A 72,089-nucleotide genomic window follows, 5' to 3' on the forward strand; every position below is an offset into this window, starting at 1 on the left:
AGGGTTTCCTAAATTTCCCAAAATAAAATATTTAGGTGGCGACTCTGTATCTGGCAAAGCAGTCCATGTTTGGCACTTCTTTCAAAAATCTGTTTTTCTCAAAAACGATTTGCCGGATTTGGACTCTTTGGTTCAGACTTAGAACCGTGACTACGAAAAGTCGAGTCCGAGCTGTAGCGAGGTCCCCCGCGGGCTTGTTACACATACGTGTCACACTTGCATCATTTTGCATCTTATGAGGCACGCGTGTCTCATTTGTTTCATTTTGCATTCCGTGTGACATGCGTGTCACACTTGCATCATTTTTCATCTTATGAGGCATGCGTGTCTCATTTGTTTCATTTTGCATTCCGTGTGGCATACGTGTCACACTTGCATCATTTTGCATCTTATGAGGCACGCGTGTCTCAATTGTATCAATTTACATTCCATGTGGCATGCGTGCCTCACTCTTGCATTGTCATGCATATTGTGTTGGTCTGGCGAGACCTTAAACACGCACGGTCTAGGAGACCTTAAATCCTTGGAAGGTGCAAAACCTTCAGCACATTGACGTGTGCAGTTTGCATACATTTTGCATCCCGGTCCAGGAGACCCTAAATCCTCTGAAGGTACAATTCCTTTGGTGTTTGTCGTGCCCGAACGACTTTCGGTGGTCTGGTAAAGCCACCTGTCTATGTTTGCGGTGAGTTCCTAGAAGACCAACTAGGACGGTGGAAACTAGAGTTCGAACGGCTTATGCCTAGAACGCAAAGGTTCGGGAGTTCCGAGACTAAAGTCTGGTTTAAATACCCAGGGGTGTATCCTCGGCTTGAAATCTGTATGGAAGCCCCATAGATTGAGGCAGCATGTCGGCGCCTCAATTCTGGATACTGAACCAACCTAGTATATCGCCCTGTTGGTAAGATAGGGAAAGTTGCAATCATAGTTGTTGCATCATAGTGCATTGTCATGCATTTCCATTGTAGCTTGCATGCATTCATTACATTCTCCCCAGTAGATCGCATCATACTGCATTGTCATGCATTTTGTAAATATCCATTCCATTGCATATTTGTAAATATTGCATTGTAGCTTACGTGCATTCATTGCATCACCTTCCATCTATGGCTTGCGCCTTTCCAGATTGAGCTTGGTCTGGTATGTGCCCATACTTCTCGTGTCAAAACATAGTTCAGTGGACCGTTCTATGTTAGCCGCGGCTTGTTTGTGTACATGCCTTTCCTAGGCAAAATTTGGTTTGGCCTGCGTGCCATATCTATTACATCGTAGATTGTATGCATTCATTGCATCACTCCTTCCATCTATGGCTTGCGCCTTTCCATGTTGAGCTTGGTCTGGTATGTGCCCTTACTTTTCACGTAAAACACAGTTCTGCATGTGTACGCGCCTATTCCACGCTGGTATGTTGGTTTGAGGGTTGCGACACCTTTTCTATGTTAGACATGGCTCGTATGCGTACATGCCTTTCCTAGGCAAGATTTGGTTTGGCCCGCGTGCCATATCCATTACATCCATTTCCATTGCATTGTAGTTTGCATGCACTCATTGCATCGCCCTCCGCCTATGGCTTGCGTCTTTCCATGTTGAGCTTGGTCTGGTATGTGCCCATACTTCTCGTGTCGAAGCATAGTTCAGTAGACCGTTCTGTGTTAGACATGGCTTATACGCGTACATGCCTTACCTAGGCAAGATTTGGTTTGGCCCGCGTGCCATATCCATTGCCACCTCCCCAACACCATATATATATATTACATTGTAGTGTAATTTTTGCATCCGGCATTAGGATCATTGTCCTTTCTCCAGCTGGTTGTTTCCCCACTTATGTCAATCCCCCCCAATACTTGTTCTTGTGTCTGTCTACGATGCTCATAGTTCAGTTGACCGTTCTATGGTAGACAGACTTGTTACCTCCATCAATCTATTTGACATAGGTGTAGTCTCGAACCACTCGTGATTGGATCATGATTCAATTGCTTTGCATATAGTTTGCATTGTTTCAATTGCATTGCATCTTCATTTTTTTTATATATACATTGTTTTGTATATATTGCATATCATTTTGCATCCATTATTGCATTGTCATGCATGTTGCTAACAATATTGTACCTGTTAAGTTTGTTTTCTTTTCAGGCACGATATTGTATGTACGGTTCATTTGAGGCTGGTGCAACCAGACGAGCCGCACAGGTATTGTATCCTCCGAGTGAGACGTATTGAGAATTGCATAATTCTCTTACATCCTTTCTGCATTGTAGTGTAGTTCGGTGTATGCTAGCTTAAAGCTGTCGCATGTTATGCTTCGTTACAGCTTTCTTTGCATGATCATAAGTTATGCTCGGCTTCGTGCATTGTCTTGCATTTTGCCCCTGCCTTCGGGCGCATACCTTGTCTGTCTTGCATGTTTGTCTGAGTCTTCGGCCTTGTCAAAAATGGGTCGTCTCTGGGCTTTGACATTCACTCCCGTCATTGTTATGACTTTCGAGTTCTGTCAAAGAGGGGCAACTGTAGACACCCCATTTTTGACCGTCCTCAAGACTCGGACGTCACCGCTTGGAACACTCGGTGATTATCCATGTTTGTGTTCGTTTGGAGTTCCCGGAGGTCTCGGCTCGCGCGCCTTGCCTCAGGATCTCTGAACTCGACTGTTTAGTGTCTGGTTTTGCACCAAACACTTGTGTTTTGCCTTGGAGGGGCAGGGAATGCCTTGTGAGGCATCCCCACATACCACCGGCAGTGGCTAGAGGCCACCGGCTGGTTTTTGATGCCATCGGCAATGTATATTGCCGATTGGCACTCTTTGTTGCCGGTCGGCACTCAATTTTGCCAAAACGGCATTTTTGGCCGGCCGACTGTTGTGCATCTGCTTTTGCAGATATTTTAAGACAGTTGTCTTGCTTTTGGATCCCCACCATACACGTGTATGGAGGGATCTCCCTCTTTAGAAGCTTGTCTTGTAAGCTTTACAAGACAAAAGCCTCTATAAAGAGAAGCCTTGTCTCTTGGCTTTAGGGTTAGACACTTGAGACATTTTAGAGATAGAAAAGACAGAGAGAAGCTCTGGTTTTAGGGTTAGGGTTCATACATATCTCCTATCTCTCTTTTTCTCTCTTTGTGCTCTAGGTGTTTTAGTTCATACTATTGCACACAAACACCTAGTGTTTCACCTTCCTTTGGCTCCTGAGGTTCTAAGGGGCTGATTTTGGTGTTTTGGTGTTGGATTCAAGCCAAGGAGGGCCGTTGGAGCATCATTTGTGAAGGTGGTCTACAAGGGTGAGAAACTTCCCTTTCATTCCCCATTTTTGCATCTTGTTTTTTCCTATCTTTGAACTATTTTTGTGCTTAGTGTATAATATAAAAAAGTTCTATTTTTTAGCCCTCTCGATTGTTTATTAAGAGTGTTTTGTGGTTTGAGGGTGTTTGACCCCTCTTAGGCTTTGAAAGGCCTCATTTTGTGCTATTTTGAGTGAGTTTCGAGACTTTGGTATTTGGGCCTTTTCACCACTGAAATCTTGAGGGATTTCAGTGGTGAAGATGGTGCCTTGAAGTCTCCAAAAGGAGAGGGCCACCCCCTCTCCTTGTTGTCCTTGAAAAGGACCATTTTTGGCCTCTTGAGGGAGAACCTAGCTTAGCTTCATGTTGACCATGCCTTAGTTGTTTTTTGTGCTTATTATATCATAATATGCATCTGTTTATTGTTGGTTTTGGTACACCATGCATGCTTAGCATACCTACCATGTAATGCCTTGTTATTGCCTTAATATGCCTTAGGTTGTTAGCCTTTGTTCAAGCATGTTTTAGGCTTAGTCTTGTGAAGGTTTTGTGCATATTTTGCCATGTTTTAGGTCTGTCCATGGTTGTTTGGGTCGGATTTGGCATGCTTAGTATAGCCCCTTTGCATTCCGGCTTGTTGGCCTTAAGCGTGTGAATGTATAGCATGACATTTTTGTATCGATTTGGTGATTTGGAACCATCTACCATGTCATTTCAGTCCCATGTGCATGCCTATACGTTTGCCTTGGACGCATCTTTAATGCTTTGAAAGCTTGTGTAGTATGCTCCATGTTTTGGCCATTGCGTATGCCTTTGAATTTGAGCCACTTAGATGCCATCTAGGGAGTCCCCTTTGCGTGGTCTAGGTCTGCCTTGAACCTATTTTAAGTCCTCTTAGCCTTGTGAGGCTTGGTTGGCTTAGCCATGGTTCAACCCCCCTTGACTTGCTTCAAGTACTTGGACCATTTGCATGCTAATGTTTAGCCTATCTTGTTGCTTGGTTTGACATCATCCTAACATGATTTACAATGCTTACCTTGCTTGCTATTTGTCCATGATTGCCTCATTCAAATGTGCTTAGAAATAGCCCTTTGATGCTTAAGCATTTGGGCCTTAACATGTGCATGCGTGTATGTGTATTTTGGTCCCTTGTTTTGGTCACTTTGGCTACTGTTTTGGGCCTATTTAGAGCTGCCCAAATCATGTTTTAGACCACCTTTCCATTGATTTGCATTACCTCATGTTTGCTTGTATGCTTGCATAAGTGTCTTGCCATGCCATGTTGCACCCTTAGCTTGCATGCCTAGGTTGCATTGCATCTTGCATGCATGCCTTGTTCCTTGACCTGGTGATAGGAATTGGGCCTTGGTTTGTTTGTTTGGTTTGCATTTCATTTGACATGAAAGTTGCACACTTGATTGTTTGGGCCGTCATGCATGGAAATGCGTGATTGGCGGTCCGAGAATCGAGGCACATGCCCTTTTGAGTCACAAACATGATAGGGGGCATGATTGGTGCATACACTATTTGAATTGTATTGCCATGCAAGTTCTGTCCTCTGCTGCTGTGAGTTGCAGGTTCTGCAGGCATTCTTTGCCGACCGGCAGTGTACATTACCGACCGGCAGTCATTCTCCTGCCGATAGCTTCATCCTGTGCCGGTGACTATATACCACTGCCGGTGGCAATTTCATTCAGCCGGTGGTGATCTCCAGTATCCAGAAGAGCATCTTTGAGACTTTGGCAGTCTTCAGAGGGGCAGAGCAGGGAAAACAGAGGCAGACTATGCATGGCGGTGCACTTCCGAGCAAGACCCGAGCACGCGCTGCATCTGGCTCTCCTTCAGAGGCAGTTTACTGTTTTTCCTAGCTTAATTAGTTTGTTAGCTGATTAAGAAATTTGTAATATTTAATTAGCTTGCATAGTTAATTAATTTGTATTATTTATTCGGTCCCTCCGAGCGAGGGCAAATCTGTAATAAGTGTGCGTGAGTGTGTGTATGTCTTCCAACCTCACGTCTTTCTTCCCTTTTATTTACCTGCTTATGATGGTAGATTAGGGCATTTTTGAAATTAGTACACCTTATGCTATGCATGCGTGCATTTATGCATTTGTATTGCATGCATTAGGCTCGGCACATCATGCTAACTGCATTTGTACCACAATTCCAAATTGAATACGTGAATCAAATTGATCGCATTTTCGCATGCCATGATTAGACTAGCCGAGCCTACTCTAGTGACATTTTGCTTGTGTTGCATTAGTCATTTTAACATGAACTAGGACATGCATGTTTGCTAACTAGTTTATTGTTTTGGCACGGAGTACGATGTAAGTATTTATGTTTTAGCATCCCGCATGCGTGTGAGTGTTGCTATGACAGTATGCTTGCCATGCGGCTAAATGCTTATGTGATAAATTGTTTGAATGCCTGTGGGTGAAGGTTAGATTGTTTGAGTTGGAGAAACTCGTTGAAATCCGTATTTTAGCCTACTTGCGAGTAGCAAATTCCAAAGTGTTTTCTAAAACAAATGGATATGCAATGCTTATTTCCAAATTAGGCAATCTAGTCTATACTTGTTTGCTGCGCGCATAACATAGTAATTCTAGGCTAATAAATGGAATAAGAACACATAACGTTTTCAAAATCGGATATCATGGTTAGTAAAGGCTGGTCTTCGGACCGGGCGAAAGGGGGGCTCATAGCTGACCTTCCCCGATCTTACCCAAGCTCTCGAGCCGAGACAACTCCGGTGATGATGGACATGTGGCCTTCGGCACCGAGTCAGGGTTTCCTAAATTTCCCCATTAAAAAATATTTAGGTGGCAACTCTGTATCTGGCAAAGCAGTCCATGTTTGGTACTTCTTTTCAACAAATCTGTTTCTCAAAACGATTTGTCGGATTTGTACTCTTTGGTTCAAGATCAAGAACCGTGACACAAAATCGAGTCCGAACTGTAGTGAAGGCCCCACGCGGGCGTGTCTACAGTTGTTAGCTTCAATTGTACCTTTCTTGGCGAATATGGTGTCCTTTCTGGCAAGTAGAGTGCCCTTCCTGGCAAGTATGTTGATAATGGGGAAAATACAGAACACCTGACTCAACTGTGCCCCTAATTCATCATTTTGACCATTTTTTGTTTTGGCTGTTCTACTAAAACAATTTTGATCAATATAAGAGTTTAATTAACATGCTTGTTCAATTTTCTGATTTGAAATCATGCAAGTCAGGCTATGAGCACTGAAAATTTTCCTTTTTTTGTTTTTTTTTTGGGGTCTGAGAAATGGTCCAGTTTTGGAAAAGATGGAACAAATTTTCGAGAAAGTTAGTCAACTTCATTAAAAATTCTCAAAAACTATTTTTGCAAACGGCCACCGCTCAACGAGCACAGAACCTACCATTGAGATACACAACCTCAGATCCATATCAATGGAAAATTGCCCCTGTATAAATGGCACTGCACGGCAACAGAAAGTTGCCCCTTGTTTGAATAGCACGGCAGCACACCGTAATCAGTCCTTAAAGTGACGGTCATAACCGAGCTCCCGAATTCAAAGAAGACAAAGATGATCAAAACCATCATATGGACACAGTCGATTTGGATGTGTTTATGGTTGGACTTCAAGATGAAGTTGCCTACGTATCCCAAACATGGGAATCAAGCCTTACGTAATTCCGGTTAAGGTACACTTGGGTATTTAACCTCTCATTTTGCGCTCTAACTTTTGCCAAGGCCGCCCTTCCGGGTTTTCAACCTTGCGAGCTCTGTTTTTCTTTTCTTATCATTTTTTTCTTTTTCTTTTCATTTCTTTTCAGAATTTTTCATTTCTTTTTCTTCATTTCTTTTTTCTTCTTTTGGCTTTTCTTTTCATTTTTCTTCTTTTTCATGCTATAACTTTTGCCTGGGTCGCCCTTCTAGGTTTTCAATCCAGCGAGCCTCTCAAGGGTAAAAGTGTAGCTTTGTCCATGTTGAATGGTCGTAGGATCTCGAATCCATCTGAATCGAAGAGAATGGCTGTTGTTCGCTGATACTGTAGAAGTCCGTCCGATGGGGGCTGAATTGCCCCTAGTGTTGCGGATAGGAACTCGACCGTCGTTCAACAATACTTTATTCTTTCCTCCCTTCTAGGATTTGACATTCATGTCGATCTTCGTTGACTTGAGAAATGTCCCAATTTTGACTCTTCGAGCACAACTGACATTTTTTTGCCCCTAATTCAAGGGTTACTTTTGATCTGGCGATGCAAGCCTCACATTGTGGTTGACCGTTGAACATTCTGAATCCAAGTTCAAGGTTTGAAAGCCAGGGGTCGAGTCTCGGGGCTGAGAGCGATCCTAGGCTGCACAATCTCAAGAGTGATTCCACATAGGTCTTCGCAGGATGGCGCAAAACATTTTTTGAAATCTTTTAAGAAAGTGACAAATCGCTCGCGCTGAAGACAAAGTAGAACCAATCTGGATCAAGCCAGGATCCTTCTCAGTACTCACATTAACAAACATGATCTCATTCATTAAGGGCTTAGCATGCCTCTCTTTCTCTCAGTTTGATCAAATTTTACAAAACCCGAGGAATTCCTCCCTCTTCGTTTTCGTTAAAAAAAGGGTTTTGAAAAACTTAGGTCAATGCAATGATTTCGAGGCACAGAAGAAGCAGGTGAAAAGCACTGTCGTTTCATTCAAACGTTTGGCACAATTGGTGCAAGGCAGAAGCAAACACAAGAGTATGAAAATTATTGCTGTTTTATTCAGATCTGTTGGTGTAACCGGCTCAGCGGCAGAAACAGACTCAAAAGAAAGCGAAAAGACAAACACAAAACAAAATAGTGATATTCGAGGCAACACCCCCAGAATCACCCAACTCCTATGCAACAGGACTGACACAATACAACAAGACAGACCCAAGTGACATAGCAAAAAAAGACTAACTACATACAGGACAACAAAACTGAGTGAATACCCAAGCCAGAAAGTACAAAAAAAACTAGCGTTCGCAAATGCTCAAAATAGTGCATGCCATATGCCACATCCGGAGTAAACTCACGCCCACAAGTGGTTCAACCCTTGATCACATACTTGTATTATCCTCAAAGTCCACCAACCTGGTGGTGATAGACTTTGCTGAGCTCAGTAGGAGGATGACCCCGTCGTCAAAGAGATCATGTACTTCGTGGCGAAGTCAGAAGCAGCTGTCGGTGGTGTGACCAATCTGTTGATGGTACGCATAGTACTGGGTAGCATCATGTGAGAGAGGGAGATTACTCGGGAGAGGCCGAGGCTCAAGAGGTTTGAGATGACCTTTTTTAGTGAGGATTCGAAGAGCCTTGGACAAAGGCATGTAGAGGGCATGAAAGACCCTATGACCTTGGGGCAGATACTTCGAAGTCTGTGGACCTTTGCTAGACGCACTAACAAAAGCATCGGCAGGTACTTCCTTAGCTCTCTGATCTTTTCCAGGTGTACGGTTAGGATTGGAAGGAACTGTTCTGCCACGACAGTCCCTATCTCGATTTTCCCTTTGGCTTGAACTGCTCTCTGTCTGAGCAGGGAAAATGTCATCCACAGTCTTAGCCACAACTGCGAGTAATTGTTGCTTATTCAACCCCCCAGATTTCAGGGCCTCAACAGCTTGCTGGAGTTGTTCATAGGGATCAATGTCCACCTTCGCCTTGTCCTTATCACTCGCCTCAGCTTGGTGGAAGGTTTGGGTTGCTATTTCAGTACGAAGCTCCATTGTCGTTGACGTGTCATTGCCAGAGCTTGAGACAACTTCAAGTTGGCTGAGCTCAATCACAATTCGCCCTAGTAGCGGGGGCTCCTGCGGCATGAAGTTCCCGGCATATGATATGGTTTGTGGCAGAGCCGACATTCCATAGGCCAGATCAGCCATAGATCTCTGGAGGTCGCCAATCATTCCCATTAGCTCAAATGTGGTCGGCTCACGAGCTTGAAACACCTGGGGTTCCCAGATCGGGTGCGCGACAGGTGACCTAGGTAGGTGCAGCATTTCAACGTCGGTCTCGCGCTGTATTGTGATTCTTTGGTTTAGTGCCGCTGCCATGGCCACAATTTACTCTGATTTTTGTGTCATCGCAGGTATGTTTAACAGAACAGAGGGGACGTGACTGGTGGCTGATGGATCTGATGAACTGGTGAGCCTCAACTGCCCCTTTTTTGCTTTGCCTTAGTGAAGGAGAACACTGGTTGCTCTGAATCAAATCTCTGAACCCCCCTGAAAGAGAAAACAGGCGGCATCTCTGCCCAATTTTACCAGAACAGACATAAGTATAGCTGAATAACTACATTCGACCACTGATCACTGCTCCCTAAATGACTGTCCTGAAATCGAATCTGATATCCATAGATATAGCTGATTCTCAAAATACTAATGCCCGCAAGCCCGATACCTAGACTTACAAACTGATACGTGCATTCCTACAGAGGTACACTCTAAAAGCACATAACAAGCAAATGAGAGCCAAAACACCCCTATGTTGGGGTAGGTTTTCCCTGTCCTATTTTGTAAGGAGCTAGGGTTTCACTACGCACGCAGCGGTTTCAAGCAACCTATAATCGGATAAGCAACCTGTCCTGGTTCGGAATGGTCACTACGGATTCCGATATGCACTAGGTCGAATGGTCAAAAAGGCTGCCCCGGTAAAAATCGGGGTTTGTCTTCCCATCGTGGTAGAGCTCGTAACCGGTCAGCCTTATGGTACGCTTCTCACAGCGACCCTCCGGCAAACTGTTCAGGAATAGCAGATGGCAAACACGGTGTCCTAGGCGCACCATTGCAAATGCAAATGGAAAGAAACACATAAGTGTAATCAAAACAAGATATCATGAGTTCGAGTCAAGTTCTCTAACTCTCCAGCAGAGTCGCCAGAAACTGTAGATGCGCCCTGCGGGGCCCCATGCTACAGTTCAGACTCGTTTGTCACGGTTCTTAATCTGATCCAACAATATGCGATGTGAGATTGATAAATCACCAAAGAGTCCAAATCCGGAAAATTATTTTGGAAAACTGATTTTTTAGAAAGAAGTGACAAACATAGACTGCTTTGCTAGATACAAAGTCACCACCTAAATATTTTATTTTGGGAGAATTTAGGAAACCCTGACTCGTGCCTAAGGCCACATATCCGTCATCACCAAAGTTGCCTCTGCTCGGGAACATAGGTACGATTGGAGAAGGTCATCTATGAGCACCCCCGCTCGCCCGATCAAAGATCGGCCTGTATTAAGCATGATATCGAGTTTTTGAAAACACATGCATTCTTATTCCGGTTAATTAGCTAATCTTTACTACGTGATGCGCACAACAAAACAAGTATAGACTAGATCTCCTAATTTGGAACAAAGCATCGCATATCCGTTTATTTGGAAAATAGTTTGAAGTTTGCTACTCGCAAGTAGGCTAAATCACGGATTTCAATGAATTATCCCAATTCAAGCAATCCAACCTTCACCCACAGGCATTCAGGCAGTTATATCATATAAGCAATTAGCCTCATGGTAAGCATGCTGTCACATTAACACTTACATACATGCAAGATGGTAAAGGATAAACACTCACAGTGTATTCCGATCCAAAACAAGAAACTAGTTAGTAATCATGCATGATCCTAGTTCATGTCAACAATGGCTAATGCAACACATGCAAAATGTAATTAAGATAGGCTCGGCTATCCTAAGAATGGCATATGAGATGTGACATTTTGATGCACGTATTCAACTTGGAATTAAAATACAATGCAGTTAGTATGATGCACCGAGCCCAGTGCATGCAAGACTGATGAATGGATGCAAACATGCATAGCATAAGGTATGCTAATTGAAACATGCCCTAGAATTAACCATCATAAGCGGTTCAATAAAGAGAGAAAGAAATGGAGGTTGGAAGACATGAATCACACACACGCACACTTATTACAACAAATGGCTCTCTCGAGGGAGAGACCAAAAGAATAATACAAATTAACTAATTAACTAACTAACAAGTTAATTTATTATTACACAACACTTAACTAACTAAACAAACTAATTAAGCTACTAAAGCAGTAAAGTAGCCTTGGGAAGAGGGACAAATGCATGATTGCTCGGCTCCGCTTAGAAATCCATCGCCATGTTATATGTTGTCTCTGTTTGCATTGCTCTGCACCTTTGAAAACTGCACAAGTCTCAAGGATGCTTCTGACCACTCCCTGAGCACTTTGGGAGGTCATCGACCAAGAGGCGAGGCCACCGGCCAATAGGAACTGGTCATCGACCATGTATGAGGCTCTCGACTAACAATGTATAGCCGGCTGGCACTGAAGATGGCCGGCCGACCATCTATTCCTGTAAAATCCTATTTTTGATGCAACAGAGGACAGACAGAGCATGGCAATGCATTTTCAAGGAAATGTTTGCACAACCACCCTCCTTATCATGTTTAAAGCTCAAGGGAGCATGGTTTTCGACCCTCGGGCCACCAATCACGCATTTCAATGCATGGTGGCCAAAGGAGCCAAGTGTGTATTTTAATGTCAAATGAAATGCACACAAAACATATAGAGGACCCCAACCTCTATCATGGTTTAGCAAGAGGTAAGGGATGTAAACATGCAAGCAACACTAGTGTGACATGAGCATGTTAATGATCGTGCCATACAAGGTTAAAGGTAACAAGCATGCCAAATGCAATGCAACCTAAACAAGCATGCAAATATGCAACGCATGTGACAACATTTACAGATAGGCAACCATTTAAGAACATATGAGGCAAGCATGCAACAACATGCAAGGGACAATGCATGCAAAATGCAAAGCAACTTAACAAAACCGGGGGGGAGGCATGCCAAATGCAATACAACTTAAGCATGCAACAACATGCAATAGGCCAAGTATGTAACAACATGCAAGGCAAGCATGCAGCAACATGCAAAGGACAATGCATGCAAAATGCAAAGCAACTTAACAAAAGGGGGCATGCCAAATGCAATACAACTTAAGCATGCAACAACATGCAATAGGCCAAGTATGTAACAACATGCAAGGCAAGCATGCAGCAACATGCAAATGATGGACTTAAACCAATATGGACAGCTCTCAAATAAGCCCAAATCAGTGGCTATTATGCTAAGGGATAAGGGACAAAATCACATACAAACATGCACGGTAATTGGCCTAACACTTAAGCATCATAGGGAAACTTTTGAGAATACTTAAAAGGAATGAAAAGCGTCCAAATGTAACAACACTGCATGTTCTGAAATGAGGCTACGAGTGATGTCAAATCACATAAACAAATCATAATCATAGCATGCACAAGGCTTAAAGCCTAAGACTAGTGAAGGGACTTGAACCAAAGCTACACAAAACAAAGGGCATATGGTAAGCATGACCCAAAACAGTCCTAAAGCATGGCAAAGTAAGCCTAAAACATGCAATGACCAAAGCCAAAACGAGGTATGGACATTTTGAGTTTCTTGTTATGCCATTTGGAGTGACTAATGCTCCGGCAGCATTTATGGACCTAATGAACCGAATTTTCAAAACCTACCTTGACGAATTTGTTGTGGTTTTTATTGATGATATTTTGATATATTCTAAAAATAGACTTGAACATGAACATCATTTGAGGACTGTCCTACAAATACTTCGGGGGAGGAAATTATTTACTAAACTAAAGAAATGTGAGTTTTGGTTGGATGAAGTTGTTTTCTTAGGGAACGTGATCAACAAGGAATGAGTTTTAGTGGACCCACAGAAAATATAGGCAATTGTGAATTGGCCTACACCGACCAATGTAACAAAAGTCTGCAGTTTTATGGGTTTAGCTGGGTTCTACAGGAGGTTTGTGAAAGATTTTTTGAAAATAGCTGTGCCTCTTACCCAACTGATGCGCAAAGGGAAACCTTTTGAGTGGAACGATGAAAGAGAATCAGTCTTTCATGAATTGAAAATAAGATTGACCACTGCACCGATTTTGACACTACCATCAGGTACGAAAATTTTTGTAAGTTTTAGTGATGCGTCTTATAAAGGTTTGGGTTGTGTGCTAATGTAGAACGGAAAGGTTATTGCTTATGCCTCCCGACAGTTGAGACTGCATGAGAAGAATTACCCAACACACGACCCAGAATTGGCCGCAGTTGTTTTTTCTTTGTAAATCTGGCGGCATTATTTGTATGGAGCAAAGTGTGAAGTCTACACAGATCACAAAAGTCTTCACACAAAAGGAGTTGAATATGCGACAGAGGAGATGGCTGGAACTGGTAAAGGATTACGATTTAGAGATTCAGTATCACCCCGGGAAAGCTAACACAGTTGCTGATGCCTTGAGCAGAAAATCAACGGGGGGTATGGCTTGTTTGCTTACTGAACAGAAAGAGATCTTGCAAGACTTTGAGAAGTCTGAAGTTGAAGTGGTAATGTGTGAACAGAGTGGATTAATAGCCGCTATTACAGCCGAGCCGGCAATCATTGAAGAAATCAAGCAGAAACAGAAAGAGGATGAATTTCTCAAGAAAGTGATTGATGAATTTGAGACAAGTTCGAAAGCGGAGTTCAGTATTGAAAACGAAGTGTTGAAATTCCGAAACTGAATGTGTGTCCCTAATATTCTGGAGCTAAAGAAGAGGGTTTTAGATGAAGCCCACAGATCCGTATTTGTTATGCATCCAGGCAATAATAAAATGTATTGAGATTTGAAACAGACCTGTTGGTGGCCTAAAATGAAAAAAGAGATTGCAGAATATGTGTCCAAGTGTCTTCAGTGTCAGCAAGTTAAGGCTGAACATCAGAAACCGGGTGGTCCATTTCAACCTCTCCCTATTCCTGAATGGAAGTGGGAACATGTGACTATGGATTTCGTTGTTGGCCTACCTCGGACTTCTCGACGTATAGATTCTATTTGGGTTGTAGTTGATAGACTAACTAAATCTGCACGTTTTTTGCCAGTTAGAACTACGTTTAATGCTTATAGATTGGCTACTATTTATGTTGATGAGATTATCCGTTTACACAGAGTTTCGATATCTATTGTGTCGGATAGAGATTCGAAATTTGTTTCTAGATTGTGGAAGAGTTTGCAGGAAGCTATGGGGACAGAACTAAGGTTCAGTACTGCATTCCATCCATAAACAGATGGGCAATCAGAACGAACAATACAGACTCTAGAAGATATGCTTCGGATGTGTGCTTTGGATTTCCAGGGGAGTTGGGAAGACTATTTGCCACTTACAGAATTTGCTTATAATAACAGCTTCCACTCCAGCATCGGTATGGCACCATACGAGGCTTTGTATGGTAGAAAGTGTAGATCACCTATTTGTTGGACAGAAGTCAGGGATAGAGCTTTACTTGGGCCTGAAATTGTGCAGGACACTTCTGAGAAAATCAAGATCATTCGGTAAAGACTCAAAACAGCTCAGGACCGACAAAAGAATTATGCAGATGTTCGGAGAAGACCTCTTGAATATGAGGTTGGTGACCATGTGTTCGTCCGTGTTTCTCCGATGAAAGGCCAAGTCAGGTTTGGAAAGAAGGGCAAGTAGTCGCCCAGTTACATTGGGCTGTTTCAAATTTTGGAAAGGCTTGGACCAGTTGCCTATAGAGTTGCCTAGCCACCGAGATTCGAACAAATCCATAACATGCTTCAGGTGTCGATGTTGAGGGGTTACCTCCAAGACCCGTTTCATGTGATTAATTATCACCGGATAGCTATTGATGAAAATATGGAATACGCCGAATGGCTGGAACGAGTTGTTGATCGGCAAGTGAAACAATTGAGAAGCAAGTCCATCCCAATGGTGAAAGTGGAATGGAAGGAACATTATGGGACGGATGCTACATAGGAAAAAGTGGAGGAAATACGACTATGCTATCCACATTTGTTTCCCGACGAAGGTAAATTAAGTTTGGAGGACCAAACTTCCTAAAGGGGGGAAGATTGTGATATCCCTATTCCGTAATGTGTTAATTGGTCCTTAATATGAGTATGATTATGTGTCTAATATGGTTTCGTGTGCTATTATGTGAAAATATGTGGTTTTGAATTTCTATTTGTTCACTGTAAGAATATCTGTTTGATTATCTGCTTTCGAAATTAAATTGAAGGCCTTATCGGCCACAGAACCCGAAATTGATTACGTCTTTGTGATTAGTGTAATTTTTAGAGCCTACGGTGAAATTTAATTGGAAATTGATTCGGATCAGATTAAATTGATTTAATTAATGGCATAGTGCTGAAATTATTTAATATTGTAATTTTGGTTAGTGGGACTTTTACTTATAAGGCCATATACTCTCACTTTTAATTCTTTTGAACTGAAAAATCTGATTTATACAATTGTGAGAGAGGGAGGGCCAGCCATAAAGAGAGAGAGAGAGAGAGAGAGAGAGAGAGAGAGAGAGAGAGAGAGAGAGAGAGAGAGTATAGGAGATTGAGGTTTTGGTCTTGAGGCTTGGAGATTTTGGAAGATTACTTAAGAATTTGCTATAGATTGGATGAATTGAGCCTCTAGGTAGTGAATCCATGAGTTTAATGTGTAATTTTGTGTATTCAAAGTTGATTAATGATCAAGAGTAAGGATTGAAGAGGAATTGAGTTGTTTATTTTGAATTGAAGGTCAATGTATGCATGTATGTGTAGACACCCCATTTTTTACCGTCCTCAAGACTTGGACGCGCTTCTCGAGGCGTTTTACTGTTTTTCTTAGTCTATTTAATTTGTTAATTAAATTAGGCAATTTGTAATATTAATTAGCTTGCGTAGTTAATTAATTTGTAATATTTATTCGGTCCCTCCGAACGAGGGCAAATCTGTAATAAGTGTGCGTGAGTGTGTGTATGTCTTCCAACCTCACGTCTTTCTTCCCTTTTATTTACCTGCTTATGATGGTAAATTAGGGCATGTTTAAATTCAGCGTACCTTATGCTATGCATGCGTGCATTCATGCATTTTGTATTACATGCATTAGGCTCGGTACATCACGCTAACTGCATTCGTACTTCAAATCAAAAAGTGAATATGTGATAATTGTGCATTTTCACATGACATGTTTAGGATAGCCGAGCCTATTCTAGCAACATTTTGTATGCGATGCATTAGGCACTTAACATGGACTTGGATCATGCATGTTTGCTAACAAGTTCTTTGTTTTGGCATGGAGTACTATGTAAGTATTTTAATGCTTTAGCACGTCGCATGTGTGTGAATGCTACCATGACAGCATGCTTAACATGTGGCTAGATGCTTATGTGTTATAAACTGCTTGAATGCCTGTGGGTGAAGGTTGGATTGTTTGAGTTGGAAGAACTCATTGAAATCCGTGTTTTAGCCTACTTGCGAGTAGCAAATTCCAAAGCATTTTCAAAATGAACGGATATGCAATGTTTCTTTCCAAATTAGGCAATCTAGTCTATACTTGTTTGCTGCGCGCATAACGTAGTAATTCTAGGCTAATGATTGGTTTAAGAACACATAAAGTTTTCAAAAACGGATATCATGGTTAGTAGAGGCCGGTCTTCGGACCGGGCGAAAGGGGGTGCTCATAGCTGACCTTCCCCGATCGTACCCAAGCTCCCGAGCCGAGACAACTCCGGTGATGACAGACATGTGGCCTTCGGCACCGAGTCAGGGTTTCCTAAATTTCCCATTTTAAAAAATATTTAGGTGGCGACTCTGTATCTGGCAAAGCAGTCCATGTTTGGCACTACTTTTTCAAAAATCTGTTTCTCAAAACGATTTGCCGGATTTGGACTCTTTGGTTCAAGATTAAGAACCGCGACACAAAATCGAGAGTCCTAACTGTAGCGAGGTCCCCCCCCCCCGGCGGGCTTGTTACAGTATGTATATAATTGCTATGAAATTGCATAATCTAGCATGTAATGTGTGGATTGTGAAGAATTGAGCATTGAAGTATACATGCAAGCATGGTTTTATTGATTTTCATGTTATGAGCATCATTGGTGCTATTTGAAATGGAAATGAGGTCGAAAATTGTCATGCATGTTTAATTATGGAAGATATGAAGCTTGTGTAAAGTTTGAATGTATGAGCCTTGAGTTTACCAAGAAATGTAGATTGATTTTGGAGAATTGAACCATGATTTTTAGTAATTAGCTTCATATTGTTTGTGTACCCTTGAAATATAATGTGTTTATATGTTTTTGGGACTGAAATCACGAGTTGAGACCTTTGAACATCAAAATTAAACTCCAAGAATAGTTCTGGAATTTCTAGAAAGTTTGATGTCCGCTCGAGCAGGGGAACCGCCGCTCGAGCGTGAAATTCGTGCTCCCAGCATAGTTATGCAGACATGATTCCCACTCGAGCGGGGAGCTATATAGACAGACCTTCCACTCGAGCACCCGAGTTCACGCTCGAGCGTGGATTTGATGCAACCAGCACTTTTGTAGACCAATTGGATCCGCTCAAGCGGGGACCCTATTTCTGAAAATTTTGTATGATCGTTCTGTGTTTCGTTTTTCGTTCTCTTTCACTTGCAAGCACTCTTAGGCATGCATTAAGTATTGTAATTGAGTTAAAGAGATAAGAATAAAGCCTAAAGAGGAAAATATGAATTTAAGAACGGATTGAATTGTTAGTGACCCTTTTGTGTTCATGGATTGTGTAGGGTCGATCTCCAGGGCAAACCAACCAACCGATCACTGTGAGTAATATGGATATTTTGAAGTTTTTCAATTGTCCAAGTGCTTATTTATTTACAAGTTTGCTAGTTTGAATTATGGACAACCGATTGATTTGAATAATTAGGCCGAAGGCCGATTGACATGGATAATTGGGCCGAAGGCCGATTGACATGAATGATTGGGCCGAAGGCCGATTGACATAAATGATTGGGCTGAAGGCCGATTGACATGAATGACTGGGTCGAAGGCCGACTGACATAAATGATTGGGCCAGAGACCGATAGATATAAATGATTGGGCCAAAGGCTGAAAGATATAAATGATTAGGTCAAAGGCCGTCTGCTGTAACTGTTTCAATGATTGCTTATGTATCTTCCTCATTTGTTATTATTCACTGGGCATTTGCTCACTCTCATTCATGTACATGTAGGTGAGTCAAGGGACGTCCAAAACCGGCCCCAGTGAAGTTGTGAGAAACAGTTGAAGTATTGAAGAGTCAGCCCGAACGTCTCACGCATGAGACCCGTCTTCGCCCTTTTGTTTGGCCAGTTATGACCTTAACCCATAGGGGCGGGTTCGGGTCATGACATAGGTGGCATCCCAAATTCCTAAGCATGGTGGCATACATAATGACACATTCATGAGGCATAACGTATCGACTCTTTAAAGCATTAAAGAAGTTACAAGTGCAAGCATATGAGCATACTATATGGACTGAAATAGCATAACAAATGGTGCCAAACCACTGAAATGGTCGAAGTAGAACATGCTAATGACTTGAGTACCCAAAGCTAAAAAGCTAGATTGCATGGTAGCAATACAAAACAATGCAAGCATGACCAAAACAATAAAAAACAGAGCTTTAGCATGGTAAACCAAGGCTAAAAGGTTCATGGAGTTAAGCCAAAATCATGCTAGAATGGCATGTTACAACATGATACATGTTGAGGCAAACGAGAGGATTGTAAGGCAAGTATATGAAGCATATAAAAGGCCATCAAACCAACTTGAAACAGAGGTACATTATGAAAAAACAAAGCCTAATATACACTGAAATAAAGCTAAAATAAGCTAGGCATACAAGCCACCAACATAAGCCATTTATGTAAGCATTCAAGACAACAAGGAGAGGGGATGACCCTCTCCTATTTAAGACCTAAAAACTACCTCTTCACCACTGAAATTCCTCTGGATTTCAGTGGTAAAGAGGCCATGCAAAGCTAATAACAGAGGACAAAATTGATGGCCTAAAACAAGGCCTAACAAGGCCTTAAAGGAGGGGGGGAAACAACCCCAAACCTCAAAAGGACCTTAAACAAAGTCCTAAAGCAAGTGAAAACAGAACTTTTATCAGTTACATACCAAGCTTAAAACAATAAGCAACATGGGCTAAAAGCTTAAGCAAGAAAGGGGTATCTAAAGAAAGGAACTCACCCTTGTAGAACCTCTTCAAGAACAAAGCTCCAGCAGGTTTCTCTGATCAAAAATAGCTCAAGAACCCTAATAACAACCCTCTAGTACCTCAGTAACCCAAGGATGGTGTAATGCTAGGTGTTTAAGTCCAAAAGTAAGACAAAAACTCACTTTAGGTCACAAAACAAGACTAAACCAAGAAATATAGATACAAAACTATATCTATCCTCTCTAGGCCATTTTTTTGAACCCTTGAGGAGGGAGGAGGAGCTTCCTCTTTATAGAAGTTCAATAACAAAGCTTCCAAAGCAAGCTAAACCAAGAAGCAAATCCCTCCATACACGTGTATGAAGGGGAGCAAATGTGCATGCCAGCTAATCCAGCTGGCATAAAATATCTGCATAAAACATATGAACCGGGTTCAGCCAGCAAAAATGGTCGATCGACCAACACAAGGGCTGGCTGACCAAATAAAGTGCTAATCGGCCAATACATTTGGCCGGTGGAAAGAAATCAAGGCCGATGGCCTCAAGCCTTGGCCAGTGGGTTGAGGGCATGGCAAACAAGCCTCCCTCTTCCCTTAGAAGCAAAAAACACAAGTGTTTGGTCCACAACCAAGCACAAAACAGATAAGTTGAGAGATCTTGAGGCAAGGCGCGTAGCTGAGACCTCCGAGAACTCAAAACGAACGCGAGCATAGATGATCATCGAGTGTTCAAACGATGACGTCCAAGTCTTGAGGACGGTCAAAAATGGGGTGTCCACAACTATGCTAAAAATATCCAAATTAGAGAAGATGTTCAAAACATCACAAGGAATGAACTCTATTTCAGACATCAAGGATGGGTTTACGGAAATAACGGTGACGTTACTTGAGCGGTTCAAATGCAATAGATAGATTTGATGGGGCTGGTGACCCTACGGTTCATATCTGTCTTTTTTCAGGCATTTTGAAGCCTATGGGCTTATCTCGAGCTCAAAAGCTTTCCTTATTTGGAAGAACTATGTCAGGAGTGGCTGCTACTTGGTATGCCGAGTTAGATGATTCGGTCAAGTAAAACTGGGAGGAGTTAGTTGAAAAATTTGTCACATAATACTCCTATAATACCCAAATCAAATAAACCACTCAGGAACTGGAGGCGACCCGACATGCCCAATGAGAGCTTCATGGCATTTATCACCGAGTGGAGGGCTAAGGCAGCCATGATGGTAAACAAGCCTTTGGAGAAAGATCAAGTCCCTATGGTTGTCAAGAATCTGTATGGAAGATTACTGCAGAAGATGATAGTTCTTCCACTCTTCAACTTCAAGGACCTCCATGGGATTAGGGTTCAAATTGAGGATGTTATCAAACAGAGAATCATTACAAAAGGAAATGAGCCCATGAGAAAGACATTTACTCGCAATTCTAATGCTACTATCAGTAGTAGCACAACTGCTAATTTCATACCGTCAGAGATCAACACTCTCACCACTTCTACCAAAATGGCCAACCCTTTTTGCTAATGTTGACCTGCAACCGACCACATCAACCTGACTTCAAACCCAAAGGTTTCACCCTCTCTACATGTCTCCAACCTATGCCTTGGAAATTTTAGTGGAAAAGGGGCACCTCAGGCTTCTTGATCCCTAACCCCTTCCTAGTCCACTTCCACGTAGCCATGATCCCACCAAGTATTGTGCCTTTCACCAACGACACGGTCATGATACCAACTGTTGCATCCAACATCATCATGCAATTCAAGATCTCATCGATAGTGAAACCATAGCTCCGCCTCAACCCCAAAGAGCCAAGGCCACCTCTAACCCAGTGTCACCCCATGACCAAGTTGCATTGCCTTCTCAGCTCAACCTCATCCACACAGTACCACCCACTTTTAACCCAAGCATATACATCACACCTTCCCATTTGCCCAAGCTCGGGGTGTTTATTCCGAAGAGTACTGATTTATTCATGATATATGCACATCAGTTCCAGCCAAAACCCCAAAACCCTGTGGTGGCAAATGCTTTGGAGCTAAAATTAGATGTTATGGAAGATATTCTCACAGGCATGCTCTTTCCTCTTTATGGTTTTCTCGAGCCATGGAATGATCATGTAGCAAAGAAGCACGGGAGAAATTCTAGGTATGACACTGCCTGATCTGTGATAGATCTTGAGACTAGTACGGGACAAGTAAACTCAAGAGATATTGTGATCATTTCTGGGATCGGGGATGGACCACCTGTGAATTGCAAAAATTTCATTCTAGATACGGTTGATGGCCTGCACTTTAACTATTGAGAATGGTTTTTATTATGAGTTGTGAATTGAATGTTGAGTCTGAGTTTGATGCGAGTTTAAATCTGTTGATTTCAGGAGTGCTAACCTAGACGTCTATGTCTTGTCTTCGTCTTCTTTGTTGTTTTCTTTTGAGTCTTTTGTCATCATTAAGTCGGAGTTTCTTGTGAATAAAAGTGCCATAAATTATGCCTACTTCTTTGTGCCTTTAGTTCATTGCATTGACTTAATTTTAAAAACTCTGATAAAAACAAAGAGAAAGAAATTCCTCAGGATTTGTAAAATTTGATTGACTGAAAGGAAGGGGGGTGTGTTAAGCCCTTGATGAATGAGATCATTTGTAATACCCCTGTTCTGTATTATGCTAAATTGGTCCTAAAATTGTTATGGTTATGTGTTTAGTATGATTTTGTGTGCCATTATGTGATGATATGTGATTTTGAATTCGTATCTGTTCACTGTAGGATTATTTGTTTGAATAATCCGCTTCGGGAATTAAATTAAGGGCCTTATCGGCCACAAAACCCGAAATTGATTACGCCACTGTAATTGGCATAATTTTTAGAGCCTACGGTGAAATTTAATTGAAAATTTATCCTGGTCAATTTAAACTGATTGAAATGATAAATTCAGTACCCCATTATTTTATATTATTATATTGACTTAGTGGGACTTGATATATTTGAGCACTACACCTTATTTCTCTCCCTTAGCTTATTTTGCCTGGTTCTTGAACTCAATTGAGAGGGTGAGCCGACTATTGGGAGGGAGAAAGAGGGATTGTGCAACTTTGGTCTTGAAACTTGGAGATTGGAAGTCTAATTCAAGATTTCATCATAGATTGTGAGAATCAAGCTCCTAGGTGAGTGATTCTTGGATTATAATTGAAATTTTGTGCATGTCCAAGTATTTTTGTGATCAAGAGCATGATTTTAAATTGGTTTTGATGGGGTATGATCATGCATCCAAAAGATTACTTTTGAATTGCCATAAGTTGCAAAATCTAGCATATATCATGTCAATTAAGCAAGAATTGAAGTTAGATCATGCATGCAAGCTTGGTTTTGTTGAGTTTTGGCACCATTTGCATCTTTGAAATGGAAATGAAGTCAAGATGGCCTTGCATGTTGAATAATTAAAGATATGAGCTTGAATGCATGAATTTGTTATATTGGTGATGGGTTGATCATGTTTTGGGACATGCATGTAGGTAAATCAAGAAATTGAACTTCATAATGCTATAATCTTGCAAGGGAACCATGTTAGTATGAGTATATTTGAGATTTGGGCCTTTGCATGCAAGAATGGTAGCTGGGAAATTGAAATGAAACTCAAGAACACGACCTGGAATTTCCAGAATTTTGGATTCCACTCGAGCGGGGGAAGTGCCGCTCGAGCGGATAAATCGAGCTCCCAGCACTTTTTGCAGACATGGTTCCCGCTCGAGCGGGGGAATTTGACGCTCGAGCGAGGAGCTATGTAGATGGGCAGTACGCTCGAGCGGCCGAGTTCATGCTCGAGCTGGAATTGAAGGCAACCAGTACTTTTGCAGACCTAAGGGTCCGCTCGAGCGGTGAAGTCCACGCTCGAGCGGGGACCCTATTTTCTGAAATCCTGTTCTTGCATTTTGTGTTCTGTTTTCCGTTCTCTTTCACTTGCAAGCACTCTTAGGCATATGTCAAGCATTGTAAATGAGTTAATGAGATAATAATAAAGCCTAAAGAGGAATATGTGAATTAAAGAACGGATTGAATTGTTAATGACCCTTTTGTGTTCATGAAACGTGTAGGGTCAAGCTCCAGGGGAAATCCACAAGCCGATCACTGTGAGTAATATCAATATTCGAAAGCTTGTCAATGTCCAATTGTTATTCCCTTATAAACTTTATGAGTTGTTAATTGGGATTGTGGACAAAGGTCGTTTTGATATAAATGAATGGACCGAAGGTCGTTTTGATGTGAATGAATGGACCAAAGGTCGTTTTGATATAAATGAATGGATCGAAGGTCGTTTTGATGTGAATGAATGGACCAAAGGTCGTCCTGATATAAATGAATGGACCAAAGGTCGTCCTGATGTGAATGAATGGACCAAAGGTCGTTTTGATATAAATGAATGGACCGAAGGTCGTTTTGATGTGAATGAATGGACCAAAGGTCGTCCTGATATAAATGAATGGACCAAAGGTCGTCCTGATGTAAATGAATGGACCAAAGGTCGTTTTGACACATGTGAGTGGGCCGAAGGCCGTTTCGACATGAATGAGTAGGCCGAAGGCCGGTTTGACATGAACGAGTGGGCCAAAGGCCGTTTTGACATAAATGAATGGCCCGAAGGCCATTTTGACAGAAATGAATGGGCCGAAGGCCGTTTTGACATAAGTGAATGGGCCGAAGGCCGTTTTTCCATGAATGGAAACCCAAATGGGCCAAAGGCCAGAATGTTGGAACTACAGCTACTTGATTTGCATTTCGTATAGTCGTATATATTTGCTAATTAGAAGTATGAATTGGGTCCAAGGCCGTTTGGAGCATGTTGTTCTACATATTGTTATGTAACTGTCATACCTGATATTATTCACTGGGCTATCGCTCACGCTCATTCATGTGTTTGTAGGTGAGCCAAGAGAAGCACAAACCCAGCCCCAGTGAAGTCTGCTAGGGACAACATGAGTTTTGGGAGAGTCAGCCTTGTGCCTCACGCATGAGACCATCCTTGCCCTTTTATTGTGTACTTATGTTTTGTCTTGTTGGCAAGGGCCTAGTGTATGTCTGTACATAGTCTGTTATAGGTTGACTCGTTTGGATGATCATGTCTGTAATGTATTTTATGATACTGCATTTTTGATGTGGGTTATTAACGTATCTGAGTATGGTTTGTTTGATGTGCATATAAGCACGGCTCTATGGACAAAGTTTTAAATTTTTGCTTCCGTTTGGCCCCTTACTCTGACGAGTTACGTCTGTTTCAGTCTGAGGCCGTAGGTAATCACAGGATTACTGGCCGGTCATGTCCCTAACCCATAGGGGCGGGTTCGGGTCTTGACATCATTGTTGTTAATATGGGTACTAATAAGGATCCTAACTTGGTCTAGATTGGTTCTATATTGTCTTCAAAGGAACACGAGCAATTAGTCGTTTTATTAGAAGATTTCAAAAAAATATTTTGCGTAGTCCTTCGAAGACATGCCTAGAATTGATCTTCAGATTATACAACATAGGATCCCTCTCGACCTAAGACTCAACCCCTAGCTTTCAAACCTTGATTCAAAGTGTTCATAGAAAAATCAATCAGAGTATAAGGCTTGCATAGCCAAATTGGAAGCAACCCTAGAACTTGGGGCAATGAGGTTAGATGTGATCAGAGATTCCAACGAAGTTGTTTCTTAAGCCAATGGAAACCAAAAAGAAAGTCAAATCCCAAAATCTAAGAGAGGAAGATTTAGTGATGCAGGACAATCGAACTCCTATCCACGACCCTAGGGGCAAATTCAAACCCAATTAGCTGGGTCTGTACATCATCAAGTCTATCTAGTCAAGTGTAATAGCCATTTTCATGGATTTAGATGGCCTTGCATTCTCATAACCAATCAATATGGACAAGCTAAAATAGTTTACCACCCTTGAGAGGCTCGTTAGGCCGAAAACCCGGAATGGTGACCCAGGCAACAATTAGAGTAGAAAAACAAAAAGCAATATGGAAAAATGAAAATTTGAAAAATGAAATTTGAAAAATGAAAAAATTGGGGAAAAAAATAGAAAAATTAAGAAAAGATCGCAAGGTCGAAAGCCTGAAAGGGCGGCTTTGGCTAAAGTTAGAATATAAAAGAAGAATGTTAATACCTAAGTGAGCCTTATCCCTAGAATTACGTGAGCCCACTTCCTATCTTTGGGATACGTAGGCAACTTCATCTTAAAGTTCGGCCCTAATCATTTATCAACTCACTCATCCCATCCATGTTTGATTGGTGTATCTTTATTCAACTCAGCTGTCCTATCCATGTGTGATTGGCTGATCTTCGTTCGATTCAGTTATCCTATTCCACCTGCATGAGAGTTCAATTGCAAAACAAATTCAGTGGTAATACAGTATGTCCTGCTTGGGTTATCTAATTTGGGGTTGTATAGCTCAAGGGTTGATTTCATGTTGGTCGGGTAGTGGTCATTTGCAAAAACAGATTTTGAGGACTTTTAATAAAGTTGACTGATTTTCTTGACAATTATTCCATTTTTGCAAAATCCTGACCATTCTTTGGACTAAAAAGGGAAAACTTTCAGTGCTCACAACCTGACTTACATGATTTGAAAACAAAGAGTGGAACAAGCATGCTAATTTAACTCTCATGTTAGTCAAAATCTTCTTAGCAAAGGAAACAATAGTCAAAACGATGAACTGGGGGCACAGTCGAGTCAGGTTTTCTGTCTTTCCCTTGTATTTTCGAAAGTTTCCATTGTCAATCACTCGCCGAAAAGTGCGTAATAGTTATCTTCAGCAATGTGTCGCACCCATGATATTCTAAATCGCCCATGCGATCGTTGCACCCGCGGTGTTTCTAATTGCGCCGGCGTTGAAGTTTTGTGTCCTTTCTATTCTAGTAAGTGTCAATCGATCTGTTTAGGTTGTTTCTGCTTGGTTTTTCTTTCATTGAGTCATATTTTGTGTTTTGGTTAGTTGTAGGCTCGACATCCATCTCGGAATTCATTGAAATATAACCACTCTCAATTTCAATTTCAAAACAAATAGTTTTCATGCTCAGTGCTGTACCATTCGGATTTGCAAAACAAAATTCTTTTTATTGGATGCCAGGGATCAAACCCTGTAGAAACCCCATTTTTGAATGACCTTAAGACTCAGACGTCATCGATTGAGCGCTCGGTGATAGTGCATATTGTGCTCGTTTCGAGTTTCCGGAGTTTTAGCTGAGAGCCTTGCCTCCGGGCCTCTGAACTCTTTGTGCTTTGGCTCGGTTTGCGGACTAGGCCTTGTTTTCCTTTCCTGAGGGACGGAGTGGTCTTGTAGGCCACCTCCTTGTGGTCGTAGGCCATTTTTCATGGTCGTAGACCATTTTTCCCGTTTGGAGACTAGTTTCTAGTTTTCAGAGCCTTTGGTCGCGCACCTTGGCTCGGGACCGGTTAACGTTCTCCATTTGGCATGGTTTTTAACCACACCTTGTTGCCTCTGTCTAGAGGGACACTATGGTCTGGGAGACCACTTTTGTGGTCGCAGACCACTTTTGGTGCTCGACAGCTAGTTTTCGAGGCTCCTGGCTGCGCGCCTTGCCTCCCAAACTTTCTTCTTACATCCATTTTGGCTTGTTTCTGGTACAAACCTTGTTTTCCTTGTGTGAAATATGGTACAAGGGTGGGAGACCATCATTTCCCCTTGGAGAACACTTTTCTTCCCGCCAGCCAATTTTCTGTTCTGACAACTGGTCTCCTTGGTCTTTGGGCCATCTTTTCTGGTAGGCCACCACACCACTGCATTATTTTCATGCTCTAGACTCTCTCTCACCATGGCCAACTAGTTTTTATCTTGAGAGACCACTTAAAGTGGTCGGCTGATCACTTCAAGTAGTCGGCTGCTTTTTGTCATCTTTTTGAAGATATTTTTGGCCAGCTGGCACAGCTAGAGAGCACTAGAACCATGTATGGAGGGATGGCCTTGAGCCTTAGCTTCTTCAAGAAGCTTACACTTTTGTTCTCTACATAAGAGAACCTCCTCCTCCCTCCTCTAGGTTCAGAATTTTGAGGCTTGACTGATAGATACACACTTGTCTCTATATTTCTTTGTTTGTTCTTGTTTCGTGCCTTAAAGTGTCATTTTGTCTCACTTTTGTACACAAACACACACTCAAACACCATACTCTTGGAGCTGAGGTGCTTAGGAGCTGGTTTTGGAGTTCTTGGACTGGTTTGAGTTCAAAGAAGTTCCTGGAATTGCAGCTTTAAAGGTGGTCTTCAAGGGTGAGCTTTTAACCTTTTAAATCCCCATTTTTGCTTAAGCTATTGGACCTATTTGCATATTGTTTTAAGCTCAACTCTAAACTACAACAAGTTTTGATTTTTTGTCCTTAAGATTTTTGTTTAAGGTCACTTTTGCATTGGGGGTGGTCCACCCCCTCTTAGGCCTTGTTTGGCCTTATTTTTGTGCCTTCTTTTTAAGCCTTTGGGACCACCTTGTTTTGGCCTTTTCACCACTGAAACTCAGAGGAATTTCAATAGTGGGAAGAGTGTTTGAGGTCCCAAATAGGAGAGGGCCATCCCCTCTCCTTGTGTCTTCCATACTTGCTTTGAATGCCTCATGTGTGAACATATTTGTTAAGCTTATGTTGAGCATATCTGAGCTTGTATTTGGGCTTATTTTAGCATGGCATGCCACTATTTTTACTTGGTTTTGTCACTCCATGCATGCCTAATACACTTGTAGTGTAAATCTCACAAACTAGTCTTGTATGCTTCATGAAGTAGCATGTCATTTTAGCTTGTTTTGTTTCCATTTCAGCATGTTTTTGGTGATGTTTTGCCATGTCATACCTCTATTAGGGTTTGGTTTGATCACCTCATGCATGCTCCATGCACTTGTAGTGCATTTCCATGACTTAGCCTAACATGCATCATGCTTTAACTTGTCATTCTAGCATGCTTTTGGCTTAACTTTGAGAAGCTTTTGTCCATGTTTTAGCATGCTCTAGCTCTAATTTTGGTTTTTTTGGCCATGCATGACTTGCTTTGTATAGCCATGGTTCAATCTAGCTTGTTAGCTTTGTGCTCCAAGTCCATTAGCATGCTTTACTTGGACTATTTGAATGATTTGGCATCATTTATCATGTGATGTCAGTCCATGTTTCATGCTCATACACTTGCATTTTCCACTCATTCAATGCGTTGAAGGGTTTCCCCCTTCATACCTAAGCTTGCGAGCTATCATTTCAATATGTTTTTGGGGTTATTTTGCCTTGATATAACTCTGATTTTTGTTGGTTAAGTCATCCCATGCTTGGTCTTAATAGGTGTAGTGTAATCCACCTTATTTGCCTTGTATGCATCATGCTTTATGCCCTTCATGCTAGCTTGTTTTGGCATCCTTCCATGCATGTTTTAGACTCATTTTGACATGTTCTAGGACTTTTTTGGGTTGCCTTGGCAGCATGCTTCATGCTTTGTATAGTTGTAGTGCAATTGGCCTTGTTAGCTTTGTGTTTTGATGACTCATGCATGCTATCTTTGAGCTATTTAGATGATTTGGCATCATTTAATACTTTATTTCAGAGCTTAGAGCATGTCTATATTCCCACTTCTTTCATGCTTTGAGTGCCTTTAAAGGTTGTGCATTGTTGCCTTGCTTATGGCCTAGCTTGTATGCTTGCGTGCCTTGACCTTTGAGCCTCCAACTTAGCATGTTTTGGTCCATGTTTTGACCTACTTGAGCTGTGTCCATGTTTGGTTCATGCATATTTGCCATGTATTGCATGCCTCCTTTATAGTCCTCTTTATTAGCTTTCATGCTTTAGGACCTTTGCATGCTATGCTTACTTTGTTTGAATGATTTGGCATCATTTTATACCTTGTTTCAGTGCACTTAGTGTTGTTACACTTCCACTTTTATTACTCCTTGAGCCTTCTTGAGGGTTGTGCTCTTAGGCCTGCTTGATAGGCCAAGGCTTGTGCATGCTTGCCTTGCCCTTTTGTGCCTTAGTTTCATCCTTATGGCCACTGATTTGGGCATGGCTAAGGTCTACCCACATTTGGTTTAAGCCCATTGAGCATTGTGTATGCCATGTTACATCGCATCGTGCATGTTATATTATCGTTTGCGTTGAGTATGCCATGATCATATCGCATTAAATATGCTAGTTGCATTGTATCATATTGTTGCATGCTTATGCTGTCTTGCATTGAGTATGCGTGCATTGGCATTGTGCATGTCATTACCCTTGTTAGGTTGTTCATGTTGCATTCCATGTTTGCATGCTTAAGTCCTATTGCATAATTGCATGCCTGTGTTGCATTGCATTTTTGCATACGCCATGTTACATAGCATTGTGAATGCCATGTTATGTGTTGCATTGTGTTTGGAATAAGTGTTAGTTCAAACATGGGAAATGAGGGACGTTTCATACTTGAAGTGATGAAACATGCCTTAAATCTAGGTCGCCGACGCTCTTGATCATACATGATAGAGTTCTAGGCCTTATGTGTTTATGTGTGCATTCATTTTTACATTGAATAGTGCAATTTTGCCTCTCGGCCATCATGCATCGAGATGCGTGATTGGTGGCCCGAGGGTTGAGAACCACACCCCCTTGAGCTTATGAAATGATAGGGAGGGAGGTTATGCACACATATGTTGCAAATACATTGCCATGCCCTTTCTTGCTCTCTGTTGTAGAAAACTGGAGTTTGGCAACAACAACTGGTCGACCAGCTACAAAAACTAGCTGGCCGACCACTTTTTCTAGTTCACAGCAAGGATAGGTGGTCAGCCACCCTCCCGCAGGTTCCCATGGTGGAGTTTAAGCTTTCTGGAGCTTGGTGCAAGGTTCTGAGAACAAATGAAAACATATGCAAGTTGGGATGCAAGTTGGGGCATCGCGTTGGATTTCCGAACGAGGCGACCGGGCATGCATGCATTCTTCCCTCTGAGGGCACCTCTGTTTACTACTTCACTTAGCTAGTTTTTTTTTCTTCGGTTATGTAATTTAACTAGTTAATGTGTTTAGCAGCTTATTCGTGTTGTAATAGCTTAATTAGTTAACTAGGATTAGTTAATTAGTTTTGTTTGTAATAATTTGTTTAATTAGCTTAGATTAGCTAGTTAGCTTCTTATTTGGACCCTCCATCGAGAGGGCCAATTGTTGTAATAAGCGTGCGTGTGTGTGATGCATGTCTTCCAACCCCCATTTCTTTCTCCCTTTTACTTAAACCGCTTGTGATGGTTAGTTTTAGGGCATGTTTTGTTTAGCATACCTTACGCTTGCATGCGTGCATTCATTCATCTGTCTTGCATGCACCGGGCTCGGCGCATCATACTAACTGCATTGTATTTCAATACACTTACTTGAATACATGTATCAAGTTGCATTTCACATGACATCTTAGAAATAGCTGAGCCTATATAAGTTGCATTTTCGTATTTGTTGCATTAGCCATCTTAACATGAACTAGGATCATGCATGATTTCTAACTAGTTCTTTGTTTTGGCTCAGAGTACACTGTGAGTGTTTACACTTTAGCATATTGCATGTGTGTTAATGTTGCCATAAAAGCGTGCTTGCCACGAGGCTAACTGCTTATTTGATATAGCTACCTGAATGCCTGCGGGTGAAGGTTGGATTACTTGAATTGGAACAATTCATTGAATCCCGAATTTAGCCTACCTGCAAGTAGCAAACTTCAAAACCATTTTCAAACAAACAAACATGCAATGTTTTGTTCCAAATTAGGAGATCTAGTCCATACTTGTTTGCTGTGCGCATCACGTAGTAAGATTAGCTAATTAACCAGAATAAGAGCACATGTGTTTTCAAAAACAAAATATCATGCTTAGTAAAGGCCGATCTTTTGATCGGGCGAGCGGGGGTGCTCATTGAATGACCTTCCCCTCTCGTACCCAATTTCTCGAGCCAAGGCAACTTTGGTGATGACGGACACGTGGCCTTAGGCATGAGCCAGGGTTTCCTAAATTCCCTCAAAATAAAATATTTAGGTGGCGACTCAGTATCTGGCAAAGCAGTCCATGTTTGGCACTTCTTTATAAAAATCAGTTTTCCAAAACGATTTGTCGAATTTGGACTCTTTGGTGATTTATCGGTCTTGCATTGCACTTTGCAAGATTAGATTCAGAATCGTGACATTGAGTCTGAACTGTAGTAACTCAGAACAAAACGAGATTCGTGCCCCATCGCAGGCGCAGATATCGGAGAGTTCCCGGGAGCGCGTCCACAGTTTCTGGCGACTCTACTGGGGACTTAGAGAACTTGACTTGAACTCATGATATCTTGTTTTGTTTACACTTATGTGTCTCTTTGCATTGCATTTGCATTGGTGCGCCTAAGACACCGTGTTCGCCATCTGCTATTCCTGAACGGTTTGCCTGAGGCTGTATGCCATAAGGTTTACCAGTTAGGGGCTCTGCCACGATGGGAACACAAACCTCGGTTTTCACCGGGGCACCCTTTTAACCATTCGACCTAGTGCATATCGGAATCCATAGTGACCATTCCAAACAAGGATAGGTTGCTTACCCGATTATAGGTTGTTTGAAACTGCTGTGAGTGTAGTGAAACCCTAGCTCCTGACAAAATAGGACAGGAAAACCCTACCCCAACATGGGGGTGTTTTGGCTCTCATTTGCTTGTTATGTGCTTTTAGAGTGTGCCTCTACAGCGAATGCAGGTAATAGTTTTCAAGCCTGGGTATCAGGCCTAAGGGCATCAGTGTTTGGGAATCAGTTTTATCCAAGGATATCAGATTTGGGTCAGCCATTTGGGCACAATAAACAGCGCTTGAGAACAGAGTATTCAGCTTACAAGTGCCAACTGCGTGTTGTCATGTCAACTGTGTTGTCTTTATTTATGTCGTTATGCTAGTTGTATGTTTACTTATTATGCTTTATTTATCTTTTTTCAAGGTAGTTTAGCACGATTGCATCCGACCAAGAAGATATTCCCAGAGCACTCTGGGTTAGAGGTCGATGACTTAATCGATCCAGGGATCTGATAGACGGACAAGCAGTGTTTCTTTCTTTACCCCCAGTTGCTAGGCGGAGGTCAAGAAGGCGCAGTGGATCAATACAGAGGTTGCCAGATCAGCGGTCCTTGAACAGTCAGGCTGAGGTCTCAGTTTCTACTGCAGAGTCAGATATACTAGTTGATCAGTTAGATCAAGACAATATAGTAGGTTTGGAAGAGATGATGCGTCAGCTCCAAGAAAGTATGAAAGCCATGCAGCAAGATGTTGCCCCCCAGGCAGAAGTGGCTGCACATCAAGCAGAAGTAGTAGCTCAACAGGCAGAGTTAATTGCCAGCCTACAGTAGCAAACTGGAGCATCTGCTTCACACCCAGCTCCTCTCCCACCAAGAGTTCCAATACTAGGGGAAACAGCCAACGCCCAGGAAAATACGGACGTTCCAACAGGGCCGGCTCCGCCTCCAATCCTACCCCAGCTATCTAAAGCGCCCACCAACCTAGTGGATTCACCGATTGAGTTCAAGGTGGATCCAACGGTGTTAAAAGTGAGCAGGCTAGAAAAGCTTTTCAAGAAGTCTCAAGGTGTGAAATGCCGCACATTGCCCGCTTTGATGGGTATACCGACTCGGCCGTGACTCTGCCAGACCGGTTTAAAATGCCGCACATTGCCCGCTTTGATGGGTCTGGAGATCTTATGGTGCACCTGCGGCTGTTTTCAAACATCTTAAGGCCAATGGGCCTCACCAGATTGGAAAAGCTTTCCCTGTTTGGCTAGACCCTGTCGGGTGTAGCGGCCATTTGGTATTCAAAACTAGAGGACTCCGTTAAGAGAAGTTGGAAGGAGATGGCTAAGGCCTTCATAGCTCAATACTCCTACAATACACAGATCGAGGTCACAACTCGTGATCTCGAGACCACTAGGCAAGAGCCAAATGAGAGCTTCTCCGATTTTGTGACCCGCTAGAGGGCTAAAGCCTCGATGATGACCATCAGGCCTGTTGACCAAGATCAGATTCAGATGGTTATGCGCAACCTCCAGCCCAAGCTCATGCAAAAGATGATCGTTCTCCCCATACCCACCTTTGCAGATTTGCATGAGATTGGGGTGCAGATCGAGGACGTAATGAAACAATGTCTGATTGACCATGAGAGAGAGCAGCCCAAAAGGGCATTCAATCGCAGTACGAATGCAGACACAAGTAGTGCTGCAGCTACCAGATCTTCAGATGTGGGAATAATCACCACCACCCCTCCCAAAACCCTTGCAGCTACACCCTTTACCAGTGTGTCTGGAAGGAGCTCGCAAACATCCAGATATGCCCCCAGAGGCCAAAGAACCTTCACCCCACTATATATGCCTTTGTCCAAGGCTTTGGGGGTTTTTATCAAGAAAGGACACTTGAAACTCCTAGAGCCGCGACCCTTGCCAGAAAAACTTTGTCCTTCCCATAACCCGGCGAAGTACTGCGCCTATCATCAATAGCATGGTTATGAAACCGACCAGTGCTTTCGATTACGTCATGAGATTTAGGATCTCATTGACAATAGGGTAATCGTGCCTCTGGAGAAACCAAATGTCACAACCAACTCACTCCCACCACATAACCAAGCTCCACCTCCCAAATGCATCAACTTCATCCAAACTGGGGTTGTGTCATATGACCCTAGCGTATATATTACCTTTTCCCACCTACCCAAGCCGAAGGTGTTCATTCCTGACAGCACTGACTTGTGCATGTTGGACATCTCCCAAACCCAACCAGAACTCGTGGTGGTGACTATCGAAGATAGAATTGGGTCGACTGTTGAGGCAGACAGGAATGATCAGTCAGAGCTTGAGGGGTCTGCGAATTTTGTGTACAACCCGAGCGGTTACATTACTTCAATGGATCAGTCTAGACCAAGAGTAGAGATCTCGGTTGGGGCAAAGGCCTGTGCAGCTTGAGAGGATGGACCTAATCAAGGGCTAAATGACCTGGCAGAACTAGAGGAGGACATTACAAATCTGTAATTCTTTGAAGAAAAGGATCCAGGGGACATGACTGTCAACTGGTTCGACATGGAAGGGTCAACAGAGGTTACTGGGTGGCTCAGCAACGAGCCGGATGTTGTTGAGCAGTCTCAGCCAGAACAAGGTCCATCAGACATGAGGACATCAGTAGTGGCCGGAATGGCCGGAGATCAGAAGGAACTGCCAGAGAGCACCGGTGTTAAGAATTTTGCTCAGGATTAGAACAATTTGAGTACAGAGGATGCTGAGCAACAGGCCGCACTGAAACAGTTTGAGCAAGAGAAGATAGAAGATCTGGAGAGGACGAGAAAGGCCAAAGCCCATGTGGGGACTGAATGTGCTATGAGCATGGGAACGAAATGTGTTGTGTGCACAAAAAACAGTTGTAACAGAACCAGATAGTTGCTTGTCGATGGCCGACGGAATGTGGTGGGAAGATGATGACCTATGTCTCACCCACACAGACGAAGATTGGGGGAACAACCAGCCAAATGATACCTAGTATATTGGAGAGGTGGACCACATGACCAGGAGTGGGCGGTACTTCAAGCCCCCACACCTAGATCAACCAGAGGCGTCCGGGAAGGACAAGGAGGCGGAGAGGCAGAAAGAAAAGTTACTCGAGGAGAAGGCTGTGCTAAAACAGCTTAAGAAGATATAAGTAGACATCTCCATTTAGGGACTGCTTATGGCCTCGAGAGTTCATAGACAGGATGTCCTTTCTGTAATGGACAGAGCCAAACTTTCAATCGACACCACGCCTGAACAGTTGGTAGGTTTGGCCTTTCCAGGAGGAGCTTCTCCGACGTTGACCTTCACTGACAAGGAGTTGCTGCCCGAGGGGACAAACCATAACAAACCTCTCTACGTCTCTGTGGAGTGTAGAGACAAATGGATACCAGTAGTTCTTGTTGACACAGGATTTGCTATCAACGTGTGCCCGTCGAGGATAGCATATGCCATCGGGTTGAAGCTCGCTGATTTCATACCAACTGCCTAAGCGATAAGGGCGTATGACAATACCAGCAGAGAAGTGATGGGGACTGTGCAAATTCGAACTCAGGTTGGTCCAAGACAACACGATGTTGACTTTCATGTTTTGGACGTTCCCGCAACCTTCAACTTACTCTTAGGGCGGCTATGGCTACACCAAGTGAAGGCAGTCTCTTCCACCCTACATCAGATGTTGAAATACCCCCACGGGAAGGGGGTGGCTTAGTTTTGGGGAATTCTTCAATCCATCCACCGCCAGAGGTTTCTACACCGGTTCTGTAGATCGAACATGGCACGGAGGATGTGTTTTTGTCGGGGTTTACCCTAGCTGAGGCTCGGGTTGTACAGAACGTATTAGCTATTGATGAGGGGTTATATGTCAGTGCACAGTCTGTGTACCTCATGAACAAGCTCCAGTATATCCCTGGGATGGGATTAGGGAAAAGTGGCCGGAAAGGCATTGCAGCATCAGCCGAAGTGCCGCATAACCTGTATACCTTTAGCTTAGGTTACCTGCCTACCAAAGATGACTGGGTGAGGAAAGGCAAGGAGATAGCCGGAAGAGCCAGAGCAAAGTGAGCCAGGAAGCCTTTTGAGTTGGTGCACCGGCCCATCCAGGGTACCCTGAACGGACGCTTTGTCTGGGAGGGGGAAGACTTTCCATTCTGCGGCTTCTTAGAGCCATGGTTGAACGCAGAGAGGAGGCGCTTGCCGGGATTTGAGATATTCTTTAACTTGCAATTGTCTGGGGATGATGTTGCTGAGAAGAAATGCAAAAAATTGGAGTTCCCCAGGCTAGGTGGTCAGCTGACCACTTTTTCTGGTCGGCCAGCCAGTTTTTCTGGTCAGCCAGCTACTTGTTTGGTCTACAGAACAAAAAACTGGTCGGCAGGCGCCTATAGTGGGCGGCCATATGCAAAAAAGTGGTCTCTAGCTATTCCTTGTCTCTAGAAAAGAATCTCTAGCTTTCCTGTGTGCTGAGAGTGCGAAAGGTCTGAGTTTACCTCTGTTTCGGATGCATTCTGTTGCTTAGTTTGTCTAAAACGTGTTTGCTTATCGAGTTGTTAAGTATTGCTTATCGAGTTGTTAATTTTTTGCTTGTCGAGTTGTTGCTCATTTGTTTGTCGAGTTGTTGCTCATTTGTTTATCGAGTTGTTACTCATTTGTTTATCAAGTTGTTACTTTTCGCCTATCGAGTTATAAACTTCTTAAGGTCTTGTTGTTGTTTATTGAGTTCAGTTGTTTAGTTTATTGCGTCGGTTCACTACCTGACTTGGCAATACAAGATTTTCAATTTCCATTCAATCTCATTTTTGTGCAAAATGGTGCGATGCGATGCTTAGAACACAAGTACAACACTTTTTGAACAAAAGTTGTTTTCATTCCATCATAGCTTCTTTTTACAACAGTTTACAACAGGGTACAAGTTTTAAAAATAAAAACAGCCTAAGCTGTACAATGTGCTACAACTACATGTAAAAAGAAAAGTAAAGCAGGAACATCTGTATCAGTGCTATCAAGCTCAAGACCGAGAGGCTCTCTTCATCCTCTTTGGTTGAGTAGCTTCCGCACCACCGCCACCAGCAGCCCCATCTGAAATGAAGTCATTATCCTCGAAATCCTCCTCGGCGTCACCTCCGTCCTCAGAACCGGAACTGGAGTCATCATCCCTGCCTGCAGATGTCTCTGACTGTGGATATGCTGACTCCTCCTCTTCACTGGACTCCTCGTCATATCTGACAGGTGCTCTACGTCTACCTCGGCTGCGAGTCGAGTCCCCTCCCCTAGCTGCTCGATAAGGCCTAGATGGCCCGGGCCATGACAAGGAACCTGAAAAGGACAGTTTGAATACATCAGCCAGAGTATGTATATCAGATGCAAGTGTGATGCATGGAGTGTGTACATGCAGATATAGTGAGTGAATGTGATGTGTCAGATGTGGTCTACACATTCAGTGAATCAATATGGTAAAATGTTCAGTTTCAGTATGTTATCAGAAGTGTGATAAATACAACGAAATTGGAAAATACCGGAATGCCGGCGGTGTACAGCATCGACTCCCTCCGCAAGACCATGGTCTCGAGTGAGGCCACCACCCTAAGCAACCCATCAGTATACTCTCTGGGAGGCTGTAGATGCAAGTTCAAGTCATCAGTGAATAAATGAATGACTAAATATCTGAGTGATAAATGAAAACTGTGGAGTAGACCGGTGGTGAGTCAGGGTCACTGGCGTATCGATGATCTGCCAGTGGAGGCTCCAATGGAATTGGGTAAGAAGTACCATACTGCCAGCCTGTCAGCTCGGTCAGAAGATCTGGCCACCCAGCATAATGACAAGTCGAGGGCATCCCTCTAGCCATACCCCTCGATGTACCGGCCCTGCTAGTGGAAGGGACGTCTGCAGCTCGAGCGCGACTCGATGATGGCATATCAGCAGCCCTCCTCATAGGAGTACTGACACCTGTCAGTGGAGGCATCAGGTATGTATGGCGGTATGTCACATACTCCCCCTCCTCCAGGAACAGAACTGCGTCCACACCCAGCATAATGTCGTCGACCTCCTGGGGAGTGAGATTCTCTGTGGACCGCATGTCCAATGGAGGCGCTGAGGGGACCTCCTGATCGGCATTGCCCATCGTCTAACGCATGAACCGATCCCCAAGAAACTAGGCTCTACCGGCTGGTCCCTCAAACAGAACCCTATATCGGGAGGCGGCCCATGCCCCAAGGAACTGAAATCGTAGAGACTCGAGCATCTCCAGTCAAGGTTGTCAAGTGATCTGCGGATAGCAAGTGCATAAACTGATTAGATGTCATAAATATGCAAGATGAATCAAAGCTAAAAGCATGAAGAACTGAGAGTTCTGGTTTGCCACGGTCGCCCGCACCGTGTCAAAGTACTATCGAAGATATGGTACAGTCTCCCGGGGCCTGGACCGGCGCCGACCCTCAAATCTGCGTGAGTAAGGGATCTCAAGAGATGCCTCGACCTCAGGCTCGGGAGAGAGTGTCAGGAAGTAGGCATAAACCCACAACTGTGAAAGACAAGACAGTGGCTGTCAAAATACAGAATGCTGAGTGTAGAATGCTATATGCAATGTGCAGTGTGTAGATAATGAAAAGCAGAAATATAAATCAAGAGGGCAGAAGGTACCTCCCAGGCTCACCAGTCACCACCCACTATGGTCCCCCGCTCGTGGGAGGTCGCGCTCATGTAGCAATAAAGGGTAGCAAGGCCAGCGCCCCCCTAACAAAGTGTCGGACCTGTGATAGGTCTACCAGAGCACTAAGTAGATAAAGCCCAACTATGTTCCCCCTGTCGGAGAACAGAGTGGTGCCGAGCAAGAACATCAAAAATCTCCGAGCATACTGCTATATGGCCTCGAAGGTCTCCGGCATAGACCCTCTGTACTTCTCAACAAACCAGGTGTACCTGACCCTGCTTGATGATCTATCGATCAGCGGATGGGCTCCGAGCTATTAAACACAAACTGCCTTCCACTCACCCATATCTACATCGTATGGGACCGGCCGGCCTGCCACGTTGAGGCCCGTCAGCATGGAGAAGTCATACAGGGTCATCGTCATGTCCCCGGTGTAGACACCCCATTTTTGACCGTCCTCAAGACTTGGACGTCACCGTTTGAACACTCGGTGATCATCCATGTTTGTGTTCGTTTGGAGTTCCCGGAGGCCTCGGCTCGCGTGCCTTGCCTCAGGATCTCTGAACTCGACCGTTTAGTGTCTGGTTTCACACCAAACACTTGTGTTTTGCCTTGGAGAGGCAGGGTAGGGCTTGTAGACCATCCCCACCCACCACCGGCAGTGGCTAGAGGCCACCGGCTGGTTTTTGCTGCCACCGGCAATTTATATTGCCGGCCGGCACTATTTGTTGCCGGTCAGCACTTTTTAGTGCCGGCCGGCACTCTTTTTGGCCAAGATGGCATTTTTGGCCGGCCGATTACTGTGCATCTGCTTTAGCAGATATTTTAAGACAGCTGTCTTGCTTTTGCTCCCCTCCATACACGTGTATGGAGGGATCTCCCTCTTATGAAGCTTGTCTTGTAAGCTTTACAAGACAAGAAGTGCCATATAGAGAGAGAGAGAGCTCTTGGCTGAGAGGTGAGACATTTTGAGATATTTTGAGAGCTTAGACAGCCATTGTTAGGGTTTGAGATCTAGGGTTAGGGTTTGTTACACCTTATATCTCTCTTTTTCCCTCTTGTGTGTGTTTTAGTGTGTTTGTGTCTTACTATTGCACACAAACACATAGTGTTTCACCTTCCTTTAGCTACTGAGGTTCTAAAGGGTTGTTCTTGGTGTTCTTGAGTGGTTTTGAGCTTGAAGAACCAGCTGGTCCACCATTTGTGAAGAAAGTCTTCAAGGGTAACAATTTTGACTTTATATTCCCCATTTTTGCATTGATTTTCTACCTATCTTAGAGCTGTTTTTGTGCTTATTGTATACCATAAAAAAGTCTTGTTTTTAGGCCCTCTTTATTGTTTATTAAGAGTGTTTTGTTGTTTGAGGGTGGTTGACCCCCCTTAGGCCTTGAAAGGCCTCATTTTGTGCCCTTTTGTGCTAGCTCCGGGATTTTGGTGTTGGGGTCTCTTCACCACTGAAATCTTGAGGGATTTCAGTGGTGAAGATGAGGCCTTGAAGTCCCAAGAAGGAGAGGGCCACCCCCTCTCCTTGTTGTCCTTGAAAAGGGCATGTTTTAGCCTCTTGAGAGAGCATTATGCTTGAGCGTGTGTTGAGCATGTTTAGGCTGTTTTTCATGCTTATATATCCATAATATAACATGATTTTAAGTTGGCTTTGGTACTCCATGCATGTTTAGCATAGTTGCCTTGTAATGCCTTGTTATGCCTTAACATGTCTTAGGTTGTTAGCCTTTGTTGGAACATGTTTTAGGCTTAGTCTTGTGAAGATTTTGTGCATGTTTTGCCATGTTCTAGGTCTGTCCTAGGTTGTTTGGGTTGATTTTGGCATGCTTGATATAGCTCCTTTGTATTTGGGCTCGTTGGCCTTCAATTAGGTGCATGTGTGCATGTATATTTGGTCCTTCATTATATCATTTTGGCTACTGTTTTAGGCCTATTTAGAGCTGCCTAATTCATGTTTAAGTCCATCTTTTCATCTATTTGCATTGCCATAGGTACGCTTGTATGCTTGCATAAGCTTGCCCCCCATGCCATGTTGCATCCTTAGCTTGTATGCTTAGGTTGCATTGCATCTTGCATGCATGCCTTGTTCCTTGACTTAGTGATAGGAATTGGGCCTTGTTTGGTTTGATTGGTTTGCATTGCATTTGAAATCAAAGTTGCATACTTGGTTCTTCGGGCCATCATGCATGGAAATGCGTGATTGGTGGTCCGAGAATCGAGGCACATGCCCCTTTGAGTCATTATCATGATAAGGGACATGGTTGGTGCATATATGCGTTGAATTGTGCTGCCATGCTTTGCCTTGCCCTCTGTTGCTGTCATTTGCAGATTCTGCAGGAACACTCTGCCGACCGGCAGTGTAAAGTGCCGACCGGCAACAATTCCTCTACCGACAGCTTCATTTTGTGCCGATGGCCACACACCATTGCCGGTGGTACTTCCACTCAGCCGATGGCACTCCCCAGTGTCCAGGGATGCAGTCCTGAGGTTTTGACAGCCTCCAGAGGAGTGAAAGAAGGAAAACAGAGGCAGCCTATGCATGGCGGCGCATTTCCCGAGGCCGTTTATCTGTTTTCTTATCTTAATTTAATTTGTTAATTAAATTAATTAATTTGTAATTATTAATTAGCTTGCGTAGTTAATTATTTTGTAATATTTATTTGGTCCCTCCGAGTGAGGGCAAATCTGTAATAAGTGTGCGTGAGTGTGTGTATGTCTTCCAACCTCACGTCTTTCTTCCCTTTTATTTACCTGCTTACGATGGTAGATTAGGGCACGTTTAATTTAGCATACCGTATGCTATGCATGTGTGCATCCATGCATTTGTATTGCATGCATTAGGCTCGGTACATCACGCTAACTGCATTTGTACTTCAATTCAAAAATTGAATATGTGATAGTTGATCGCATTTCATATGCCATACTTAGGTTAGCCGAGCCTATCTAATTGCATCCTGTATGTGTTGCATTAGGCAATTTAACATGAACTAGGACACGTATGTTTGCTAACTAGTTTACCGTTTTGGCACGGAGTACGATGTAAGTATTTATGCTTTAGCATCTCGCATGTGTGTGAATGTTAACATGACAGTATGATTGCCATGTGGCTAAATACTTATGTGAGTTTAAATTGTTTGAATGCCTGTGGGTGAAGGTTGGATTGTTTGAGTTGGAAAAACTCATTAAAATCCGTGTTTTAGCCTACTTGCGAGTAGCAAAATTTAAAGCATTTTCAAAACGAACGGATATGCAATGTTTCTTTCCAAATTAGGCAATCTAGTCTATACTTGTTTGCTGAGCGCATAACATAGTAATTCTAGGCTAATAATTGGAATAAGAACACATAACGTTTTCAAAATCGGATATCATGGTTAGTAGAGGCCGGTCTTCGGACCGGGCGAAAAGGGGTGCTCATAGCTGACCTTCCCCGATCGTACCCAAGCTCCCGAGCCGAGACAACTCCGGTGATGACGGACATGTGGCCTTCGGCACCGAATCAGGGTTTCCTAAATTTCCCCATTTTAAAAAATATTTAGGTGGCGACTCTGTATCTGGCAAAGCAGTCCATGTTTGGCACTACTTTTTCAAAAATCTGTTTCTCAAAACGATTTGCCAGATTTGGACTCTTTGGTTCAGATTAAGAACCGCGACACAAATCGAGTCCGAACCGTAGCATGAGGCCCACGGGCGCGTCTACACCCGGCAGTAGAGAAATGAAAGGAGTTTGCGGTGTCCCACCATCTCTCTACCAATGTGCCCAGGAGGGTCCTACTCGCTGGATGACGCGACAACCCCATACAGAATCGGCCAAATCCTAAACGGGATCCGGGAGCTCCATGTACCACTCCCAGGCAATAATCGATCCGTACCCCCGAGTGAAACGGGACGATACCTGCATGTAGAATGAACAGATGTATTCAGTTTCAAAATTGAAAAGAATATTGTGTTATGAACTGCGTGTTCAGATTGAACAGTGTGTAATGAAATGAGCTGCGTGCAAAATTAAAAGAATGTTGTGTTATGGGCTGCGTGTTCAGATTGAGTAGTGTTGCGAGCCGTTTGCAAATTAAACAAAATGTTGTGTTATGAACTGCGTGTTCAGATTGAACAGTGTGTTATGAAATGAGCTGCGTGCAAAATTAAAAGAATGCTGTGTTATGGACTGTGTGTTCAGATTGAGCAGTGTTATAAGCCGTGTGCAAATTAAACAGAATGTTGTGTTATGAACTGCGTGTTCAGATTGAACAATGTGTTATGAATTGAGCCGTGTGCAAATTAAAAGAATGCTGTGTTATGAACTGCGTGTTGAAATTGAACAATGTGTTATGTATTGAGCCGTGTGCAAATTAAAAGAATGCTGTGTTATAGACTACGTGTTCAGATTGAACAGTGTGTTATGAAATGAGCTGCGTGCAAAATTAAAAGAACTGCATTATGAACTGTGTGTTCAGATTGAGCAAAAACTGCGTTATGAACTGTGTGTTCAGATTGAGCAAAAAACTGCATTACGAACTGTGTGTTCAGATTGAGCAAAAACTGCGCTATGAACTGTGTGTTCAGATTGAGCAAAAACTACCTTATGGACTATGTGTTTAGATTAAGAAAAAACTACGTTATGAATTGTGTTCAGATTAAGCAAAAAATTGCGTTATGAACTGTGTGTTCAAATTGAGCAAAAACTGCATTATGGACTCTGTGTTCAGATTGAACAAAAACTGCATTATGAACTGTGTGTTCAGATTGAGCAAAAAACTACGTTATGAACGGTGTGTTCAGATTGAGCAAAAACTGCATTATAGACTGTGTGTCCAAATTGAGCTAAAACTGCGTTATGAACTGTGTGTTCAGATTGAGCAAAAACTGCGTTATGGATTATGTTCAGATTGAGCAAAAATTGCGTTATGAACTGTGTATTCAGATTGAGCAAAAACTGCGTTATGAACTGTGTGTTCAGATTGAGCAAAAATCGCGTTATGAACTGTATGTTCAGATTGAGCAAAAACTGCGTTATGAACTGTGTGTTTAGATTGAGAAGAATACTGTGAACTGCATGTTCAAAAATCGCTGTGTGCCCAAAATGAGCTGTGCGCCCAAAATGAGCTTTGTTCCAAAATGAGCTGTGTGCCCGAAATGAGCTGTGCGCCAAATGAGTTGTGCGCCCAAAATGAGCCGTGTGCCCAAAAAGAGATGTGTGTCCAAAATGAGTTGTGTGCCCAAAAAGAGCTGTGTGCTCAAAATGAGCTGTGCACCCAAAGTGAGTTGTGTGCCCAAAAAGAGTTGCGTGCAAAGTGAACAAAGTTTTGTGTTAAGTGATGCGTGCAAAGTGAACAAAGTTTTGTGTTAAGAGCTACGTGCAAAGTGAACAAAGTTTTGAGCTGCGTGCAAACTGAACTAAGTTTTGTGTTGTGAGCCGTGTGCCAAGTGAACAAAGTGTTATGCTGAGAGCTGTGTGCCTTATGAACCGGATGTTATGTGCAAGTTGAGTTCAAAAGTGAGCAAAAATGCCGTGTGCAAGTTGTGTTCAAGAATGAGCAGAAATGCTGTGTGCAAGTTGTGTTCAGAACGAGCAGATGAAGTACATAGCGAAAGCAAAAGAAATATGCAAGAAATGCAAAAGTGAAGTATGCACCTCGCGCGCATGATGCCATAGATGACACTCCGGTTCCCATAGCAGAAAGTCTGCGGGCGCCCGTCGCGCGAAGTCGGTGAAATGGTGGAAAGTACTCGGAGGGAGGATATGCTCCTGCGGGTGATACCTCTCGAGGTCGAACAGTCGAACCCTCGAAGGCAACGGTATAATGTTGGGCTCATCCTCTACCTGTGGGGAACCTCCGTTGTGGCGAATGTGACCAGCCATCTGAAGAAATCTGCAAAGATGAGCAAAAACGAGCAAAACAAGCCAAAATTGTAAAAGTCAGCAAAAGTCAACTCTTGGGAATAGGAAAAGTCAACAAAAGTCAACTCCCGAGAAAAGGTGCTAAACTTTGAGACAAACATACCTCAAGTGGTGGAAATTGAGAAAAAACTCCGAAAACAAATTCTAATCGGTTCAAAATGAAGAGAATCAAAAGTTTTTGCGAAATAACTTTGCATGGGGCATTGGAAAACGCGTATAAAGTGCATATCTGAGAGAGAAAAGGGTCTAGAGATGGAGAGAAGTGTATTTCGGCCATGGAGGTGTGAGCAAAAGTGATTTGGAGCTTTCCATTTAAAGATCCAGCCTTGAAAAGACAAAACTGCCCCGGATTCTATAAACTGGTCGTCCAGCCAGTTTTTCTGGTCGGCCGACCACTTTGATGGGCAACAACTAGTCGGCCACTGATATAACTAGTCGGCCAGCTTCCGGGATGATCTTCAGGGCTCCATTGTTCTCCCTGTGTGTTTTGGTGATGATTGGAGTCCTCGACTCTCGGGAAAGTACAAGAAAGGTACACTTTTCGGCACGAAATCATCCCCGCGGGAACTTCAATTCAAGTCTTCGATGCGTGGCTCATCCTCACTCGTCAAAGAATGAGGTGTATCCTTTTTAAGTATGTTCTGACCCCTTCGAGAGGTAAATTGGAGGTTCCAGTTAATTTGCTCGCGTTAAGGCTTATTTTTCTTTAACCGGCATTTTGTTTCAGGGCATGCTATCGAAGTTATACCACTCTCGCATTGTTATGCACACTTTCCTCTCTCGCATTGTTATGCACACCACTCGTTGCTTTGTTATGCATTCACTACTTGTGTTGTCGTGCTCGTTTTACTTATATTGCTATGCGTACTTCCGTTGCATTATTATGCACCTGCACTTTTCACCTGCATTGTTTTGCATTCTTCAGTTGCGTTGTCGCGCATATTTTGTCTGTTTGATATGCACTCTTTTAGTGGCATTGTTATGCACACTTCACTTGCATTTTTATGCTTGTTTTACTCACATTGTTATGCGTCATAGTTAGGTTGCATTGTCATGCACCCCTTTACCGCATTGTTATGCGTCACGCTTAGGTTGCATTGTCATGCACCCCTCCACTTGCATTGTCAAGCACTTTTCACTTGCATTGCTATGCATGTTTCTAACGATATTATACCTGTTGAGTTTTTTTCTTTTGCAGGCACGATATTGTATGTATAGTTCATTTGAGGCTGGTGCAACCAGACGATATTGTATGTACGGTTCATTTAAAGCTAGCGCAACCAGATGCACCAGACGGTATTGTATGTTCTCTGTGTGAAACGTAGCGAGAATTGTATAATTCTCTTACATCCTTTCTGCATGTAATGTAGTTCAATTTGTATTCACTTGCTTAAATAGTTGCATTTATTGTGTATATTTGCTTCGTTACAGCTTTCTTTACATGATCATAAGTTATGTTTGGCATCTTACATGTCGTTTGCATCTTGCCCCCTGCCTGTGGGCGCATCTCTTTATCATCTTGCCTGTTTGTCTAAGTCTTCGGCCTTGTCAAAAATAGGTCGTCTAGGCTTTGACATTCACTCCCGTCATCTTATGACTTCCGAGTTCTATCAAAGAGGGGCAACTGTAGACACCCCATTTTGACCGACCTTAAGACTCAGACGTCATCAATTGAGCGCTCAGTGATAGTGCATGTTGTGCTTGTTTCGAGTTTCCGGAGTTTTGGCTGAGAGCCTTGCCTCCGGGCCTCTGAACTCTTTGTACTTTGGCTCGGTTTACAGACCAGGCCTTGTTTTCCTTGCCTGAGGGAGGGAGTGGTCTCGTAGACCACTTTTCGTGGTCGTAGACCGCTTTTCCCGTTTGGAGACTAGTTTTCGATTTTCGGAGCCTTTGGTCGCGTGCATTGGCTCAGGACCGCTTAACGTTCTCTGTTTGGCGTGGTTTTTGAACCACACCTTATTGCCTCTGTCTAGATGGACACTGTGGTTTGGGAGACCACTTTTGTGGTCACAGACCACTTTAGGTGCTCGACAGCTAGTTTTCGAGGCTTCCGGCTACGCGCCTTGCCTTCTGAACTTTCGTCTTGCATCCGTTTTGGTTTGTTTTTGGTACAAACCTTGTTTTCCTTGTTTGGAAGGTGGTACAAGAGTGGGAGACCAGTATTTTCCCTTGGAGACCACTTTTCTTCCCGCCAGTCAGTTTTTTGTTCTGACAACTGGTCTCCTTGGTCCTTGGTCTTTGGGCCATCTTTTCTGGTCGGCCACCACACCACTGCATTGTTTTCATGCTCTAGACTCTCTCCCACCATGGCCAACCAGCTTTTGTCTTGGGAGACCACTTAAAGTGGTTGGCAGACCACTTAAAGTAGCTGGCCGACCACTTCAAGTAGTCAGCTGCTTTTTGTCACATTTTTGGAGATACTTTTGGCCAGCTGGCACAGTTGGAGAGCACTAGAACCATCCTCCATACACGTGAATACAGGGATGGCTTTGATCCTTAGCTTCTTCAAGAAGCTTACACTTTTGTTCTCTATATAAGGGAACCTTCTCCTCCCTCTTCTAGGTTCAGAATTTTGAGGCTTGAGTGATAGATATAGATACACACTTGTCTCTATATTTCTTTGTTTGTTCTTGTTTTGTGCCTTAAAGAGTCATTTTGTCTCACTTTTGTACAGAAACACACACTCAAACACCATACTCTTGGAGCTGAGGTGCTTAGGAGCTAGTTTTGTAGTTCTTGGACTGGTTTGAGCTCAAAGAAGTTGTTGGAATTGCAGCTTTAAATGTGGTCTTCAAGGGTGAGCTTTTAACCTTTTAAATCCTCATTTTTGCTTAAGCTTTTGGACCTATTTGCATATTGTTTTAAGCTCAACTCTAAACTACAAAAAGTTTTGATTTTTGGTCCTTAAGATCTTTGTTTAAGGTCACTTTTGCATTGGGGGTGGTCCACCCCCTCTAGGCCTTGTTTGGCCTTGCTTTTGTGCCTTCTTTTTAAGCCTTCGGGACCACCTTGTTTTGGCCTTCTCACCACTGAAACTCAGAGGAACTTCAGTGGTGGGAAGGGTGTTTTGAGGTCCCAAATAGGAGAGGGTCATCCCCTCTCCTTGTGTCTTCCAAACTTGCTTTGAATGGCTCATGTGTTAGCATGTTTATTAAGCTTATGTTGACCATATCTTAGCCTGTATTTGGGCTTATTTTAGCATGGCATGCCACTGCTTTTACTTGGTTTTGTCACTCCATGCATGCCTAATACACTTGTAGTGTAAATATCACAAACTAGCTTGTTTTGTTTCCATTTCAGCATGTTTTTGGTGATGTTTTGCCATGTCATACCTCTGTTAGGATTTGGTTTGGTCACCTCTTGCATGCTCCATGCACTTGTAGTGCATTTCTATAATTTAGCCTAACATGCATCATGCTTTAACATGTCATTCTAGCATGCTTTTGGCTTAACTTCGAGAAGTTTTTGTCCATGTTTTAGCATGCTCTAGCTCTGATTTTGGTTGTTTTGGCCATGCATGACTTGGTTTGTATTGCCATGGTTCAATCTAGCTTGTTAGCTTTGCGCACCACGTTCATTAGCATGCTTTACTTGGACTATTTAAATGATTTGGCATCATTTATTATGTGATTTCAATCCATGTTTCATGCTCATACACTTGCATTTGCCACTCATTCAATGTGTTGGAGGGTTTCCCCCTTTATGTCTTAACATGAATCATTGTGTATGCCTTCATGCCTAAGCTTGCGAGCTATCATTTCAATGTGTTTTTGGGGTTATTTTTCCATGATATAACTCTAATTTTTGTTGGTTAAGTCATCCCATGCTTGGTCTTAATAGGTGTAGTGTAATCCACCTTATTTGCCTTGTATGCATTATGCTTTATGCCCTTCATGGTAGCTTGTTTGGGCTTCCTTCCATGTATATTTTAGACTCATTTTTTTAGACTCATTTTGACATGTTCTAGGACTTTTTTGGGTTTCCTTGGTTGCATGCTTCATGCTTTGTATAGCTGTAGTGTAATTGGCCTTGCTAGCTTTGTGTTTTGATGACTCATGCATGCTATCTTTGAGCTATTTAGATGATTTGGCATCATTTAATACTTTATTTCAGAGCTTATAGCATGTCTATATTCCCACTTCTTTCTTGATTTGAGTGCCTTTAAAGGTTGTGCATTGTTGCCTTGCTTATGGCCTAGCTTGTATGCTTGCATGCCTTGACCTTTGAGCCTCCAACTTACCATGTTTTGGTCCATGTTTTGACCTACTTAATCTCTGTCCATGTTTGGTTCATGCATATTTGCCATGTATTGTATGCCTCCTTTATAGTCCTCTTTATTAGCTTTCATGTTTTAGGACCTTTGCATGCTACGCTTACTTTGTTTGAATGATTTGGCATCATTTTATACCTTGTTTCAATGCACTTAGTGTTGTTACACTTCCACTTTTATTACTCCTTGAGCCTTCTTGAGGGTTGTGCTCTTAGGCCTGCTTGATAGGCCAAGGCTTGTGCATGCTTGCCTTGCCCTTTTGTGCCTTAGTTTCATCCTTATGGCCACTGATTTCGGCATAGCTGAGGTCTACCCACATTCGATTTAAGCCCATTGAGCATTGTGTATTCCATGTTACATCGCATCGTGCATGTTATGTTATCGTTTGCATTGAGTATGCCATGATCATATCGCATTGAGTATGCTAGTTGACATTCGCATTGTGTATGCTAATTGCATTGTATCATATTGTTGCATGCTTATGCTGTCTTGCATTAAGTATGCATGCATTAGAATTGTGCATGTCATTTGCCATGTTAGGTTGTTCATGTTGCATTCCATGTTTGCATGCTTAAGTCATATTGCATAATTGCATGCTTGTGTTGCATTGCATTTTTGCATACTCCATGTTACATAGCATTATGCATGCCATGTTATGTGTTACATTGTGTTTGGAATAAGTGATAGTCCAAACACGGGAAATGAGGGACGTTTCATACTTGAAGTGATGAAACATGCCTTAAATCCCGGTCGCCGACGCTCTTGATCATACATGATAGAGTTTTAGGCCTTATGTGTTTATGTGTGCATTCATTTTCACATTGAATAGTGCAATTTCGCCTCTCGGCAATCATGCATCGAGATGCATGATTGGTGGCCTGAGGGTTGAGAACCACACCCCCTTGAGCTTATGAAATGATAGGGAGGGAGGTTGTGCACACATCTCTTGCAAATACACTGCCATGCCCTTTCTTGCTCTCTGTTGCAGAAAACTGGCGTTTGGCAGCAACAACTGGTCTGCCAGCCAGAAAAACTAGCTGGCCGACCACTTTTTCCAGTTCACAGCAAGAATAGGTGGTCGGCCATGGCTGGTGACACCCCTAGGTGTTCGGCCACCCTCTCACAGGTTCCTATCGTGGATTTTAAGCTTTCTGGAGCTTGGTGCAAGGTTCTGAGAACAAATGAAAACAGAGGCAAGTTGGGGCATCGCGTTGGATTTCCGAATGAGGCAACCGGGCATGCATGCGTTCTTCCCTCTGAGGGCACCTCTGTTTACTACTTTACTTGGCTAATTTACTTAGCTAGTTTTTTTTTTTTGCTTTGGTTATGTAATTTAAGTAGTTAATGTGTTTACCTGCTTATTCGTGTTGTAATAGCTTAATTAGTTAGCTAGGATTAGTTAATTAGTTTTATTTGTAATAATTAGTTTAATTAGCTTAGATTAGCTAGTTAGCTTCTTATTTGGGCCCTCCGTCGAGAGGGCCAATTGTTGTAATAAGCGTGCGTGTGTGTGATGCATGTCTTCCAACCCCTATTTCTTTCTCCCTTTTACTTAAACCACTTGTGATGGTTAGTTTTAGGGCATGTTTTGTTTAGCATAACTTATGCTTGCATGTGTGCATTCATTCATCTTTCTTGCATGCACCGGGCTCGGCGCATCATACTAACTGCATTGTATTTCAATACACTTACTTGAATACATGTATCAAGTTGCATTTCACATGACATCTTAGAAATAGCCGAGCCTATCTGAGTTGCATTTTCGCATGTGTTACATTAGCCATCTTAACATGAATTAGGATCATGCATGATTTCTAACTTGTTCTTTGTTTTGGCTCGGAGTACACTGTGAGTGTTTACGCTTTAGCATACTGCATGTGTGTTAATGTTTCCATGAAAGCATGCTTGCCATGAGGCTAACTGCTTATTTGATATAACTGCCTGAATGCTTGTGGGTGAAGGTTGGATTACTTGAATTGGAACAATTCATTGAATCCCGAATTTAGCCTACTTGCGAGTAGCAAACTTCAAAACCATTTTCAAACAAACAAACATGCAATGTTTTGTTCCAAATTAGGCAATCTAGTCTATACTTGTTTACTGTGCGCATCACGTAGTAGGATTAGCTAATTAACTGGAATAAGAGCATATGTGTTTTCAAAAAAAAAAATATCATACTTAGTAAAGGCCGATCAGTTGATCGGGCGAGCGGGGGTGCTCATTGCATGACCTTCCCCTCTCGAACCCAAGTTCCCGAGCCGAGGCAACTTTGGTGATGACGGACACGTGGCCTTAGGCACGAGTCAGGGTTTTCTAAATTCTCCCAAAATAAAATATTTAGGTGGCGACTCTGTATCTGGCAAAGCTGTCCATGTTTGACACTTCTTTATAAAAATTAGTTTTCCAAAACGATTTGCCAGATTTGGACTCTTTGGTGATTTATCGGTCTTGCCACTTTGCGAGACTAGATTCAGAACTGTGACATTGAGTCCGAACTGTAGTAGCTCAGAACAAAATGATATTCGCACCCCATTGCAGGCGCGGATATCGGAGAGTTCCCGGGAGCGCATCCACAAGCCCCAATCAAAGTTGTACAAAAAAAAAAGTTAATGCTATAAGTACCCACCCCAATAAATAAATAAAAAACAAAAAAAAAAAACAAAACAAAAAAAAAACAGAGAATGCAAGCAATGTTCTCGATTTCCAATGACTTGTGTTTTCGGTGGCAAAGGTTACAGGTTGATGCTTTAGTTTAGCCACCCACTTCCATTGATGATTGCCTCACCACATCTTCACTCTCAAGAAGCCTTTGAAGACTCTACCTTAGCATTGGCAGAGTTTCCAAAAGAAATTACGTCCCGTCGGCTGTCAAATGTGGAGTACGAAAGAACTCCGAATTAGACCACAAAGATGGCCTGTCATTTTGTTATGCTTTTTGTATATACGCTGGAGTAAGGAGATTTGGGGGTTTAGCTAATGCACTTCACTCGTCCAACCCTGCAGCTGGTGGGACAAATTGGAGACAAAGGTCATGATCTCTATACAAAACTTCAATGTGTAATGATTGGCATCAATGTCAGACTGTGCTGCCATCAGTTGCTCGACTGACAGCACAGGAAGGCTGAGAATAAGGACAGGGGTTGGAGCACTCTGTCAAGGCTTAGAGGAGCTAGTAATCTCGATTGTGGATTCATTAAGGTCTGGAAAGAGAGAAAGAGTACTGCGAGATGAGGCAATGACTGAAGAGAGCAATGCCGCTAAAGAGAGAATTGAAAGAGTAATGGCAGAGAGTTTGTAGCTTTCTGCACTGTCTCTCTCGCAGGCCTCGGTTTAAGAAGAAAATGGAGAAGAAGAAGAGGCGAAGAGAAGAGAGATTCCCGAGGCAATCTTTGACAAACAAGATCGGTCCAGCTACTGGTGGTCAAGCACATCGTGATTGTTGAAATCGCGCGCCAAACACGGCACTCAACAAAGATGAACAAGCTAGAGAGAGAGAGAGACAAAATAGGGAAATGAGAGAGATATGTATATAATATGTATATATATACCGTATATGTAACTGTATGTGTGTATATATTCGTATGTATATGTATCTGTATATACATATGTATCTGTATATTCGTATGTGTCCGTGTATATGTATATGTATATGTATGTATCTATATATGTATATAGTTTGTATGTACATATTTTGACTGTGTATGTACATAGTATGCAATATGTATATTATTTGTATTTGTAAATGTATATATGTAAAAAAACAAAAAAACAAAAAAACAAAAAAAAAAATTCAAGGAAAGAAATCTTCAAAAAAAATTAAAAAAAAATTAAAAATCAAAAAACAAAAAATCAAAACAAAAAAAAAAAGAAGAAAATATTTAAAAAACAAAAGAAAAGAAAAAAAAAATCATTTTGTGCATTTATCATATATTTTTGCATCATATCATTACATTGCATATCGCACGTCTCACAATTGCCTCCTCGCGTTTTTGCATTCTCCATCACACTTATACAATCTATTACATCTGTCATGCATGGTTGCAACTATCACACTGTTGCATCCCTTGGCTACAATCTATTCACATCTACATTTGATTACAATATTTTTCATCAGTTAATACTGGCCTCTTTTGTGGGTTGATGGTTAAAACCACTCAGTTACTTCTAGCCTCTCTTTAAGATGACGATATTATCCCTTTCTCGGGTTGTCGGTTAAAACCATCATCGGTTAATACCTTCCTTTTCCTAGGCTGTTCGTTAAAACTATTCATTGGTTAATACCTTCCCTGTTATGGGTTGATCATTAAAACTATTCATCGGTTAATACCTCCCCTTTTTAGGTTGATGGTTAACACTACATTTCTCTCTCTCATGTGAGTGTGTTTGGATTGTACCCCTTATTATGCTTCATATCATTTGCACGAGGCTTGCCTCGCATATTACCTATTGCATTGCATTGCATAAATCATGAATTTTAAAAAAGAGAAAAAATAACTGGCTTCGTGAAGCGTGTAAGGCCAACTTTCAAATTGTATTTCGAGCTTGTCATTTGTATTTTACCCCTAAACTACGCTGGTTTGATTCCTTTCCAAGGGATACATAAGCAACCTTTAGGTTCAATCAATTGCATTTGCATCTTGTTTGTTTGCCCAAGTCTTACGGCCTTATCAAAAGGGTCGTCTTTGGGCTTTGACATTCACTCACATCATGAAATGACTTCGAGTTCTGTCAAAAAATGGCAATTGTAGACACCCCATTTTGACAGGCCCTAAGAGTTGGACGCTTTCTTTTGATTACCCGATGATGACGATCAGAATGTATTTCTCACAAAATCCTCAGTAAAAAAAAAAAAAAAAAGGAATTTGAGCTTTACTCTCTACCCTAAGCCCACTTTGGTCAAGTGTTTAGGTCTTATTGGACACACGGACCGAAACTGGGCCTAACTGGAGTGAAACTTTTTTTTTTCTTCTTTGGCCGGTCAACTGCCTAGTCGTCCGACCAGTTGATCACCCCAAAACTGTACAGTCCAGTTTTTGTGTTGGTTCGGGAGAGGCACTTCACAACCTATTTTTCTGATATATTCATGCATTGAATGCATGTATACTAATCCTCCTTTGCCTAGTGCTTAATCCATTGAAGGTAATTCTTCACTTTTGTCTTCTATTAGCTCCATTAGTGCTCCATTTGCTCTATTATCTTCATTAATACTCCATTCTTGTCTTCCACCATTTCTCCACCTGCATTGCGTATATGTTTACATCAAATTATTGAGAGGAGGAGAAGGAGGATAGATTGAGTAGAGAAGGCTAAAGATAGAGAAGAAAAGAGTCTAAGCTTTGATCAAGAAAGGTGTCAAAGTTGAGAAGTTGAGCTGTGAATTTCATTTGTTGTTCTATCATCCTTATACATTGTTACTTGATCCCAAAAATTCATTTATAGTCAACTTGTGTAGCTTTGATCAAGAAGTGTCCGGTTTGCGTCAAAAGTGAGAAAACTAGAGTGAATTGGGAAATTTGGGTCTTCATTATCTTCACCACACACTGTTAAACAACCCAAAATTGTCATTCCAGCAAAAATTCAAACTTTTCGAATGGAGGATTGAAAACATAATTCACAACCTTGAGGGTGATCAAAAGGAAGTTTGAAAATCAAGAAGTTCATTTTTTTCTTTAGAATGTGAATTTTCAATTTCTTTCACTTTCGTGCATTTTCTATCTTATATTTATTTTCTTGTTTTAAGTTTATATTAGTTTTGTTGTAATCTAAGAAGAAGTGGTTAGTTGAGCCACCTACATACTCCTTGTTTGTTCATTTTCTCAATTTTTCAACAAGACAAGTTTTGCCAGGCGTAGTTGGCCAGTCGTCCTATATGCCCGGCTAGTTAGCTTCTTTTGGACGTAACGGAGTAGTCTTCCGGTGTTGAGTATACTAGTTCTGGCAATCTTCAAGACACATAAAGCTTCTATTTTGTTTTTTTGTTTTTTTTAATTGAGTGTTTTGTGAGATTTTTATTTTGTTGTAATATTTTTCTCCTCTCTCTCACATTTGGTTTGTAATTATTTATTCAAAGTGTTATAATAATTCCCTGTCCCGCTTCTCTATATCCCATTCTTTTACCTGTTTTCCTTTGTGAATTTGCATCATATTTTGTTTTTTAATCATATCCATGCTTCGCATCTATGTTTCAGGTATCTTGATTCGACTAAGTTTGCATTTGTGGGTTTAATCAATTCATATGTGATTATGTGTACTACCTCATGCTTTTGAGATGATTCACATATCATATCTTAGAAGCGGAATTTTTAGTTGTATTTCTTGAGTGAATTACATTATGATTTTGTATATAAGATCATGAATATTTCTCTAACTTTGTTTTGCAGTTGTTCGCAGGACACCAGTAAATATGTAAGTTTTTATGATTTAGCATCCCGCTTGTGTGTGTTTTTCTTACTATGTTTAACATTCTACCATAAGGCTACTTACGTACTTGAAATAACTATATGAATGCCAGTGGATGGGGGTTGTGTCACTTAATTTGTAATGATGTTGATTTTTCATATTTGTAAACTCAATTTTATTTGGGTTGTACATCTTCAAAACTCTTTCAAAACACATGAAATCACGTTGTTCCAAAATAAATGGCATGGTTTATACTTATATAATTTACATAGGAAATTTTAGGATTTATTTAATAACCGGAATATGAACATATAAAGTTAATAAAACGCATATCATGGTTTAGTAGAGGCCGATCTTTGATCGGGTAAGCGGGGGTGCTCAATTAATGACCTTCCCCTCTCATACTTAAGGTTCCAAGCCAAGCTTCTTTGATTATTACGAATAGTGGCCTTGGCACGAGTCACGGGTTTCCTAATTGTCCCAAAAATATTAGGTGGCGACTCTAAGATCTGGTGATATAGTCCATTTTTGAAAAAGATTTGATATTAAAATGGATTTTCAATAGTAGTTGTCAAATCTGGACTCTCATTTATATTTCACATTGCACTCGTGAGACTAGATCAAAGAAGTCGAGAGTCTAAACTGTTTAACGCACACGGATACCCGCCGGGCATGTTGCACCAACGTATGAATTATGGCATAATTTTAGAAAAAAAAAAAATTAAGACAATATTAAAACTCGAGAGATTGGCATTAGCATATGCATATGCAGTTGTTTAAACATAAAATATCACTTACATCCATATATATTAATTTTTTACTTTGTATATTAAAAAATAAAAAATAAAAAAAATAAAAAAAAAAAAACATCAAGAGACATGATAAAAGAGTTTGTTAACGAATCTTCACATATCGTGTTATATGTGTATGGAGTTGTTTGAAGGCATAAAATATCACTTACATCCATATATATTTATATTTTACTTCATATATCATACACATAAAAAGAAGCATCAAGAGACATGATAAAAGAGTTTGTTGACGAATCTTTACATACAATGTTTTTATGTATTTTTTTTATCAATATTGTATAATTATATTATTAGGAAAACTCCATATAGATTAGTATGAGTTTTATAAAATAAAATAAATAAAAAAAAATATATGCTGTGAAATTAAAACTACACATGTTAGGAATTGGTATATGTTCTTATAGTAGGATGTGATATGTGCAATTCTAGAGAGAGAGAAAAACCCATATATATTAGCACGAGTTTAAAAAAAATCAGAATAAAAAAAAATACTTATTACGAAACAATATCATAATTTTTGGAAATGATACGTACTCTGGTCTTATTTAGTAGCTTATGATTCATGTAATTATAGGAGAGAAAAAAATCCATACAGTTTAGCATGAGTTATACAGAAAATAATTAAAAACTAAAAAAAAATACATATTGCCAAATGATATCATAATTTAAGCATACAACTTTGAGAATGCAATCATGGGATATCATTTATATTGAAAAGTAACATTTATATTCAATAGTAAAAACATTACATAAAAATAAAAATAAAAAGCAAGAATACCAAAATTAACAAATCAAGATTACAAATGAAAAAAATTAAAAATAATCACACTTCAAACAACACCAAACAAAACCCCAACACCTACTACAAATAAGGATCAGTACTTAAAAATCAATACATGATATTATACTTCAATAGTGTTGTGGATGAGTCGTGCAAACCTGGTATGATCAAGGTTATGATAAGTGAAAGTGTAACACTTCACATACCTTGGACTAGTGGAATTGCTCTTGACACTCTTATTATTGTACTTGGAGCCTTTTCTTATTCATTTTAGAGTATTGATTGGGGTGGTATCATAATGGTAAAATAGGATTGAACCAAAAACATTGATTTGGATAATTGTCGTAGGAGCAATCTTTACTCTTTTATCTTTTTCTCTTTCCACACTTTGGATCTGAACGTGTGGCTAGAACCATTAGAAAGTCCAGGGCTTCAATTTAGACACAAGAACAACCCAAAATGGAGTCTGAACAAGGGAGTTATGCCTGTTTGAAATTTGAGTACTTGTGTTGGAAGCAAGTCCGCTCAAGCGAACTTTTGACCGCTCAAGTGGTCTGTTCGAGTTACAGAGATTCTCGGAGCTTTCTTTCACCGCTCGAATGGTTTGTTCAAAGTCAACCACTTTAAAGTCACGTTTTGGTCCAAACTTTTCATTATTTCTTCCTCTCTTCTCTCCCTCTCCTCTATACCCAAAACCCCAGGCCTCCAAACCTTGATTTCATCTATTTTTCACCAAGAATCCACCATAGATCTTGCATTAAAGGTGAAGAACAAGTGAAGATCAATATTTTGACCAATTAGATTGCGATTTCTTTGAGATTTCTCTTTGGGTTTGCATCTTCTTGTCTTCATTCTTGAGATAGGGATACTTTTAACCTGATATATCTATGTTTTGGGATACATGTGTGGTATTTTCCCAGATATAATTATGTTTGAGTTGATTTTTGTGAATTCAAATTGGTTTGATGAATGAAAAGGAGTTATACCTCATGTTTTGGACAAATCATGGTATATTTTAATTTATTATTGTTGTTGGTGATATAAATTGACTTTTTAAGTGCAACGGAATGGAATGCACTAATTTTTCAAAAATCCTAGTTTTCAAATTTTGATTTAATAATGGGTTTGGATGAATTGACTCTTAAATCTTGAAATTTGGTAAATAATTTTGGCAATGGTGTTGAGATACAAAGTTTTTGAATTTTTTTGAATATATCCATTGAGTTTGGTAGATGTTGAGACTGTGAAAATTATGAGATTAGAGAAATTCTTTAGTTTTTGATATTATTAAATGTTGTTGTGAATTGAACAAACCTTAGGAAATTTGGATTTGAAAACTCATGCATCATGTGCATTATGATTTTATCTTGTGACCTTACAATCTTGTGGATGTTTGGAAAATGTTAAAAGGGGGTAAACAGCGTATGAGTACGAGTAGTTGAGTTGGATTTTGGGAAATTGTTGTGTATTGTGTTGGTACCCACGCGAGGAGTCAAGGTGCCTAATTGCCTTGTCTTGAGCTTATCGCCGGACAAATGTGGGAAAACATTTTTGGGTGTCCACCAGTCCTGCCGTATTGTAGTCAGTAAAAGTGGAAAAATGGATGATTTTGGATGCTCATTACCTATCGTATTAATAGTCGACAAATATAAGGTATTTTTTGTATATAAATTTATATATGTAAGTATGGTTTTGTGGTTCTTACTTGGGACATCATATCGTATTTACCACCCTATGGTTGCAAATGAGACCTTGAATGGAAATCATGCATTGAACATTTTTGGTTTTAAAAGAGAAAACATAGATTTGTAACAAATGCATGGCACGATCATGTGCATCTCGATTATTTATACATCTTGTTAATAGTATTTCCTACCGGGCAGTAGCTCACTCCAAACTAACAACATTTCTGGAGATGATAGTATGATTCCACCAAAGTGACTTGGCGATGGACGTGTTTTAACTAGAGCACGAAGGCTCACTGACGTTACTTGGTAAAGTTCCGAAGTTGTTTTGTGGTTTGGGACTAAACGTCCATTTTTGTGTAATCAAAGACTATCCTTGAAAATGTGTATGCCATTAGGGCACTTTACTTTTGTATTTCCTTACCCTCTGAACTGTTATTATTAATGATTGTAAGTTAATAATCAATGTGTATATTTTACTTCGAATAATATAATGATAAAGATATTATTTTGGGTAAAAGCCTTTGTTCTTTAATGGATTTAATTATAAAATGGATCATAAATTTTAGGGCGTTACAATTTGGTATCAGAGCTGTTAGGTCCCTTTGTGTTGTGAATTCCACAAACAAACATTGTTTCAGTTGTAATTTATGCTGAGTTTTTTATCTGACCACTCAAGCGAAGCTTTTAACGCTCAAGCGAAGAAGAAAATCTCTCAGAAGTTTTAGCTGCTTGCAAAAATACTTGAAGTTTTGATTTTTCGCTCAAGTAAAGCTTTTACGACTCAAGCGAAGGCGCTCATGGATTTCACACACTTGAGACACACCACTTGAGCGACCATTCCATAGCTCGAGCGGTCTTCGCGACCCTATTCTCCATAAAGCTGTGTGGAAGTCATATTTTAGGGTTACATCTTCCAAATCATATTCTTGAGGGTTAGGGTTTCTCTTATGATCTAAGTTTTTACACCAAAGGGTTGTTTGATCATTCATATCAAAGAGTTCTTGTTCGGTGGATTTCGAAGATTAGAGCGTGAAGGCTTTGATGGAGTTTAAAGTAGCTCATTGTTGTGGATTCGACATGGGTGTTGTGGATTCAACATCAGACTAATCAATTCTGAAATGAAGGCGTTGGTGAAAGAGGCACAAGTTGTTGAAGACAATTTTACAGAGTGTTGGGTAAATTGTTTGGTGATCTTGTGTATTTTCATTCTTCATAGTGGATAGATTAGTGATGTTCCACCCGTGGTTTTTTATCACAATTTGAGGTGCTCCAACTGTGGTTTTTTCCATGTAAAAGTCATCTGTGTCGATTTATTGATTGTTGAACAACAATTTCAATCACTTTCGTACGTGCTAGATGATTTGGATTGTTGGTTTTGTTTGTTTGGGAATTGTTGCAATTAAATTTGTTTTGAATCATGAATCATCAGAGTGGGTCACTTTTTTTTTTTTTTTTTTGAAAAAAAAATAAAAACAAAACTATAGGAGTGTGATTTTGTGTGATTTGTGTTAATGGATTCAATTCTCGAAGGTAACTCAACCCATAGACCTCCTTTACTTGATGGGACAAACTATTGTTATTGGAAAGCTCGTATGAGGGCGTTTTTAAAATCAATTGATGAGAAAGTTTGGCATTCTGTTATCTATGGGTGGAGTGAACCTATGGTTACCATCAATGGTGTTGATATTCTCAAACCAATTGATAAATGAGATACAATTGATTATCACAATTCGAGTTGGAATAGTAAAGCGCTCAATTCTCTCTTTTGCTCCATCACACCTAAAGAGTTTTGTCGTATTTATGCATGTGATGTAGCAAAAGAGGCTTAGGACATTCTTGTAACCATTCACGAAAGTACTACTACTATTAAAAGGTCAAAACTTCAACGTCTTACCTCCTTTTTTAAAACCCTTTTTATGTTTGAGGATGCGACATTTGATGATTTTTATGCTAAACGTAGTGACATCGTAAATTCTTGTTTCACACTAGATAAAAAAAATCCCTGAATCTAAAATGACTGAAAAAATTTTGTGGTCCTTACCCGATAAGTTCCAATCAAAAGTAACAGCTATAGAGGAGGCTCGGGATGTTAAGAACCTCAAGCTTCATGAATTGGTTGGAAACCTAAAGACTTGTGAGGCCCATCTGATTTCAAAGAAAAAACAAAAATATAGTGTGACCTTTACTACTGCTCATGAGACAACTAAGAACCCCGAAGTAGAAATTGATCTAGAGTCCAAAATGACGGCTATGTTTACTGAACAATTTTTTTTAAAAAAAAATTAAAGAAAAATATGCCTAATTTCAAGGACTTTAGCTCTAAATAGAAGGGTAATGATAAACCCAAAGCTGTTCAACCCAAAGTTGCTCCGAAGACTGAAAAAAAGACTATGAGAGGACAATGAGTCAAGTGCTATGAATGCCAAGGGTTTGGGCATATTGCTCTCGAATGTCCTTCGAAAAAGAACCAAAAGAAAATCTACGCAGTGACTTGGGATGATGAAAGCGGATCAGAGCAAGAAGCTAATGAAATTGAATCTGGTGAAGACGAAGATAGTACCTACATGGTATTCTACTCTAGCTTCACTGAATCAACTCCCAAGCCGGTTGAGTTTGCTCGTAGGCCTAGTCTGCATCATGCTTCTACCTTTGATGGAAGTAATTATCTGTACTAGAAGTGTAGAATGAGAGTTTATCTCAGAGCTTGGGATCCAAAAGGTTGGCACACAATTGAGGAGAATGTTGAAGCACCATTTGTTATTAATCTGGACACCAATCAAAAGGTTGCCAAGCTTACTGAAGAATGGAGTGATATTGAAAGGGCTGACATGGAGAGCAGTGAAAGAGTTCTGAACACTATCCAAGAAGCACTTTCTAAAGGAGAACAAGATCAGATCTCTCATTGCAAGAATGCCAAAGATGAATGGGTTGTTCTTATGTAATTCTATGAAAGAACAAAGCCATCTTCACAACCATCCAGTAATACCCACATCAATGCCTTAGTCGCTTGACTGGATGCTCTCAAGAAGAAAGAAAAACAAAAAGAAAATGATGAAATCTCAGTGGATAATGATGAAATAGACGCTGAAAAACATCAACAAGCTCATGAAAAGCTATACAGCAAATCTCTAAACTTATCCAAGTTGAAAGACAAACTCACTACCAAACTTAAAGCATGTGAAAGTGAGAATGTCAAGTTAAAGGAGGAGATTTTTGCAGCTAAAACGGATGTCATCAAGATTTCAAATGATAGAGAAGCTCTCTGTGCAAAGCTTCTGACCTGTGAGATAGAAAGTAACGAACTTCTGAAAATCTATGCCACATATGAAGAAAAAATTGAATCTCTTGAGATGTCTCAAGTTGCCTTGGAAGAGCTGGTCAGTCAGAAAGATAAAGAACTCAAAAATACTAGAGCCACTATTGATATGTGGAACAGAGGATCAAAGATGCTTGAAGACACCATTGGGTCTCAACAAATGGACAGTGACAAAAGTGAAATAGGCTATGGTGATGCAACACAACAAAAACAAAAGGCTCATATAGTTCGTGACAAAAGAACTCAAGCCAAGGGAAAGCTAAAGATCCAACTAAATGAAAAGCCTCTCCATCAACCTAAATGTGGTATGACCAAAGAAATGGAGGTAAAACATGTTTTTATTTGTCATCATTGTGGTAGGTATGGCCACATTTGCCCTTATTGTTTTGAGTTATTTGGTAGAGTATCCCAAAATGTTAGAAATTCTAATAGTTCATGGGTTAGGAAACAGCCTTACATGTCAAGACGGAACACCAGGATTCATAATGGTGTTCACAACGCTAAGACATTTACCAAGAATGCCAGTCCTCCTTCCGTGAAGGCCAAAAATATATAGGTAAGAAAGGGTGATCTGACTTGTTTTTTTGTTCACACTGCACTGAAAGCACGTGACTCGCACATGTGGTATCTTGATAATGGGTGCTCTCGTCACATGTCAGGTGATAAATCCTATTTAACATCCCTTAAAAAATATGAAGAAAGAATTGTTACCTTTGGAGATGGTGGCACCTCTAGAGTCATTAGTAAGGGCTCTACAAGTGTCCCCGGTCTTCCTAATCTGGAAAATGTTTTGCTTGTTGATGGCCTTAAAGTTAATCTTTTGAGTATTAGCCAAATGTGTGATTCACATCAGGACGTATTATTGTCAGAAAATAAATGTGAGATTTTAGATAATAATAATAATAATAATAATAATAATAATAATAATAATAATAATAATAATAAGGAAATACTGTCATGCATAGGGCTATGAGATTGTTACTACTAATGATCTCACTTGTCACTTGGCCATCATACATAATCTTGACCTATGGCATCAATGATTAGGTCACATGAATCTCAAAGACCTAACTAAGGTAGCCAACCAAGAGATTATGAGAGGAGTGCCCAAAATAAGTAAGAATGTGAACCAACTGTGCGGGCCATGTTAATTAGGAAAGAAAACTCGAGCCCCTCACAAGAAAGTGAATAGCTTAACAACCAAGCGTTCTCTTGGGCTTATTCATATGGATCTTATGGAACCCACTTGTACTTAAAGCATTGGAGGTCAAAGATATATTTTTTAAAACTATTGATGATTATACTCGTTTTACATAAGTAAATTTTTCAAGAGAAAAATCTGATATGTTTGATGCTTTCAAATCCTTAGTCCTTAAAATTCAAAATGAACAGGGTATTTCTATTAGGCGTATCATAAGAATTCAAATTAATCATAGTCGTGAATTTGAAAATAGCTCCTTTTTGAATTTTTGTGATATGCATGGCATTAAGCATGAATTCTCTACACTCATTACCCCACAGCAAAATGGAGTTGTTGAAAGGAAAAACAAGGTTGTTCAAGAGATGGTTAGTGTCATGATCCTTCATAAGAAAATTCCTCTCAAGTTTTGGGTTGAAGCCTTAAATACCGTTGTTTATGTGGTGAATCATGTGTATCTAAGGCCCGGCACATTACAAACTCCATATGAATTATGGAAAAGGTTGAAACCTAATCTAAAATACTTCAAAATTGTTGGGAGTAAATGTTATATTTTCAAAGACAGACAGCCTTTGGGCAAATTTGACTCCCATAGTGATGAAAGTATTTTTATAGGGTATTCAACCACCAATAGAGCCTTCCGTGTTTATAATTTTCGTACTTTATCTATAATGGAATCTATCAATGTGGTTGTAGATGACACAGGTTCTCCAATAGAACCTTTACATAAGGAAGAAGATGGTGATCCTCATAATCTTGATATGGCACCACAAAGTCAAGGAAAAGCACCTGGCAAAGATCAAGAAAGCGAACAAACACTAACTCCTATGGCAAGCCCTAGTCCAAAAAGTGCACAAAGAGACACCACCACTGCTACTCAGGTTACTACTAGTCCTATCTTGAAGCCATCGACAAAGGTGAAACTGAATCATCCGATACAACAAGTGATTGGGAGTGTCTCAAACCGAATGAAAATATGAAAAAAAAATTCAGAATGAGGTATCTCGTATGTGTTATGTTTCTTTAATTGAACCTAAAAATGTAAAAGATGCCTTACTAGATGATAGTTGGCTTAATGCAATGCATTAAGAATTAGGTCAATTTGAACGTAACAAAGTTTGGACATTTGTTCCTAGACCTAGATATATGAATGTAATAGGTACCAAATGGATATTCAAAAATAAATCTGATGAGAATGGTATAGTGGTTAGGAACAAAGCTAGGTTGGTTGCTTAATGTTATACACAACTAGAAGGCATTGACTATGATGAGACGTTTGCCCTTATTGTACGTCTCAAATCTATTCGTATTTTACTTGTTGTTGCATGCTTTCTTCGATTTAAACTGTTTCAAATGGATATGAAAAATGCTTTTTTGAATGGGTACCTAAAGGAAGAGGCCTATTATGGACTCGCCTTTTTCCGCGCCCCGCCTTTCAGAAAGGTTTGAAAAGAAAGGCCTCACAGTTCGAACTCCCGCGGTTTTGAATCTAGTCTCACAACTGCAATGTGAAACCGATAAACACCAAAGAGTCCAATTCCGAAAAATCTTTTTGGAAAATCGATTTTTAAATAATGCCAAAATTAGTCGGCTTTGCCAGATACAGAGTCACCACCTAAATATTTTATTTTAGGGAAATTTAGGAAATCCTGACTCTTGCCAAAGGCCACGCATTCGTCATCACCAAAGTTGTCTCGGCTCGAGAACTTAAGTATGAGAGAGGCAGGTCATGAATTAAGCACCCCTGCTCGCCCGATCAAAGATCGGCCTCTACTAATCATGATATGATTTTTTATAAACATTTTGTGTTCTTGTTCCAGTTATTAAACTAGCTTTACTATGTGATGCGCACAAGCAAGTGTAGACTAGTTTACTCAATTTGAAACAATTCAACTCATGTTTGTTTGCGAAAATGGTTTGAATTTGCCACCTCAAGTGGGCTTAAAGATGCGAATTTTTCCACCAAACATAGTGGGCTTAAAACTTACATTTGTTGAATCGTTCCAATTCAAACAACAAGCCTTCATCCACAGGCATTCAAGCAGTTTAGCAATTAAGCACATAGGCTCATGACAAGCTGTAGACACCGCATTTTTGACCGACCTTAAGACTCAGACGTCACCAACTGAGCACTCGGTGATGTTGCATATTGTGCTCATTCTGAGGTTGCGGAGTCTCAGCTACGAGCCTTGTCTCCGGACTTCGGGGCTCTTTTGTGCTTTATCTCGGTTTGCAAACCAAGTACTGCTTTCTCTGTTTTGTCTTCCCGAAGGGAGGGAGAGGTCTCGTAGACCATCTCCCAGTGGCCGCAGGCTACGTTTCGTCGTTGTAGGCCATTTTTCCCGTTTGGAGGCCTGTTTTCGATTTTCGAAGCCGTCGACCGTGTGCCTCGGTTCGGGACCACTTAATTACTTCCGTTTGCTATGATTTTTAGCACACACCATATTTCCTCCCTTTAGAGGGACACTGTGGCCCAGGAGACCACCTTTGTGGTCATACGCCACTTCCGGTGCCTAACATCCTATTTTCGAGGGCCCGGACTGCGCGTTTTGGCCCCCGAACCCTCGTTTTGCATCCATCTTGGTCCATTTTTGCTAGGGACCCTATTTTCATTGTTAGGGAGGTGGTAGTATGGTGGGAGGCCACCTTTTCCCCTTGGAAACCAGGTTTCTCTTTTTCTCTCTCCTAAAGCCGATTTTTCTGACAGAAATCTGGTTTTTCTCACTTTTGAGCCACAATTTCTGGCTTTTCATACCACTATTGTGTTGTGCTCATCTGGGAGGCCACCAATATGGGTAGGCTGACCAATAATTCTTCTTGACCCTTTTGAACCTTGCTAAAAAGCTAGTTTTTCTCTCTCCTGGGTCACATTTTCTGGTTTTCCACCATACAGCTGTGTTGCACTCATCTGGGAGGCCACCTTTCTGGGGTGGCCGGCCAGCATTTCTCCTTGAACCTTTTGACCCCTGGTCGGCTGACTAGGGGGAGTGGCTGGCCGACCACCTAAGCTAGTCGGCCAGCTTTCTACTTTTTGCTCTTTTTGAGTGCAACACAGCTGTGCCAGCTGTGAAGCACTTAACCCTTCCTCCGGGGTTTTGACCCTCTTTTTGGTTTTTTTAAAGTTGGTTTTTGCCCTTTTGCTTAGCTTCTTAGAGAAGCTTGACCCCTTTGGTTAAGCTTCTTTGAGAAGCTTTGACCCTTTCTTAAGGCTTCTCCAAGAAGCCTTGACCTTCTTTCTCTATAAAACCAACACTCCCCCTCCATTTTCAAGGGTTAGAAAGTTTTGGCTGGAGCATACATACAACTCCCTCTATCTCTATACTTCAAGCCTCCAAACCCTAATATTCTTGCACCATTGGCACTACACCTCATAGCCTACCACCTCCACCATCCATTCCAGCACCTTGGAGGTCATTTGCAGAGGTTGAGAGCTCACATTCTTGGTCCAGAAGTTGCTGCATTGCTGTGCTACAAGGGTAAGTCTTCATTTACCCCCTTTTTGCACTATTTTGCTCTATACTTTAGCTCCATTTGCAAGCATTTTCGAGATTTTTTATGAACTGAAGAAAGTCTTGTTTTGACCTCCTCTTTAAGTTTGATTGAGGTCACTTTTCTGTTTGGAGTCATCTTCTTCCTTGCATGCTACATTTCCTCATGCTTTAAGCCATGCATTTGAGCATTTGCATTGGCCTTGTTTTGGCCTCTTAGCCACTGAAATCCAATGGATTTTCAGTGGCTTTGATGTGTCTTTGAGCTCCAAAATCATAGAGGGGTGACCCTCTCACCCCTCATTCTCATTGCTAGCTTTGTTAGCCTTCCAAAGGAGCTCCATTTTGAATGTTGTGAAGCCACATTCCAGGACTTATTTTGTGAGTTTTATGGTCTTCATTAGCTCTGTCCAGAGCCCTTTTTTCCATATTTTATGTCTATGATGCATGTATAGAGCAATCCTATTCAAGGACTTTCAAAGGGACCTTTCATTACATGCTTCCTACACCAATTCCAGGGCCTATTTGGTGAGTTTTAAGTTTGTCATAACTCATTTCCAGACGTGGTTTTGACCTTTTATGTGTCCATCATATGGGTGTAGAGTAACCCCTTGCATGGCCTTCCAAAGAAGCTCATCATTTTTGCATGCATTGACTAAGTTTCAGTGGTTATTTAGGCATATTTTGGCATGGCATACATCTTTTTTTTGCTGGTTTAATGAGCTTTCATATGCTTCATATAGTTGGAGAACAACTCATGGTTCACTAGCTTTCTTTGCATGTTTTGTGGGCCCTTGATTTTAGCACTTTTTGGCCATGTCTTAAACTGATAATGTGCTTATTTTGGACTACCCTAGCTCTGTTTTTGGGTCTTGTGATTAAATGATGTTTGTTTTGCATGCTTGTAGTTCAATACCCATGCTTAACTTTGAGATTTGAGGTCCATTGCATGCATGTGCTGAGGTGTGTTCATGTTTTGAGGCCATTTTACATCACATTTTAGATCCTATATGAATGCCATATTGCCATGTTTTCATCTCTATAATTGTGCTTGAGAGTCGGGCTCGTATGCCTCATTTACCGACCATTGAATGAGCTCCATTCTGTTGCATTCCAAGCCATCATTTTAGGCCATTTCCCACTGTTTCAGACCTGCCTAGGGTCTGTTTGGGGTTGGTGTTGCCTTTGGTGCATTGCTTTGGGTACCTCTAATGTAACGCACTTCACTAGTTTCAATAGCCGGGCCCCCTAGCTTGCATTGTGTGCCATATTTGCATGTTTCGGGACCATCTTTCATGCTGTTTCAGAGCTGTAATTTATGCTATTCCATGTCATCTTTCATCCCTTGCCGTGCTTTGGTAGAGTGGCATTCCATGCCTTAGGTTCGGTCCTTGGTATTCGTGCATGTGTGCACACATTTCGGTTGTCTCATTTTCATCTAATGGCCACTGATGTGAGTGTGGCTGAGGTCCACTCATGTTGGTGTAAGTCCATCGTGTATTGTGTATGCCATTTCGGTCCATAGCATTGTGTATGTTGAGTTGCATGTTAGAGCATTGTGTATGCCATGTTACATCAAGCATTGTGTATGCCATTTCATAGCATTGTGTATGCTAGGTTGTATGTTAGTCGCATTGTGTATGCCATCTCATTTGCATCGTGTTTCAGATAAGAGCTAGCCCAAGCACGAAAACGAGGGACGTTTCGTACTCCGAGTGACGGAATGTGTCTCAATTCCCGGTCGCCGACACTCCGGATTAATCATGATGGAGTCTAGGCCTCGTTGTATTTATATGTGCATTCATTTCATATCGAGTTGTGCAATTCGACTCCTCGGCCATCATGCATCGAGATGCGTGATTGGTGGCACGAGGATTAAGGACTACACTCCCTGAAGAGTAGCCATGCATACATATGTGAAAATACTTTGCCATGCCCCTTTCTTGCTCTCTATTACAGCAAATCAGAAATCAACAGCCTTCCGGAGCCTCGCACGACATTCCGAGATTAAGTGTAAACAAAGGCGAATCGGGGCATCGCAATGGATTTCCGCGCCAAGCAACTCAAGCATGCATCTTTCATCATTCGAAACAGAGCCGAGGCGGTCCATAGCTTGCACGCTAATTTACTTGCTTTCCTAGTTAAACTGTTAATTAATTAGGGTTTTGTACTTATTCGAACTGTAATTATTATTCGGACTATATTATTTATTCGGACCCTCCGAGCGAGGGCACAATTGTAATAAGTGTGAGTGCGTGTGATGTATGTCTTCCAATCTCACGTCTTTCTCCCTTTTATTTACCAGCTTATGATGGTTAGATTAGGGCATGTTTCAATTAGCATACTTATGCTTGCATGTTTGCATCATTCATCTATATTACCTGCACCGGGCTCGGCACATCATACTAACTGCATTGTATTTCAATTCCGAGTTGGATACTTGTTAGTTGCAGTATTTCGCATGCCATCCTTAGAATAGCTGAGCCTACTATAGTTTCATTTTATATGTGTTGCATTAGGCATTTCAGCATAGTTAGGATTCATGCATGGATTTCTAACATAGCTTTTGTTTTGGCTTAGAGTACTCGGTAAGTGTTTATGCTTTAGCATCCCCGCATGTGTGTGAGTGACTGTCATGATAGCATGCTTTCCATGAGGCTAATTGCTTATGTGATATACCTACCTTAATGCCTGTGGGTGAAGGTTGGGTTATTTGGATTGGAACAATTCATCAATTATGAGTTTTAAGCCCACTTGAGAGTGGCAAATCATCATGTTTTCTAAGCCTACCTTAGGGTGGCAAATCCACATTTTAGCCTACTTGCGAGTAGCAAATCATTTTTCAAAATAAACATGAGATGTTTCGTTCCAATTCAGGCGACCCAGTCTATACTTGTATGCTGTGCGCATCACGTAGTAAATCTAGGCTAATAATCGGAATAAGAATGCATAATGTTTTCAAAACTTGATATCATGGATAGTAGAGGCCGATCTTTGATCGGGCGAGCAGGGGTGCTCACGAAGTGACCTTCCCCAATCGTACCCAAGTTCCCGAGCCGATGCAACTTTGGTGATAATGGACACGTGGCCTTAGGCAACGAGTCAGGGTTTCCTAAATTCCCTAAAATAAAATATTTAGGTGGGGACTCTGTATCTGGCAAAGCAGTCCATGTTTGGCACTTCTTTCAAAAAAATCTATTTTCAAAAATGATTTGCCAGATTTGGACTCTTTGATGATTCATCGGTCTTGCATTGCACTCTGCGAGATTAGATACAGGACCGTAACTTTGAGTCCTGAACTGTGGTGAGCCCAAATGAACAGAACGAGGATTCATCCTCCCGGGACGTTCGGGGACGTCTACAGTTTCTGGCGACTCTACTGGGGATTTAGAGAACTTGACTCGAACTCATGATATCTGGTTTTGATTACACTTATGTGTTTCTTTGCATTGCACTTGCATTGGTGCGCCTAGGACACCGTGTTTGCCGTATGCTATTCCTGAACAGTTTGCCAGAGGCTTGCCTTGCAAAGCGTGCCATAAGGCTGACCGGTTGCGGGCTCTGCCACGACGGGAACACAAACCCCGATTTTACTGGGGCACCCTTTTTGACCATTCGACCTAGTGCATATTCGGAATCCATAGTGACCATTCCAAAACTAGGACAGGTTGCTTACCCGATTATAGGTTGTTTGAAACCGCTGTGTGCGTAGTGAAACCCTACTTCCTGACAAAATAGGAGAGGGAAATCCTACCCCAACATAGGGGTGTTTTGGCTCTCACTTGCTTGTTATGTGCTTTTAGAGTGCGTCTCTACAGGAATGCATGTATCAGTTCACAAGTTTGGGTATTAGGCCTGCGAGCACCTGCTCGGTATCTTGGGAATCAGTTATCTGCGAGTATCAGATTCAGTTTTTGGGGTAGTAATTTTGGAAAATAGTGATCAGTAGTAGAGTACAGTCATTCAGCTATGCATGTGTCAGTTCCGATGAGATTGGGCTGAAATGCTACTTGTCTTCTCTTTCAGGGGGGGTTCAGAGACTTAGTTCAGAATAGCCGGTGTTCTTCTTCGCTGGGACAAGGCAGACGTCTAATCTGTCAGTCACCAGTCACATCACCTCCAATCAGTTCCGCGAACTCGTAATGGCACTGAATTCAGACGAAATAGTGGTTATGGCAGCCGCATTAAACCAGGGAATCACCATGTAAGGTGAGACCGATGTTGACATGCCACACCCGCCCAGGTCACCTGCCGCACATCCGATCTGGGAACCCCAACTATTTCAAGCCCGTGAGCCCACCACTTTCGAGTTGATGGGAATGATTGGCGATCTTCAGAGATCTGTGGCTGATCTAGCCTACGGAATGTCGGCTTCGCCACCAACCACATTGTATGCCAGGAACTTTATACCGCAGGAGGCCCCGCTACTGGGGCGAATTGTAATTGAGCTCGGCCAACCTGAAGCTGTCTCAAGCTTCGGTAATGGCATGTCAACAGTAGCTGGACTTCGCACTAATCAAGCGACCCAAATCTCTTACGAAGTTGTGGCTAGTGAAAAGAACAAGGAGAAGGTGGAAACTAATCCCTATGAACAACTCCAGAAAGCTGTTAAGGCTCTGAAAGCCGGGGGTTTGAATAAGCAACAAGTATTTGTAGCTGTGGCTAAGACTGTGGATGACACTTTCCCCACTCAGAGTGAGAGCAGTTCAAGCCAAGGGAAAAACCGGGAGAAGGGCCATCGTACCAGAAACGATCCTTTGAGCTCTAATCCTGCACTCGGAAGAGATCGGCAAACCAAGCCAGCACCTGCTGACCCTTTCGTTAGTGCGTCCAGCAAAAGTCAACAAACTTTGAAGTATCCACTCTGAGGTCGCAGGGTCTTCCATGCCCTCTACATGCCTTTGTCTAAGGCCCTTCAAATCCTCGTCGAAAAAGGACATCTCAAACCCCTCAAGCCTCGGCCTCTCCCAAGTCCCCTTTCAGCTAAGCATGATGGTACCCAATACTATGCATACCATCAACAAACCGGTCACAGTACCGACAATTGCTTTCGTCTGTGCCATGATGTACAAGATCTGTTTGACAACGGGGTCATTGCCGCACCAGGTCCTGCAAAGTCTATCAGCACTTGATCAGTGAACTTTTGGGGGATAATGTGATGTGATCGGGGGATGAACCAGCTGCGGGTGGCGCTCGATTTACTCCAGACGTGGGAATGGCACGCACTATTTTGAGCACATGCAAATACTAGTTTTTGTACTTTCTGACTTGGGTATTGGGTCAATTTTGTTGTTTTGTATATAGTCAGTCTTTTTGTACTAAGTCAGTCGAGTCTGTCTTGTTGTATCGAGTCAATCCTGTTGCGTTGGAGTCGGGTGATTCCGAGGGTGTTACCTCGGACATCACTATCTTGTTTTGTGTTTGTCTTTTTGCTTTCTTGTGAGTCTGTTTCTTCCTTGGAGCTAGTTATGGCAACAGATTTGAATGAACAGCAGTGATTTTCACACCCTTGTGTTTGCTTCTGCCTTGCGCCAGTTGTGCCAGAAAGTTTGAATGAAACGGCAGTACTTTTTGCCTACTTTTCTATGCCTCAAACTCATTGCATTGACCTAAGTTTTCCAAAACTTTTCAAACACTATGATGAAAACAAAGAGTGAGGACTTCCTCGGGTTTTGCAAAATTTGATCAATTGAGGGAAAGAGAGGCGTGCTAAGCCCTTAATGATTGAGATCATTTTTGTTAGTGTGAGTACTGAGAAGAATCCTGGCTTGATCTAGA

This window comes from Camellia sinensis, chromosome 8 (assembly GCF_055761805.1).
Source record: "Camellia sinensis isolate YWXY chromosome 8, ASM5576180v1, whole genome shotgun sequence".
In the NCBI taxonomy this organism is placed as follows: Eukaryota; Viridiplantae; Streptophyta; class Magnoliopsida; order Ericales; family Theaceae; genus Camellia; species Camellia sinensis.